Source organism: Carassius gibelio, chromosome A21 (genome assembly GCF_023724105.1).
Source record: "Carassius gibelio isolate Cgi1373 ecotype wild population from Czech Republic chromosome A21, carGib1.2-hapl.c, whole genome shotgun sequence".
Classification (NCBI taxonomy): Eukaryota; Metazoa; Chordata; class Actinopteri; order Cypriniformes; family Cyprinidae; genus Carassius; species Carassius gibelio.
Genome location: NC_068391.1, coordinates 18331076 through 18403164, shown reverse-complemented (window position 1 = coordinate 18403164; position 72089 = coordinate 18331076). Strand labels below are relative to the sequence as shown.

Genomic DNA, 72089 nt, shown 5'->3' with positions numbered 1-72089 from the left:
TAATTTACTGTAAATCTAAATACAGTAAAGAAAAAATGAGCGCGAAACCTGACCAATCACAGATCAAGTTTTATTTCCCACTTGGAGAAAGAAGAAAACAAGACACACAGATGCGAAAAGAACCAGTCAGATGCAAAGGTGGGTACAAATATTACTTCTTTTACTTTAAATATATTATATCTTTGGTTTAACTAAAACAAAAATATAAATAAAAAAAACGCTGCCACTGTATGGCGCGCAGTCACCTCACATTTATGCTGTGAAGAGAGCTAAAGAGAGTTGTGGTGACACTGTGCAAACATTCATATTTCTTTCCTTTCTTTCCCTTTTCTGAACGTTTCACCGTCAAAATATGGACATTCACGGGTCTCTGCCTTGGGTTTGACCCCACTCCAGGAGCTGGTGAGTGTTCATGTGAACTGTTAGCCGAACAACAAAGCTTTCGTGGATTTAGCTTAAAGTCAGTCAGATTTTTTCCCGCTATTATCGCTTGCTGTTAACTGATTACCCCATATAAATGCACGTCATGCTTGTAGTGCTAGAGTAAACCCGCAATGTTCGTGTCGTGTGCAAACACTGGCGTCTCTGTGGAGACATTATACGCGTTTATTAATCATGCCAAAGGGCATAAAAACACGGCGAATTTAAGGTTTTCGTGTGCAGTTCCTGAATGCTCATACACTTTCCGAAGCCTCTCCGCCCCTCAGTCTCACATTTAACGTTACCGCAAACACATAAAGTTAAGGAAACTAAACAACCAAGAGAATAATATGTCTACTTCAAATGTAACATTTGTTCTGTACATCAGCATCGGGAGAATAACATAATCTCGTTCGCGAAAATGCGCCGCAAATGGCACAGAACACAATGGAAATGTTTTCAGGGGACCCCAGTAAGTGACGAACCCGACTGTGTACATCCAATGCGCGATCAACTGCTGTCCGAATTCATTCACAGCTTCAAGTGAACCGTATTAGTGGACTAATGTAGAAATGAGTGAATGAGTGTTAAGGGGGCGATTTCGGATTTAGCCAACGTAATTTCCTCATTATTTTAACCTGGTATGTTCTCGTGACAAAGCAGCATGGTGTCTATCAGCTTAATAGCTGTACTTAGGACATAAATGTCTTATTATTGCTGTTAACATAACTGTTGCAAATAAATACATTTTATACAAAAAAAGTTTTCGTAATATGCTTTATTTATCTGTGTGTGTCTCAACTTTAAAATTAGCTGTTTCATCTTTGGACCCTATATTACCTTACATTTCTTACCTATGAAACTTATTTAAACATAACATTACAATTTTTTTTACAATGTTACTAATGTATAGATTAATATCTCACCCTCATGTTCTTTTTACATTTTTTATATTGTATATAAAGTTGTATGTCATAAATATGTAATCTCTGTATTTTTTGCAAGAAAACAAAAGTAGACGTTGAGTACTAAACATGCTCCATCCGGGTTCGTCACATATTGGGTCCCCTGGAAATATTTCCGTTGTGTTCTGTGCCATTTGCAGTGCATTTCTGTATTTGGTTGTGTTGTGAGTATTTGGTTGTTTTGTTAGACATTTTTCACATTAAATGATCTAACTTTTTTTTTCTGTTATGTAAAGGTTAAATGATAACCCTGACAACAGCAAGTGCTCCTCAAAGTTCCACGTCATCAAAAGAAGTGGGAAGATGGTGCAAAGGAAGAACTCTGGTCTGAACCCTCATGTATCCTCCTTCATTAAAGGGATAGTTCACCCAAAAAATTAATTCACCCATTAATAACTCACCTTCATGTCGTTCCAAACCCGTGAGAGCTCCATTTATCTCCTCTGTCCCTCCATTGAAGCTGTGTGTTCGGTCTGCTGTCCATGTCCAGAAAGGTAAGAAAAACATCATCAAAGTAGTCCATGTGACATCAGAGGGTCAGTTAGAATTTTTTGAAGCATCGAAAATACGTTTTGGTCCAAAAATAGCAAAAACTACGACTTTATTCAGCATTGTCTTCTCTTCCGTGTCTGTTGTGAGAGAGAGTTCATATCAAAGCAGTTTGTGATATCCGATTCGCGAACGAATCACTCGATGTAACTGGATCCTTTTGAACCAGTTCACCAAATCGAACTGAATCATTTTAAACGGTTCGCATCTCCAATACGCATTAATCCACAAATTACTTAAACTGTTAATTTTTTTTAATGTGACTGACACTTCTGAGTTCAAACAAACCAATATCCCGGAGTAATTCATTTACTCAAAAAGTACACTGACTGAACTGCTGTGAGGAGAGAACTGAAGATGAACACCGAGCTGAGCCAGATAACAAACAAAAGACTGACTAGTTCACGAGTCAGCCACATTAAAAAAGTTAACAGCTTAAGTAATTTGTGAATTAATGCGTACTGGAGATGCGAACAGTATAAAACGATTCAGTTTGATTTGGTGAACTGGTTCAAAAAGATTCGGTTACATCGAATGATTCATGAACTGGATATCACAAACTGCTTTGTTTTGAACTGTGTCACAACAGACCCGGAAGAGAAGACAATGCTGAATAAAGTCGTAGTTTTTGCTATTTTTGGACCAAAATGTATTTTCGACGCTTCAAAAAATTCTAACCGACCCTGTGATGTCACATGCACTACTTTGATGATGTTTTTCTTACCTTTCTGGACATGGACAGTATACCACACACACAGCTTCAATGGAGGGACTGAGAGCTCTCAGACTAAATCTAAAATATCTTAAACTGTGTTCTGAAGATAAACGGAGGTCTTACGTGTTTGGAACGACATGAGGGTAAGTTATTAATGACCTAATTCAGATTTTTGGGTGAACTATCCCTTTAAGGAGTTTCTGGATTTCAGCTGGCAAAACTATTAAGCTACTAAGAGCAAATACATTATACACAGGAGTTTTCTGAATTAGTAAATTTGTAAGATTGTTCTTATGACTGAATCTGTTCATGTCTGTTGTTTTAAAATGCTCTTAATATGAAACTTTTATGTATAAATGAAATGTATTCAAGTTTTTGGAAAACTGAAAATACAATCTGCAAGAATATTAAAATGTTATTTCAAGTATTACAATTTAACTATTAAACCAATAAAAGAAGTTAAACAGTTTTTTGTTTCTTTTTATAGTTTTTACTACTGAGACATGAGACCTGTTGAAATACAATAATTTGTAAAGTTTTACAATACATAATAAAAGTGAACCAATTACAGTAAATTTCACAGTGTAAAGTAATATTTTATTGTATTAAAATATATAAAAGGAGAAAAAAAACATAATTGTGTTTTACAGTAAAAAAATATATTACTGCAAATACATTTACAGCAAGTTAAATGGTACTGTAAATATGAATACAGTATTTTTACTGTAAGTTTAATTTACAGTAAGTTACTGGCAAACTGCTGCCAGTAAATTACTGTAATTTCTACAGGAAATTTTTTACAGTGTATATATATATATATATATATATATATATATATATATATATATGTGTGTGTGTGTGTGTGTGTGTGTGTGTGTGTGTGTGTGTACTTGTCTACCTATCCAACAGGGGACCATGGTGTCGTTACACACTCACCAACAGGGGACCTCAGAGCTAAGAGGGGACATTTTTCAGGTCCCCTGTTAGACATGCCTTAAATCATGCTAAAATCAACTGAAAAAGCCCCTGGTGAAGTTTTTTTAATTTTGACCAAGTGGGGACCTGGACGTGTGTGTGTGTTTAAACTCATTCTCAGCAGCGCCCCTGTAGGCCGGGGCAGGAACTGTAAGGGCAAATTCACACACGTCGTTCACACTCCTCTATTGTCTGAATGCCTGCTGTTCCAGAGAGACTCTGAGGCTCTGAGAGGAGATTGAACACAAATCAGTCTTTTAAACTCCTAAACTCTTCTAAACTCTTAAAACATTCATATTCTCAAACATCCAGGAGGACCACATTACAGTGAGGCAAAATAGTGTCTGAATTATTAGCATTATTATTTTTTTTAATGCAACAATCAATATATAATTTTTGAAAAACTGACATATTATAACCAAAACTTCCTCATAAAGTAGACTACCAGTAAATTTGATAAAAAAAATATTCTGACAATAGACCTGACCATTTTTTGCTCAAGTGCTATCTGACATTATCAAGATGAATTTGTTCTGACAGGTTAACTCTGAGTTCTTGTCATCTTTTATTACCATTATCTAAACTATAGCAAATAAACTGTGATAGCGTTTGAAATGTTCAAGGTGTCTGAATAAATGTAGTTTTTACTGTATACATACACAATATATGTATATGTACTTATAATACTGACACATTGAGAAGTGTCATTATAGTTAGTTTGTTAGTACTTAGTTTCTTTATTTTTCAAATAATAATAATAGTAATAAAAAGTAGTAATATAATTAGTCAGCCAGCTGTCAACAGTTCAAGGGCAGAGGTAATGCCTCTTATAATTAACTATATATATATATATATATATATATATATATATATATATATATATATATATATATATATATATATATATATATATATATATAATTATTATTATTTTTTTTACATTTATTTGACATTTTCTTGGCTTAACCCCAATACACTTCTCAACGTATGAATGCAATCAAAACCCATTCCTGAGAAGGTCCTATCAGTGATGATAATTTGATCAGACAGATAGATAGATAGATAGACGGATGGATGGATGGATGGATGGATGGATGGATGGATGGATGGATAGATAGATAGATAGATAGATGGAATAGTGCTAATGTTGATCTGAACACTTAGGTCCCCTGTTAAATGGTAAACTGCGACATCTCTTTGGTTGCTTTGACATTTCTTCAGAATTTCATGTTAAATTTGAAAATATTCAATTGGCTAAATTTCTAAATCAATGTTACAATCAACATATATTGTAACATTATATTATCATCCTTGCCATAGCATTCAGAGATGGTGAGAATGTGAATTATTGTTAAATGTAAGGTCAGCCAATCAGGCGTCACACTTCACCATCTAACAGGGGACCACTGTGCTTTACTCTAGAGAAATCACCACTACATGCACAGATCTGTTGCCGTGTATGTTTAGTATGTACAGTTTAGTCTGTGTGGAATTGTTTTTATTATTTGACTTTTTTCTGTTCAACACAAACAAAAATGACCCTCATTGGCCGATAAGAAACATCAAAGGAGGATTTGTTGTAGAGTGTCTGACAAAATGAATGTCTTGTAATGTATAATGTACGCTCAGCACCACCGAGTGTTCCCGCGATCATTAAATCAAACATGTACGCGTATTTAAAAGGGATTTTAATACCCCGCATTTTGAGAGTGACTCCCTGATGCTCGCAAGTTAGGCTTCATAACATATCTAGACTGTTATTAGTATGTAGGCTATAACAGGTTTTGTAGTTGTCCATAGATCTGTTATCTTTCTCTATTTGAACTTTGAATATATAGAGAGCACTTATTGTTTCTACTTAATATACAACTATTATGTTATTTGATATGTGTTTATTTGTATGTTCAGTTTGTGAAAAGGATTTCACTTTCAGTCGGTCACTCTCAACGTCACATCGGTGATGACCGACACATTGTGATCCCAATTCTAGAAGCTCATAATTCATGTACAGTTCCAATGTCTAAAGAGACTCAGATAAAATCATGCAGGAGAGAAGCCAGGCAGTTGAACAAAACCTTTTACAGAGCTTGAGTGTTGTTGTTTTTACTGCATATGATAATTCATACTCAGAAAGTAGAACTGAAATTATATTGATTACAAGATTATTTTTCCAGTCAAACATTTTTAGACCAGAAGTTGGTCATTAAGATTCCTTTTTTTTTAATCTGTAAAAATCTTGTCTTGTGGCTTGAGTTAAGTGTTGGCATTAATGCTAATCAAACAATAAAAGGAGAGGAGAAAAATAATTACATTAATTTCTCCAGTAAAGCATAATGATAAGTTTATGTTAATTTACACCAACAAAACAAATGTACAGGTTAAAAAGAGCAGAAAGAGCTCTTTAAGGTAACAGTTGCATGTCAATACTTCTGACAGTAAAGAGTGCATGTGTTAGATAAAATGAGTTTGGTCCCCAGTTAGATGGTGACGTGTGACGCCTGTTAGACTGAATCACCTCTTCTCACATCACAGACACATTAACATTATATGTTAACTTAAGAAACAATATTATATGTTAAGTTAAGAAACAATATTATATGTTAAATTAAGAAACAATATTATATGTTAGCTTGCTGCATTGAAAAATTTCAATTGAGTTCAGTAAAACACCTTTTAACTATGCCACTTTAGCTGTTTAACACTGACATTTTTCAGAGGCTCAATTTTTTTGTAGGGTATTATCAGCATTGCCATTATATTCAGAAATAAATAAATAAATAAATAAATAAATAAATAAATAAATGTAATTTGTTAAATGTAAAGGCAACCAAACAGATCACGTCATACTTCACCATCTAACTGGGGACCGGTTTGATCTTGGAGGCCAATTTGTGCATTTTTTTGATAGATAGATAGATAGATAGATAGATAGATAGATAGATAGATAGATAGATAGATAGATAGATAGATAGATAGATAGATAGATAGATAGATAGATAGATAGATAGATAGATGGAATAGTCCCCTGTTAAATGGTAAACTGCGACATCTCTTTGGTTGCTTTGACATTTCTTGCCAATTTCATGTTAAATTTGAAAATATTCAATTGGCTAAATTTCTAAATCAATGTTACAATCAACATATACTGTAACATTATATTATCATCCTTGCCATAGCATTCAGAGATGGTGAGAATGTGAAATATTGTTAAATGTAAGGTCAGCCAATCAGGCGTCACACTTCACCATTTAACAGGGGACCAGTGTGCTTTACTCTAGAGAAATCACCACTACATGCACAGATCTGTTGTCGTGTATGTTTAGTATGTACAGTTTAGCCTGTGTAGAAATGACCATGCAGTAGTGAACAAAATGGTGACCTAAACATGGAAACATTGAAATGAACTGATTTTGTTCAAGTGAAAAAAATTATTGAACATCATTGAACCAAATTTACACTTCAGTTTTCACCAACAAAACTTTTGACATTGTATGGGTAAAAACCAGCAGAAAGAGCTCTTTAAGGTAACAATTGCAGGTCAGTACGTTTAATAGTAAAGAGTGCATGTGTTAGATAAAATGAGTTTGGTCCCCAGTTAGATGGTGATGTGCGATACATGTCTGGTTGATTTGCCCTTTCTCGAATAACAAACGCACTTTAAAGATTCTGGAGCTTAAAACTCAACAATTCTATTACTGACGAATACTGTTAAATTTAAAGGGTTTATCGTGGACTACGGTGTTTATAGTTTTTACTTATTGAACTTTTTTCTGTCAAAAACAATTTTGTTTGACATGAGTAGCATATTTTAATAACTATTCAGCAGATGTTGTAAAAAATGCTTGAAAAAAATCTTACATTTCATCTTAAAATCTTAAATTTAATTTTAACAACACTTTGTAAGTAAAAGTTCTTAATGTCAGTTTACAGTTAACCCTTGGCGTAAATATTTAGTTTGTCCATTTAGTGCAGTTTGTCCATGTGCAGGGTATTTCACTGGTTTCATTGAGATACCTTTGCATCAACAGACAGACGCTGTGGACAGGGACATTTATTACGTCAGTTTTGATGTCTTTTATCTCAAACACAAATTCAGCTGTATTTTATGATGACTGTGTTTATGGAGTGGAATTATTTTCAGCAATTAATTCCTCAATGTTGAAACTTTTCACAGAAACTTATTGTATGACTTCAGAAGACTTTGAATACAACACAAATAGTTTTTAATACTTTTATAATCTTTCTTGCACTAAATGTCCATGAGTATGTGTACGCCAATATATTATTTCATCAGGAAATAACATTTGCCCATAGATTCTGCATATTGATGCTAAAGGTTTCTCATTCAAAGCCATGGAGCGCCTGCATGTGGAGAAACAGTGTTTTCTGTCAATATGTGACCGGTTGAGAACGCTTGAGAGTTTAAGCAGTGTGGAAATACACACAGAAGAGATTCTGTTAGGATGAGTTTGGTCCCCAGTTAGATGGTGAATTGTGACGTCTATTTGGCTGATTTTGCCATGAGAAGCCTACTAAGTTTAATTCTATTTAGCCATTTTTTACATTATTTCTGAATGTAATAATGACATATGAGTTACACATATTATCTGTCTTTATACACAATTTTGACTATAATGCATATTATTATATTACTCATATTACTAAATTACTTAAATTACTTTTGAATTGTTCACTAGTAGTATTAATATTGTTTTTTTTTACCCTAAAATCTTTTTACAGTGTTTGTTGAACAAGTATTTTAGTGTTATGATCAACATTGGCGTTGCATGCACAGATAGTGAAGATGCTAAATGTAAGGTCAACCAGCATCACACTTGACCCTCTAACAGGGGACCAGTGTGCTTTAGTTTAGTCAAATCACTTCTACACTCTAAAAACTGATAAGTTGTGAATACTCCAATTTTTTTTGTGGACACCAATTATCTAAAAAAAAAAAAAAAAAAAAAAAAAAATATTTAAGCAACTACATTTTTTATTTTAAATTATACATCATAATAATTACATGAATTAATTTAGTCAAGTCAAGCTAAAAAGCTTTTTTTTTTGCTTAATGTTTAAGTGCAGTGTACTTAAAACTGTTTATCATACATATGTTTTTCATTTAGCAATTATTTTGGTACTTTATAAATTACAAATACTAACTAAAAAAAGAATCAAAAACTCAACAATATTCAGCCTTTTTTAAACCGCACGATCTGTGTATTTCTGAATGTGAAACACTGGAAGATCATCTCATCACAGCTGCAGTGTTGCAGGACATTTCATTGTCCATAACACAATCAGCAGGAGAGGGGCTTGTGTCAGTGATGTCTCGCTCAATTCATCCTGGAATAAGCACAGAGAGGAAAACTTTATCATCAGAGACTAAAGTAGACATTAATATGTAATGCCAACAGAGTGGGGGGAACTTTAACATCAGAACCCAGAAGAGTAATTCACCATGGGATCGTTCTAGAGCTGAGCGATATGGCCTAAAAAACAAACAAACAAAAAACTAATTTTTTCACAAAAAAATCTGATTTACAATTTTAATTGATTTTCCCCCTACTTAAAATCAATATTCAGATGACAAAGAAGTAGTTCGAAAGCAGTTAAAATGTCATTCTTTATAATTTAACAGTCAAATTTAAAACTGAGACAAGATTATATATATATATATATATATATATATATATATATATATATATATATATATATATAAAGGCAGAATTATCTATTATTTATTGATTGATTTAAATATAAATTATTTGTAATAGAGCAGACACTGTCTAACCATGTCTACACCGAACGTGAGAGTTGTGCCGTGCCCCGCTGAGCTGAAAGTGTGTCTAGACTTGATGACATCACACTATAGTGTCACATCATCTGAACGTAGTGTCAGTAAATTTGATCATAAACAGAACGAGCATCATTTCACTGATGGGGATTGTGTCACATCCAGTGTAGACAACATCAGACACAAATATTGAAGCAGTTATGTTCATTTTTGAAAAACGATGTTTTTAATAAATAGCTAAATAAGCAAAAAATAATAAAAATAAGCAAGCAAGCGCAAGTTTGGGGGTTTGATTCCCCGGGAACACATGATATGTAAAAATTGATAGCCTGAATGCACTGTAAGTCGCTTTGGATAAAAGCGTCTGCTAAATGCATAAATTTAATTTTTGATTTAATTTTAATTTAAATAAGAAAGTTTTAGGCTGTGAGTGTGTGCAGTTTACACTGTAGAAAATAAATAGAAGCATCGTCAAGTTATGTTTACCACAGGCACTATTTTATTCATAAATTTAAAAACTCCATTGAAAAAAACATGTGAAAATCTCAAAGCAACCCGCAGCTCTGATGTCATAATTCCACCACTCTTATTTCAGATCTATTATGGCAGTTAATTCTTACATTTTATGTCCTAAAGAACATTTATTCTCACACATGCGCACTGGGAAAGCATGAAGGGCTCCTTAATGTTGACATCATGTAAAAAAAAAACTATAATAATAAAAAAACGGTGATGGAGGCAGTTAGTGTTTGTGATTTTCCCTCACATGAAGATCAGATGTTTAGAATGTGATGAATGTCTGTGAAATCCTGCAGGTCTCTGATATGGTGAAACCTAGAAAAACACAAAAACGTAAAGTGTTTAACTGACATTGGAAAAGAGAAGGCCAAGTCTGTGTCCTGTTATGTTAGGTTTGCTCTTCAGCTCAACAGAAGTTACCTGAAGTGTTGAGGCTCACTCTGTTCTATTCAGCATCCAGCTCAGCCTGCAGTTTAAGAAAGATTTGTAAAGGTTTACTACAAGTTTGTACATTTCTTTTGTAATTTTAATATATTACAATATTCATGTCTGTGTATAAGCTTAAACCTAATTTTGGATTAGTACTCTTAGAAGCTAGTTGTTTAAAAACAGACCAAAAAACAAACAAACACACGTTTATCAGGGCATTTCCCCAAAAAAAGCACTGTATGGCTAGGATGAGCATAGAAACAATTGACACCAAATGGTCTCAACAATCGACTTGCTCATAATGCTTTTGAGAAACGCAGTCCTAAAAATCACAGTTAACATCAGTGACATTCAAATCGTTTAGTGACGAAATGCCAGCTAACGTTAAGATTAGTGTCCTTCTTAGACGTTAACATCATACTGTAAGCAGTGATGCTAAAATAGAATCCAAATCTGTGCGCATTCAAAAAGCACTTGGGCCCTGTGTAAAAACAGCATTTCCCAAAAATAAAACCATCCCTTTATCGTGATATTCAATAAGACATTTTCACAATTGTTTTGATGTACTTACAAGTTGTTCCATAAGTTTGCTCCAGTCGCTTGTGATTATCCGCCGTGTTGAATGGATTCTTCTGAACGTCGATTAGAACAACATCGTGACGTCACAGAGTAAACTTAAAATTAATAATTTCAATAGAAAAGTCTACTCAAAACCCCACGTTAAGCCACACAAAAAAATAAAACAATTCCTCATTCAGAAAATGTCATTGTTATAAGTTGCATCAATGATTTAAAATACTTTAATTGCGGTGTTCTTTTTAAGTTAGTAGTACAGTTCAGGTTCAGACCTGTTGCTGTGTAAGTTTAGCATGTTCAGTTTAGTCTGTGTAGAAATGACCATGCAGTAGTGAACAAAATGGAGACCTAAACATTGAAACATACACACACACATATATATATATATATATGTATATCAGTATCTACAATGTGTATGATGGTCTTTCCTGGCTAGTGCATTATAAAAAAGTAAAATAAAATCAGATTATTTTTCAAGCTACATAATCTTAAAGCAGATCAATCAGAATCAAAGTGACTTGTTTTAAAGAATCCCCACATCCCCCAGTTCCCCCAGCAGCGTCTGGTAAACTGAGTGTCTCCTCTCTTCATATGCTAATAACACTAATGCCTCCACATTATCACCTGCCCTCTCACAGCGAGCAGATATTCGGACATACAAGCAAAGCCCAGAAAAGAAAGCAGGTCTATTTAAGTGTATTTTATAAATGAAATGATACAAATAGTATTTAATTATACCAGATATTAATTTATTATTATTAAATTTAGGTTGAAACTCAACATTTTTGCAAAGAAGCTGTTTATATTTTAGGCATTGTATATTATTTTATTTTTAAATGCTAGATAAATAAAATAAGATCATAGCAGTAAGTCCGGGGAATACTTTTATTAAGTCAGGCATTTGTTGAACACACTGCTGGGTACTTTTTAAAAATACAGGAGACCTTCTTTCCCATAACATGCACCAATCCAGCATCAGGTTTATGGTCTGTGGTCTTTCAGACACTGGATAATATCAGTTAAAAAATATATATAATTTCCCTTAGGGCTTAAATGAACCTCATCATTTAAATATAGCTCAGGTTTGTCAAACACTATGTGTGGATGATGGACAATGCTCCATTAACACAGAGAACAAACTTGGCCATCACATTGTTCACAAACTTCTGTCCACCTTTCCTCCAGTTGTGCCTCTGGTCGATTGAAGAAAGCATAATCTTCATTTATTCAGTTCTTTCTTTAAGACACTGTTGGAAGAAAGGAAGGAGGTCACCCCAACACATGCCTCCTCTGCCAAACACTGGACCTGGGAGGACACACTGAGATTGGTGCCCATGGTTTCCCTTGCTTGCTTTTCACCACGTCGAATGTAGCTGTCCCAACAATCCAGATTCTGCATGCAGCTGATAGAAAATATACAATACAAATGATTAATTATGGCTCAAATCTTTGGAGGTTCCATAATTGCTGAAAACTTTATAGGATATTTATTTTATTGTTACATTTCCAGTCTTTAACATGGACAGCCAAAGCTCACAGTTTAAACGTTAAAGCTGGTCCCTGAAATTGAAAGATATTCAAATCAATATACACTAACACTAAGAGGTTTACTTGTCTTGAAATGAGATTGACATCTATTATTCTTGTTGATTGTGGCAATTCAATTTTTGGGAGTATATATTTTTGTATTCAGAACATTTTATATTAAAAATGTATAGTAGCAACATACCTTTTTTTTTTTTTGAGGACTGAACTTTCTGATGAAGTGAAATTCTTGTTTCGAGTGAACAATGTGAACTGTTGACTTGACTTTTCTTAAAAGAAAAAAAGTAAAGACAGTTTTGTTAAACATGTTTAAACATAGTTGCAACATTTGTAGAATAAGTGATTAGAAAATGTAGAACTTACTCATGTTGTAGGATATGTTCTCCTTTCTAGCAGCCAGAATCATTTTAATAGTGAGTGAATGTTCTGTGATTATAAAGCAGCACTTCCTCCAGCTGAAGAGCGATTGGTCTGTACGACAGCTATCCGTGCCGATGCGGTCTGTAGTCTGGTCTGTATGCGGTCATCTGTATGATCAGCTTCTGTGTGACCAGTCATCAGCATGCTGGCCATTCTCTTATGCATTGCATCTCGACCTGACGAGTCACTCTATGTCTTATGTTTTTACTTAAGTTTAACTATTTCTGATGGAAAGAATGGCTGTTTTAGTGTTATTATCAACATTGTTGTTTCATAGATAAACAGAATATGAAATATTGATAAATGTAAAGGCAACCAAACAGGCGTCACAATTCACAGTCTCATTGGGGACCGTCTTTTACTCTTTCTCAATCCTTGACTCTTGGTCAGGAGCCCTTGGCGTAAATATTTAGTTTGTCCATTTAGTGCAGTTTGTCCATGTGCAGGGTATTTCACTGGTTTCATTGAGATACCTTTGCATCAACAGACAGACGCTGTGGACAGGGACATTTATTACGTCAGTTTTGATGTCTTTTATCTCAAACTCAAATTCAGCTGTATTTTATGATGACGGTGTTTATGGAGTGGAATTATTTTCAGCAATTAATACCTCAATGTTGAAACTTTTCACATAAACTTATTGTATGACTTCAGAAGACTTTGCATACAACACAAATAGTTTTTAATACTTTTATAATCTTTCTAGCACTTAATGCCCTTGAGTGTAAAAAAAAATAAAAATTCCCTGATTATTTTTAAAGCTACATAATCTAAAAGCAAACCAATCCCGGTCAAAGTGACTTGTTTTAAAGAATCCCCCCATCCCCCAATTCCCCCAGCAGCGTCTGGTAAACTGATTGTGCTCTCTTCTTATGCTAATAACACTAATGTCTCCACATTCCTGAGCATTATCACCTGGCCCTTCACAGCAACAGTACCAACAGTATCCGGGCTAACTGAGTCTCATCCAATCACGGACCAGATATCTGGGTGGGGTTATATATATACTGTTTTTCTGACAAAATCTACATTGAATTTTTTATTTTTTTGTGAAATAAAATTATAAAACCTTGAAGGACAAGCTTTTTGAAATTCCTACATTGCCTACAAGGGACCACATACAACAAAGCCTACTAAGGACATTTCTCATCTCTTTTTTCCATTCAAGACTGAAAAGGTAAGTTATATATTCTGAATTTAGATTCTGATAATATGTAAATGGTAGCCTTAAAAAATAAATGTCTGCCAAAAATGCAAAAATGCATGCAGACTGTTAAAATTTGCATGTAGTCTCTTAGTAAATGTTAGTGCTGTTTAATCTCTATTTACTGTATATATTTGTTCATTTATTGATTTTTTTTTTTTTTTTTTTTTTTGTGGTTGTTTCTAAATATTGTTTTTCATTTTGGCAAATGCAGTGTACCCTAAAAAGATCTTGAATATTTCACAGGAAAATGAGACCCAGAAGAGTCTGTCCTGAAAAGGAAGCTTTGAAATTCATCGCATCTGGGAAAGATAAAGACATATTTCAGTCAAGAGTCAAGAGAAAGGTAAGTTATCATTTAAGACTCTGTCTCCAATACTGTATGACTGCAAATATTAATTAAATACTTGGCATAGTAGCTTATGAATTTCAAGAAGTGTACTGTGCAATGTTATTACTTGTTCATAGTGTGCAGTGTGAAAAAATAACAACAGAAATTGTAGATAATCAGTGGCTTGAATATTATGTGTATTTTAATTTTGATGCACAGTTATAAAGATTGTAATGTACTGATAATCATACTTGATAAAATATTAAATATTGATAATCATTGGAACTCGAAAACAACTGGCACACATATTAAACTTGTATCATAAATGTATGTATTCTCTAAAGCTAATATGTGCATGTGTATGTGTTTGTGACCAACAGATTGTTGATGAACAGAAAAGAGCAGATTTGTGTGCATCTGTGACCACAAACATCACTAAAGGAGAAGAAATGATGTTCGACTGCGGAGATCCTGACTGCCCATGGAGACAGGTACATTTCTATTTCAATAACTTTAGCTCATATTTCAGAGTTATTTCATGAATTGTTATTTATTTGTAGTAGTCAAACTTCCTTTGAGTTTTAATGTAAAATAATGGAATTAACCTGGCAAACTTGTTACAAACAATGTTAAATCAGTTTGGGATCAGTACGATTTTTAAAATTTCTTTAAAAGAATATTCTGCTCACCAAGTCTTCATTTATTTAATAATAAAAAGTACAGTGAAAACTATATAATCGTGATATATCACAGTTTAAAGTAACAGTTCTCTCTCTCTCTCTCTCTCTCTCTCTCTCTCTCTCTCTCTCTCTCTCTATATATATATATATATATATATATATATATATATATATATATATATATATATATACACACACACATATACGTATACTGTATATATAGACAATATATCTATAGATATCTCTATATAGGTCTATTCAGTTTATTTTAAATAAATGCTGTAATTTTGAACTTTATTTTCATTAAATAATCCTAAAAAGTACTCATTAAATTCATTTTACAATATTTCTGATCAGGTAAATGCAGCCTTGATTAGCAGAAAAGTCTTCTTTTAAAAACATTTAACCAGTCTTCCTGATCCCAGACTCACTGGTCAGGTGTTGATCCTGTGAGAGGTGTGATGTTTGTGGGGGAGAGAGAGAGAGCATGAACAGAGCAGATAGCACTACAACACAATAGAGATTACTGATCAAAGTGAAGAAAAAACAATCCGCATTGGTATGGTCTTTACAATACAATGTTTATTCTTAACTAATGCACAATTCTGGATCCTTAAAATGTTAGGTTAATCATGAATTACTACTGTGTTATTACATGAATTACTTCTTTTAATTTGGGTCTGGGTTTGAGTATAAAAGGGGATGCAAGTCAACAAGTTTAATGTATGCAATGATACAGTTTGAGTCTGTAACAAATATGATTAAAATAATTTATTAAAGCATTAATTAAAATCAGTTTTACAAAAAAGAGCACTTGTTGAATTGTTCTGCATGTCACTTTCAGCGTTCATAACAATATTATTATTAATTGTATTAATTCTGTACAGCTTAGTCAGGTGGCCATTGATATAAATGAATCTTCTATATTACAGGTAGCAGGATGCTTGGTCCATTACATCCTGACGGATGGACAACACCCTGATCAGACAACTACTCCCTACACCCAGGATCCACTTGGTCTGTCTCTACATGTCAGAACGAGTAACTTCAGTCTTCAATGGGATGAAAGACTAAACATATCTTAAGCAGAATGATGAGCAAATCAGTGGAAGAGCATCCTACTATTGAGGAAAGCCTTCAGGAAGCCAAAACTATGTGCAAAGACTTATTGTAGAGTTTACAATAGGCATTCAAATGATTGGATATAAGTATTAGTGTGAATTTACAGGTTTCGATCACCAGTCTTATCAAATATCAACCACAAACAGCTACAGCTCAGGAAGGACTTCAGCCTTCAGTCTTGGACACATCAGTAAATCACTAGTGCCATTAAATCAAAATGGTATGTTCCATTCACCATAAACAATACACTAGATCTAAAGATCATTGTCTTTTCATGTTTTCAACTTTGTAAAGTATGTATTATTGACATTAATTTTTTTTAATTCATTCATATATTTATTCACTATATATATTTTTTATCTTTTAATTTTGTTAGATAGCAAGAGCCAGAAAGCCCTGGTCAGAAACAGAGAGGAAAGTCATAGAACACTGTTTCAAGATCTACTTTGAGGAAATGAAGGCTCCTGGAAAAGTGGACTGTGAAAGATGCATAAATGCAAACAGGATTCTAAAGGATAATGGAAGAGACTGGAAAACAGTTAAATACTTTGTGCTCAACAGAATAATTTCAGTTAAGAGAAGTTTGGGTCAACAGTACTGAGCCCATAAACCCTGAGAGCTTGTGATGTGGAGTATCAGTGTTGAGTCATAACTGTGCCGTGACACTGAAGGTCCATGTACATGCAGCATCAGTGCATCATAGCATTGAAATTATTGACTACAGCTGTTTTCAGCTGCTGTTTGGGACTCTGTTTTAGACCTGTTATAACTTTGATGTAAGCCACTGTAATTTTGAACTATTTAAAAAAAATTAAAATAAACATATTTTATTATTTTCATTTTGATTTGTTGTTTTACTTTTCTTGGCAATGTTGATAATAAAAATGGAGCCCCTAAATCAAGTGCTGCTCTGAAAAATGTCAGTGTGTTTAACGACTAAAGTGCCAATGCTTAAAAAGTATTTTATTGTAGCTGTCCATACAACACCTGACACTAATACACACATAGAGGTCAAAACTCAAAATTATATATTGATTATTGCATTGAGAATTTTCAGTTGGATCTACAAATGTGCAAATGTTAAAAGACATTCAGTTCATCTAATTTACTGGAGCCAACTGAAGATTTTAATGCAGTAAATAAAAAAATAAAATAAAAACACTGGTCCCCTGTTAGATGGTGAAGTGTGACGCCTGATTGGCTGACCTTACATTTAACAATATTTCACATTCTCACCATCTCTGAATGCTATGGCAAGGATGATAATATAATGTTACAGTATATGTTGATTGTAACATTGATTTAGAAATTTAGCCAATTGAATATTTTCAAAGTCAACATGAAATTCTGAAGAAATGTCAAAGCAACCAAAGAGATGTCGCAGTTTACCATTTAACAGGGGACTATTCCATCTATCTATCTATCTATCTATCTATCTATCTATCTATCTATCTATCTATCTATCTATCTATCTATCTATCTATCTATCTATCTATCTATCTATCTATCTATCTATCTATCTATCTATCTATCTATCTCATCTATCTATCTATCTATCTATCTATCTATCTATTCCATCTATCTATCTATCTATCCATCCATTCATCCATCCATCCATCTATCTATCTTAAAAAAAAAAAAAAAAAAAAAAAAAAATTAGCCTCCAAGATCAAACCGGTCCCCAGTTAGATGGTGAAGCATGACGTGATCTGTTTGGTTGCCTTTACATTTAACAAATTACATTTATTTTATTTATTTATTTCTGAATATAATGGCAATGCTGATAATACCCTTAAAATGGAGCCACTGAAAAATGTCAGTGTTAAACAGCTAAAGTAGCCTGGTTAAAAGGTGTTTTACTGAACTCAATTGAAATTTTTCAATGCAGCAAGCTAACATATAATATTGTTTCTTAAGTTAACATATAATATTGTTTCTTAATTTAACATATAATATTGTTTCTTAAGTTAACATATAATATTGTTTCTTAACTTAACATATAATATTGTTTCTTAAGTTAACATATAATGTTAATGTGTCTGTGATGTGAGAAGAGGTGATTCAGTCTAACAGGCGTCACACGTCACCATCTAACTGGGGACCAAACTCATTTTATCTAACACATGCACTCTTTACTGTCAGAAGTATTGACATGCAACTGTTACCTTAAAGAGCTCTTTCTGCTCTTTTTAACCTGTACATTTGTTTTGTTGGTGTAAATTAACATAAACTTATCATTATGCTTTACTGGAGAAATTAATGTAATTATTTTTCTCCTCTCCTTTTATTGTTTGATTAGCATTAATGCCAACACTTAACTCAAGCCACAAGACAAGATTTTTACAGATTAAAAAAAAAGGAATCTTAATGACCAACTTCTGGTCTAAAAATGTTTGACTGGAAAAATAATCTTGTAATCAATATAATTTCAGTTCTACTTTCTGAGTATGAATTATCATATGCAGTAAAAACAACAACACTCAAGCTCTGTAAAAGGTTTTGTTCAACTGCCTGGCTTCTCTCCTGCATGATTTTATCTGAGTCTCTTTAGACATTGGAACCGTACATGAATTATGAGCTTCTAGAATTGGGATCACAATGTGTCGGTCATCACCGATGTGACGTTGAGAGTGACCGACTGAAAGTGAAATCCTTTTCACAAACTGAACATACAAATAAACACATATCAAATAACATAATAGTTGTATATTAAGTAGAAACAATAAGTGCTCTCTATATATTCAAAGTTCAAATAGAGAAAGATAACAGATCTATGGACAACTACAAAACCTGTTATAGCCTACATACTAATAACAGTCTAGATATGTTATGAAGCCTAACTTGCGAGCATCAGGGAGTCACTCTCAAAATGCGGGGTATTAAAATCCCTTTTAAATACGCGTACATGTTTGATTTAATGATCGCGGGAACACTCGGTGGTGCTGAGCGTACATTATACATTACAAGACATTCATTTTGTCAGACACTCTACAACGAATCCTCCTTTGATGTTTCTTATCGGCCAATGAGGGTCATTTTTGTTTGTGTTGAACAGAAAAAAGTCAAATAATAAAAACAATTCCACACAGACTAAACTGTACATACTAAACATACACGGCAACAGATCTGTGCATGTAGTGGTGATTTCTCTAGAGTAAAGCACAGTGGTCCCCTGTTAAATGGTGAAGTGTGACGCCTGATTGGCTGACCTTACATTTAACAATATTTCACATTCTCACCATCTCTGAATGCTATGGCAAGGATGATAATATAATGTTACAGTATATGTTGTTTGTAACATTGATTTAGAAATTTAGCCAATTGAATATTTTCAAAGTCAACATGAAATTGGCAAGAAATGTCAAAGCAACCAAAGAGATGTCGCAGTTTACCATTTAACAGGGGACCTAAGTGTTCAGATCAACATTAGCACTATTCCATCTATCTATCTATCTATCTATCTATCTATCTATCTATCTATCTATCTATCTATCTATCTATCTATCTATCTATCTATCTTTAAAAAATAAAAAAAAAATTAGCCTCCAAGATCAAACCGGTCCCCAGTTAGATGGTGAAGCATGACGTGATCTGTTTGGTTGCCTTTACATTTAACAAATTACTTTTATTTTATTTATTTATTTCTGAATATAATGGCAATGCTGATAATACCCTTAAAATGGAGCCACTGAAAAATGTCAGTGTTAAACAGCTAAAGTAGCCTGGTTAAAAGGTGTTTTACTGAACTCAACTGTAACATATAATATTGTTTCTTAAGTTAACATATAATATTGTTTCTTAATTTAACATATAATATTGTTTCTTAATTTAACATATAATGTTAATGTGTCTGTGATGTGAGAAGAGGTGATTCAGTCTAACAGGCGTCACACGTCACCATCTAACTGGGGACCAAACTCATTTTATCTACCACATTCACTCTTTACTATCAGAAGTATTGACATGCAATTGTTATCTTAAAGAGCTCTTCATTTTACTTTATTTTTGCTATCCTCAAATTAACTATGGTGTCTTGTTTGTTTTGTCTTAATATTTTTTGGTTTGACTGAAACAAATATATATATATATCTGTGTGATTGCATTCATATATTGAGAAGTGTATTTGTATTAGTGTCAAGCCCAGAAAATATCTGCACGTCATACTAATTTATTAAACATTTTGGATTTCTATCAGAATATTTCTTCAATGGTGATATAGTGTGAATGTTTCAAAGTTTAGAATTGCATTTAAATACAGTTAGATTGTAAAGAAAGACTTGGTACAATTGCCCGTGTGTTTCCACACACAGTTGCATTGCAGTCTATGGAGGTCCTCTGTTGGATAGGTAGACGTCACTCAGGTCCCCACTTGGCATGTTTTTAAAAAAAATTAAAAATTCATTTTTTCAGTTATATTATGAAAAAAGACCTCAAATGAAAATTTTGTATGTAATTTTTGTTTCTTAAAAATGACCAGAAACACTGGTCCCCTCTTGGTCAGTGTAGAGCGATAGTCCCCTCTTAGTAACATAGACGTGTATGTGTGTGTGTGTGTGTGTGTGTGTGTGTGTGTGTGAGCTACATATGGCCCATTTGTGTTATGTTGTTTTTGATTTGGAGAGTTGTTAATAATTAATATTACAATAATTATTACAATAATACATAACATCAAAATAGCAAAAGATGCTATTTTATTGGGGTCATGTACTGAGAAATCAAAATTATCTTTCTTTTGACATGTAAGAGGTCAATGTACTATAAAAATGTCATGTAAGTTTCAGAACTCAAAACTTTCTCGTTAGTCTGAAAGGACAGATTGTGGAATGTATCACTTTATGACGTAATATTGTGGCTAAACACCACCGCCGCAGAAGAAGATCAATGCCTGCTTCTACATCACTGCCTGTTTAGCCCCGCCCACCGATTCACAGACGTAGTGGTTAATTAACAAGAAAGGCAAACGCAAGTTTACTCAGAGATCAAAAGAAGAAGATGCTCCAAAGACAAGAAGAGAAAAGTGCAGTGCCAAGTTGTGAAAAAGCATAATCTTTGCATCGCCTTCCTTCTGATTCCAACAAAGGGCAGGGCTGTATTAACATAAGGGCTGATGCCCATGGCCCGCAGATAAGGGGGGCCCATGATTGGCTGTGGCTGTGTTTCCTATCAGGAAATGTAGACCTAGATTGGCCATTGGGGCCAACCAAACTTTTCCTGGTGGGCCGATTGCTGAAACACCTGTACATCCCCATATATTAATCACGTTTATTAAAGCCCTAATATATTTAGTTTTTCTACATGTATATTAGCGCTTGGCAGGCACTTGACACAAGTGCACTAGAAAGATTAATCTTTGGTTAGTGCCTGTGCTATTTCTCTCCGAAAGGTATGATCGATAAAAATGTCTTTGTACTCATTTACACTACAGTTGCGGGTTTCTTTTAATCACCCCGGCTTTGCTGATGTACTCAAGAAACTAACACTAAAAGCCAAGTGATGAAATGACGCTGTCAATGACTGTGAAATAGCTGTCAAGTGATAATAACCAGCGCTTCAATTTGACACATGGTGGTGAAGCTAGTGGTAATGCTCTCGGTTACCATTGGTGGCTCCAGACAATTTTGATTGGGGGGGCAATGGGGGGTCCTGGTCATTTCAAGGGGGGTCTCATGAAAACCAACAAAAAATACAGTGGACACGGATAATGCTACTTTATATTACTGCTACTAAACAACAAAAACTCAGCATATCAACTTTTTAATTAATTAATCATTTGCAGTTTGTAAGCAATATGCTCAAAAATTAAAGGGTTGGTTCACCCAAAAATTTTAATTGTGTCATTAAAGACTCACCCTCATGTGAGTCCAAACCTGTAAAACCTCCGTTTATCTTCGGAACACATTTTAAGATATTTTAGATTTAGTCCGAGAGCTCTCAGTCCCTCCATTGAAACTGTGTGTACGGTATACTGTCCATGTCCAGAAAGGTAAGAAAAACATCATCAAAGTAGTTCATGTGACATCAGAGGGTCAGTTAGAATATTTTGAAGCATCGAAAATACATTTTGGTCCAAAAATAGCAAAAACTACGACTTTATTCAGCATTGTCTTCTCTTCCGTGTCTTTTGTGAGATTTCAAAACACTGCAGTTTAGTGATATCCGGTTCATGAACGAATCATTCGATGTAACCGGATCTTCTTGAACCAGTTCACCAAATTGAACTGAACCGTTTGAAATGGTCCGTGTCTCCAACAAGCATTAATCCACAAATGATTTAAGCTTTTACAGAGACCTTTGCAGAGCCGTGCAGAGAATTATGGAGGGACAGGTGCTCAAAGTATAAAAGGGGCACGTGGAACAAGGCTTTAAATGGCGCTGTTCAAAATATCAATACAGCCATATATTGTGATGCGTTCCTTGCTGATTCGCATATTGATATGGATGATTATGTATTGATACAGCAGCAAATGCTTTGATGCAGTTTTGAAAAAGAAACAATAGTGAAGACAATTTTAAGTTTAAAATAATAATAGCTCTGGGATTAGAAACTGAAATGTCTTAAATTGTCCCAACCTGATGGCTTTTTCTTCTCTGTTCTAAAGAAAAATTAAGAACAGCTGTTATAGTAAAAACTATAGAAAACACTTGTGCCTCTACATTTTCCTCTTTCTCCCCAGCCTCTGTCTCCTGGCTTGCTGTTCCCTGCTCTCTTTCTGGCACTTGTGCCTCTACATTTCCCTCTTTTTCTTCATCTATCTCAATCTCCTCATTTGATTACTTTCCACCCTCTTTCCATCTAGGAACAAGGCTCAATTTACTATTTCAGCATTAATATATTATTTTAACAATCACTACTACTCTTGCACCTAATCAATAAGTCCACCTTAAATATTGATAAGAAACATTTAAAAAACTGATACACTTGAATATAGTGATTAATACTATTATTACTGTTGTAGTTGTCTAAAATTGAACACCTTTGCAATGTAAAATTCAAAATTGTATTATTATTCATATCCTTCACACTGCACTTTGATGTCAGGTATATTATGTATTTTTTATTAAAATTGACATTTTTACATTTATTTCCAGAGAGATATTATTGAGTTTACAGGCCAAAGTGGTCTTGCTTTTAGCACTGTAATATAATACAAGTTTAGTCAAATAACATAGAAAAGACCAGACCCCTCGATGCCTGTGAAACGTTTCTCCCACAAAAAGGACGCTAGTTACTTCTACACTACAGGCTACACACAACAATATAAACAACATATCTGCATGTTCTCACATCACATCGTTCTTGTAAAATAATAATAAGTAAATAAACATCAAAATCACTTCACTGTGCAGAGCAACCACCCAATGAAGCATTACAATAATTTAAAAATGAGGTCATGAAAGCATCAATTTACGTTTCTTCATTTGAAATTGAGACCACAGGTCATAATTTAGATAGATATTTAGATAGATATTTTAAAATGGAAAAATGTGCTTTATGAATACTAGAAATATGGTTTTCAAAGAAAGATTGCTATCAAATAGCACACTTAGGTTTCAAACTGATGATGGAGAATTGCCAGAGCAGCCATCGAGTGTTAGATAGTGTTCTAGGTTATTACATGCAGAGGTTTTTGATCCAATAATTAAAACCTTTTCTTTTTTTTCAGATTTTAGCAGTAGGATTTACTTCCAAATCTTCCAAATCTACATGAATGCCATGCCCATTCAAACATATTATTATAATTATTATTATTATTATTATTATTATTTAAATAACATATTTCCAAAGCTGAAGAACAATTAATGCAGTAAAATTCTGAATAGTATTTTATTCTCAGAAATTATGCTTAAATGGTGTAACATTGGGCAATATTTCACTGTGCAGACAAGTCCTGGCCCTGCACTAAATTGGCTTTGGCTATGAGATTGGACAGATTTCAGCTGTTATTGCTCTCCCTGATTAGATGAAAGCTATGTGTTGGCAAACACTCTGGCTTCCATAACCCTTTGAACGTCCCCTCGTTGATTGGATGAGCATATTTTCTGAAGGGTAAAAGAGAAGCTGCAACAAAAGTGTTATTGATTTAAAAAGCCAAGATCACCTTGGGACCATCACATAAAGGCTGTGATATGGCTGCCATTCACACCAACTGATTACATTTAGGAACAATCAGCTGCTTTCTAATTGTACCAAAGCAACTGAGGGGCCCAATATTTGAAATTAAACAGCTTTTAGAAAGCACTTTCTGGTAAATATCTTATGTGTCCTCTATGAATTCAGATATATACAGTTTATATACTATTTTCTTACTGCTTCTTTAACAATGTTAACACACACAAAAAAAAAATGTCTTCATCAACTGTCCTGAGCATCATTTATGCGTTTATATTAGTTTGAGTCAGAATGCAAACGATAATATATTGAAGGACATTGCTTGAAAATGTGGACATTGTAAAAATAAAGGTTACTGTTTATACTACAGGTATTGATTTTTTTATGTTACATCAACATTTAGTCGATGTGTCATTCCATATTGATGGATTGTTAGACCCCTAATATAAAATATAAAATACAAAAGTCTGTAGCTATTATTGTCAATTCTGTTGTAATAACACTTTTAAGTAACATGTTGAGATACAGTTGGTTGGCCCTCAATCTGATTCTGGAGATATCTATATGACTGGTACCACTGCTTGGGTCTCAATCCCTCTGGTCCCTTTGTGATTTAAACACTGAATAGCAATGTGGGTGATGTTAACATTTTCATAACAGAAAAGGTTGTCTGAGCTGTGCTAAACATTGGCATGAGTGGTGCAGACAAAGCAGGTTGTCAAGTCAAGTCACCTTTATTTATATAGCACTTTAAACAAAATACATTGCGTCAAAGCAACTGAACAACATTCATTAGGAAAACAGTGTGTCAGTAATGCCTGTCTGGATGTGGCAGCATTGTAAGTTAAAGTTCTGTAGCACCGCTGCATGACACTATGCCAAGGTCATGGGTTCAATTCCCAACACATACATAAATGTATATCTTTGAAAGGTCTCTTTGCTAAATTTCTAGACTGCTTTGGAGTAAAGCATCAGCCAAATGAATAATGATAATGTGAACTTTGCAAAGAGAATCAAAGAAAAGAAAGAAGAAATAAAAAAGAATATTATGTATATGAAAGCAAGTGAAAGTCGTGACATTTGCCAAGTCTGGTAGCCCATACTTGGAATTTGTGCTCTGCATTTAACCCATCCAAGTGCACACACACAGCAGTGAGAAGTAAACACACCATGAACACACACCCGGAGCAATGGGCAGCTATAGATCCAGCACCGGGGGAGCAATTGGGGGTCTAGTGCCTTGCTCAAGGGCACTTCATCCATGGGTATTGAGTGTGGAAGAGAGCGCTGTTTCGTTCACTCTCTCCCACCTACAACTCCTTCCAGCACCGAGACTCAAACCGGCGACCTTCTGGTAAATAGTCCAGCTCTCTAATCAGTAGGCCACAGCTGTTTTTACATATGTAACAATGTAAAAACGTTCGTAGGGACGAAGGAGGCAGGAACAACGGACATTTAAATCAAACTTTAATAACAAAATAAACACAAAACACTGGGGCAGCCCCTCGCGGACGACTGCTGCACTCAAACAAAACCAAAACACAAAATTAAAAAACCCAGGCCTGGGCCTCTCTCATCCTTCACTGTTGTAACTCCTCACTTTATCCTTCCGGAGCTCATCCGTGGGACTCGAGACCGGTAATTTCCAATTACTCCAGCGGCCTCACTCCATTCCCACAGCTCTCGGCCCTGCCCCACTCGTCACAGTATATATGCTGTATATATGTGTATGTTTACTGGCTGTGTACGTGTGTGTAGATAAATGTGGACTTTTGTGTACACACTGGTGGACACTTCTCACAATCACTTTGGGACTGGCAACAGACTAGATTTTTCTATGGACTGTTTTAGGGTATGGTGTAAATGGACTCTGTACTTTAGACAGCCTAAGATTTTCTAGTTTTATTGTGTTGTTTTAAGTTCCTCATGAATATTGTAAATATACTTTATTTACTCATTCTATGTCTGTTGTTTATTTCATCTTTTTAAACACTCTTATCCTCACACATCTGACCCTATTTTATCATTTGCAACATCAACCAGTAAGGCCGATTGATAAAATCCTTTGGTGTAGGGACTAGTTCTCACTATTAACAAGCTGTTTATTAGCATGCATATTACTAGCATATTTGCTGTTTATTAGTACTTATAAACCACATATTAATGCCTTATTCTGCATGATCATATTCTAGATACCTTAACATAATCCCATACCCTAACTTCACCAATACCTTACTAACTATTAATAAGTAGCAAATTAGGAGTTTATTGAGGAAAAAGTCATAGCTGATATTTAGTTAATAGAGAGAATTGGTCCCTAAACTAAAGTGTGACCATTTTAGTTGAACAAACAAAATTTGAATTATTAGTCAATTGTACATACTCTTTAGGGCCTTTCGCACTGCGGGAATCTTTTCATAGTACCAGAACTTGTGGGATTACCCACTTTTTGGTGTTTTCGCACTGCAGGAACTGGGTGTGATTTTAGTACTGGACTGCCTTTTTCGAGAACCAAATTAGCGCCTACTCCGAAGCAGGGACTAACCAACACAACTGGTACTACCCGTGATGTAAGTAGACATTGATTGGCCAAACGCGTACGAAAACGCCCTCACCCATCATTGATTTATAAGCCGTGTGAGCACACTGTAAACATTGTGTCAACTTATTTCGTATGGAGTATGGAGAACAGCAATAGATGGACGGACCCTGAATTGCAGGCACTTGCAGCAAATGTAGCAATGCCAGTTGGTTGGAGATTATTAGTCCTTCTTTCCGTTCTTTCAATCACTTTACATATACGACTTTATTCCATGTCCATTATTGTGAATCCCGCAAGACACAACAAAAACACAGTTCCGATCACAGCATCCTCCATCCTCCTGTTTTTAACGTTGTTCTTGTCTGTTTCCATTGTTGAACGGCGCACACTAATGGCGTCGCTGTCGACCGGCACTTCCTAGTACAATGTAGGTGTGAATGCACCCTTAATATGAAGGTATTTTTGGTGCAAAACAACTGAGCGTCTGCGACAGTGGAATCTAAAAGTTTGCAACTTTTGTCCATGACTTCAAATTTACTGGTACACATGTGTGGCTATTGTCTACAACTACAAATTTCACTGTAACAAACGCTCAGTTGTTTTGCACCAGAAATACTTTCATACTTTTAAATGGTACTGGGAAATAGTTTGCGCAAAATAATATCAGTACTTTAGTACTGTACATTTAGATCTGGAACTAAAGTAGCCCTATTAACACATAAGACGAAAAATTATGTTGGTGTTGTTTAACATGCCACCTGAAAATAAGTAAAAAGAAATAATAATAATAATAATAATAATAAAAATAATGAAAGTATCATGAACTGAAATTGCTTAAAAATGGGTAGATTTACTGACATTATTATTAGTGTGTAGATTGACATACATTTCTGCATGATAAAAACTCTAAATTAAGTTTTGCTGTGATCCAACGTCATCAAAACAAAACAAAAAGTTTGGTTTAGTCAGCAAGAAAGTTTTTCGTGTGTGTGTGTGTGTTTGTGTAAATGACTTTATAGGGGGTGTATATAAATTTGGCTTGCATTTGCTATGTGCTTTAGAAAAAAAAATAGATTTCATTTGTGAGAATGTCAAGGCAGTTTACTCTGAAAAAAAGGTAATCTTTGTACTGACACTGCTGCTTCCTACAACACGCTACTACCTTATTTTATTTATTAATTTATGTTTGTATTGGTTTTTGCCTTCACACCTAGCCTTGGACCATGTAAGGAATGTTTGCAGAGGGCGTTTGATGGCATATTAACTGTAAGCATCATAAATGAGGGTGCTCATGCCACCCATCAAATTATTCAATCAAATTAGACACAGTGCTCAAAGAAATGCATTAGGTTTGAAGGGCCAGCTTATCACTTGTTAACAGAAAATGTATTATGATATTTTATTATGTTACTCATTGAGTGAAAATTAAAAAGTTGATGTTCTGTGGTTTATGAGATAAGCAAGGTAAGCAAAGCCAGTGACGTCTGGGTCATTGTTAAATGCCCTAAAATAAGACAAAGGACACTCACATCTAAACGTTTAAACCTCTACCTGACCCATACTTGATACATTTAATCTACAGTACCAACTTCCAAAAAATGATGGCAATAATTACAGAATTCATAAAATATTTTTCTAGTGTTCCCAGGTCCATTGATGTAAATAATGTTTAATAATTGATTTTTAAAATACCTCATATATAGCTGTACCTCATACAAACTTGCTAACATGAAATATCAATGACTATTAACTATTTTTACAGAATTTATTAATCTAGGCCATGTTTGGTATTTTTTGTGTAAATATAATAGAAAAGAAACATTAGTTATTAAATTATGCAAGATAATGGAGTAATAGTCAAACATTTATAAAATTGTGATTACTTTATAGATTAACAAATGATATATATATATATATATATATATATATATATATATATATATAAAAATTCATTGCTCATGAAACCCTAATGCTATCCAGCTGAACTCTGTTGTTGTCTCTGATGTTTTTTTTCAGTCTTTTTTTTTTTATGCACATGAAAGTGACAAATACAATTTTTAGTGCAACTACCAGAAATCTACATTATTAAGACAGTGTGCGAGTAACAAATGGAACAAGCATACCATAACAGATATACATGATTAAATTCTTGTTTATTTATTTATTACAGGCATGAACCATGAGGCATTTGGTGCCAAATCATTCACTTGTCATTGTATACTGAATTTCATAGATGTATCTAAATGTATCTCACTAGAATGACAGCGTCACTAAACGTTGGGTAGACTTCATGTTTCTTTGTCAGACTTGCACCCGACATTTCCTAGACAACACAAATATGAATCTGTCATTCCTTGAAGAGTGGCATTCTTGATTCATTGAGCAGGTCACTCCAGGGGTCAGGGATGAGTTTAGACAGATTAAATCACAACATGGAAGGATGAAAACAACAACAGCACAGTCAAAACAAGAAAAAAAAAAGGATGAAAATACACCAAAGCCTTATGAACTATGCCAGCCTGGCCCATATTTTAAAAATAGTCTGTTTATAGCACATTGCTTTGCTTTTATATTTGGTATAGCACCGGTTGCATCTGTGAGACTTTTTTGTTTTGTTTTTTAATACATACTGTGCTGTATTTGAGAAATGATAGCTAAACAGTGATGACTCTCCCCCATTCATCTGCAATAGAAAGCCGCTAGGAAGCTTCTGATGAATGAAAGCTATGAATAAGCTAACTGAGATTAATTCATGTAAATTGAGGCCTCCTACTCATCACTGCAGGCTTGAGCACTTACTTGGCAACATTCTCCAGAAGGCTGTTTTTACCTGTCATAACAACATATGTGCCACACAAAAGCCTAACCCTTTCATCAATTAGAGGCGTATTATGTTAAGCCATGTCACTCTTTTAAATCTAAAGTTATTTATGCATGAAAATATATAGCTGCGAAGATAAGGGTCTGTTACAAGGGCTTCATGATATATCAAGGTCCATGGCATCAGCAGTTTTGAAAGCCCTTGTCCTAACCCATCATTTGAATTTCCTGTGAATGAGGTGTGGGAGCAATGACTGCTGCACTTAACCCTTTTGTGCTCCACAGAATGAAGAAAGTAATATGTGTTTATATAACACAATGGTCCGTAAATTATATTTCAGAATTTTCATTTTTGGTTAAACATCCTATAAAGTATGAAACTGACTGGTGGGTGATGAAGCAAGTATGGCAGACGCAGACAAAAATGGTTATTGAGCTATTTAGAAGCTTATGTCCGTGATTCATGTCATTCCATGAAAAATAAGTGTTCCTCTCTGATTGCAATGTTCCTAGATGGTACCCGAAGAGAAACCAATGAGCACCGCAACAGCTTTCACATGCTTGTAAATGCCTGCCTGACTTAGCCTCAAGGAAACAGGCGGCCTACATTTTAAGGTTGGAAGAAGATACTCTAAAAGCCTTTAGAAAGAATGTGAAAAATGAGGAGGCCAACAGGTCAAAGGCTGCCAATGCCATGCACACAAAGTGTGCACTCAACTGTCCTCTAAACAGCAAGCCGTCAGGGAAAATGAAAGCGAAAGGAATGTCGGGGCAAGTTTTATGCCACTAGAGACGCCTGGGCCATTTGTCGCTTTGAAGGAGTAAAGGAACAGGGCAAATTATGGTCACAATTTTTCAATGCAACATGACATCAGTCATCTTTCATTTTTAGCTAATCTTCTTCCCAAAGGCCCATTGAGCATATATTCTTTTTTATTGGTAGGTTATATCTGCAGTACTGATATTACATGTCAGAGCTCCTAATTTGTGCTTCTAACAGATGAGACCACATACTGCCTTCTCTCCCAGTCATCATTCTCTTAAGAACATTTCTGGAAGCATAAAGCATCTGTCAGTGCCCTATAACCACTGATTTGTACATCTCTCTGTCTGTTCTCCCACTGTGGTTTCTAGAGAAATGCATTTCTAGTTGCTTAGGTTTGAGGGCTTGACATTGATGTTTTCTGACACTCTTATTTTAAGTCATTTTCACATTTTAAACATTGTGCTACCCATAGATTTTTTTTTTTATTTTTGTGTGTGTGATTGGAGACAATTAAATAACATGGCAGAATTGCAGTCTGGCCCATTGGTTAAAATTCATAGGCAATATGCATGAAACCCATTTTAAATGAACTAATCATGGCAGATGGGTGATAAAGGGCACACAAAGGCTGTGGACAACAATAGGAAGTTAAAGCTTTGGACCAAAGGCTTTTGAATCTCTTTTCAAAGATCCAAATGAATTTTCTGCATTGGGGTTTATCCAACTAGAAGCTTTATTTATGTATTTTACAGTTTATTGACTGAATTGTGAATGCTGTTCCATTGCATTTATTCCAAATATAGGATGGCCAATATATCCTGAAATAAATGTAATAAATTGAATCGTGAAAGAATTCTAGTAATTTCCTATATTATATGTTATCGCATAAAACTGAAAATCATAAAAGCGTCAACCTGCCCCAATAGCCTACCTCAGAGTAGAAGCTTGTACGTTGCCTGTACATTTGGTAAACAAATCGTATCTGTGTTTTTATATGTAAGTAAATCATTAATAAATCCCTTTTCATTCTTTTTTTATGTCATGAATATAAAATGCTACATCAGATATTCTAGTTAAATATACGCTTTTTGTCAATTTTGTTTCACATGCACACACACACACACACACACACACTCACGCACACACACACACACACACACACACACACACACACACACACACTCACGCACACACACACACACACACACACACACACACACACACACACACACACAAACACACACACACACACACACACACACACATACCTACTTAACCACAATGTGAGGACGTATGACTGGAAACCCTACCTTTAGGGACACCCCTTTCTGAAGGGTCTAGAGACTAAAGAAAGATATGACTGCACTTCTGGAGAATCTGTCATCACAAATATCACTTGATTTTATCAATAAAAGCCTTCCTTAAAGACCTGACATTTTACCTTCACTTTAGGGACATTATTTTATATGTCGCTTTTGGGGACATTAAACACAAACTCTGATCAAGTCATACTTTGAGGACCATGGTGATACACAAACTCTGGTTAAGGTATACTTTCAGGACATTGTTGAGATGGTATATATTATTTATCCTAAGAAGACAGAAGTAGAATATTACAATTCAAAGTTCCAATACTGGTCAGTGAAATCAAGATACAGGTGTGAGAGAGTAAACTGGGTTTCTTCTTTTCAGCAAGATCACTGTAAATGGGTAGCCTACATGTTTTGTCTGATTTGTAGCTTGAGATCAAGTGCCTTTGGCTGCTCAGTTGGGGAATGACAATTAACATTCAGAAATATTATTGACTTGACTGATTGACTATCAGAAGCAAAAGATGAACAGAATTGAGCTGAATAATAACACTATTGTCTTTAATTTCAACTGCAAAACAGCTCTACATTAGTCATTTCATAATTGTTGACATTTGCAAGTTATTTTATGTGTGTGAAGCTCCTTTGAAACCATCTGTAATGTATCATGCGCTATAGAAATAAAACAGACTTCACTTCATGGCAGAGAACCTTTCACTGACCGAATCTGCATCCCTTTAGTTAATTTAGCATAGACTGTAAACTAATCATTATCACAAAAACATCTTTAGGAGTTTTCCTCACCAGAGTCATCTTTGGCTACACACTGGGGTTTTAAGACATTAGGCATGTTCCTCTGTAAAGTGTAGTAATTGTCAAAAAAACTCTATACAAATAAAAATAGTGATACACACTCTCCGATTAAATGACCCTTTGGGGACTCTAGCGACACACACACACTCCGATTAAATGACCCTTTGGGGACTCTAGCGACACACACACACTCCGATTAAATGACCCTTTGGGGACTCTAGCGACACACACACACTCCGATTAAATGACCCTTTGGGGACTCTAGTGACACACACAAACTCCGATTAAATGACTCTTTGGGGACTCTAGCGACACACACACACTCCGATTAAATGACCCTTTGGGGACTCTAGTGACACACACACACTCCGATTAAATGACTCTTTGGGGACTCGAGTGACACACACACTCCGATTAAATGACTCTTTGGGGACTCGAGTGACACACACACTCCGATTAAATGACTCTTTGGGGACTCGAGTGACACACACACTCCGATTAAATGACTCTTTGGGGACTCTGATTAAATGACTCTTTAATATTAACAGTCTTGGACACATTGTGTTGAAAGTGCACATTGCAGTTAATGACAGAACAACAATGAAAAATCAATTAACTTGAGGTGGGAATGATTCTCAGTGCCCAACTATCCTCTGTACTTCCTCCATCCACCCTTCTTCAAAATCTCTCTACTTCCTCCTTTACATTCTCTCCTCCCTCTTTAACTCTACTCCTCCCTCTTCACTCCTCCCTCTCTTTATCCTCTTTAACTCTACTCCTCACTCTTTTTACCCGCTTTACTCCTCCCTCTTTTCATCCTCTTTACATTTACTGCCTCTATTCCTCCCTTATATTAGCTGTGCTGGACATGGGCTGTGGCTGGATGTAACCGATTGGTGAGAGTTGCCGTGTGCAGATGAGAGAAGCTGAAAACTGAGATGTGATGTCAGACACTTTCTGCTTCCTGTAGTGATGCTCAGGCTAAGTTTGCATACTTTACTACAGCTGAAGTGGAATAAACGCATTATTTTCCAAATACAGATAATTCAGAGACATTTTCATTCAATACATGCACTAATGTTTGTACAAGAATAAAGTTCAAAATAAGCCAAAATACCAGTGAAGTGGGGTCTATCGCAACTACATGAAAAGAGCTTTTACTGTTATAAAGAACAGATGTGATCCTTAGTGGAACTGAAGGTGTGAGAAGAAAAATGAAACACACGTGATCATTGTCAAGCAGTGTACTCTGCCAATCGTGGATTAGCTGTGTCATCATCAGAGCTCGTGAGTCGCTCTAGAGAATCTGCTCTGGCTGAGTCCTCCTGCTCTCCAATCACTCTAGTTGTACTCTGTTGCCTTATGGCACAGCATGGGCGTCGCTGTCTGAAGTCAGACACAAGTTCTAACCGTCAAGAACTGCTCAAGTTCGTTCTGATCGTTCTGTGCAGCGCTGCATGAAGTCCAACAAGCCTAATGCTCTCCTCCCCTCCCTCTTTACGTCCCCTTTACATTCTCTCCTCCCTCTTTACATTCTCTCCTCCCTCTTTACGTCCCCTTTACATTCTCTCCTCCCTCTTTACATTCTCTCCTCCCTCTTTACGTCCCCTTTACATTCTCTCCTCCCTCTTTACGTCCCCCTTACATTCTCTCCTCCCTCTTTACATTCTCTCCTCCCTCTTTACGTCCCCTTTACATTCTCTCCTCCCTCTTTACATTCTCTCCTCCCTCTTTACGTCCCCCTTACATTCTCTCCTCCCTCTTTACATTCTCTCCTCCCTCTTTACGTCCCCTTTACATTCTCTCCTCCCTCTTTACATTCTCTCCTCCCTCTTTACGTCCCCCTTACATTCTCTCCTCCCTCTTTACATTCTCTCCTCCCTCTTTACGTCCCCTTTACATTCTCTCCTCCCTCTTTACATTCTCTCCTCCCTCTTTACGTCCCCCTTACATTCTCTCCTCCCTCTTTACATTCTCTCCTCCCTCTTTGCGTCCCCTTTACATTCTCTCCTCCCTCTTTACATTCTCTCCTCCCTCTTTACGTCCCCTTTACATTCTCTCCTCCCTCTTTACGTCCCCTTTACATTCTCTCCTCCCTCTTTACGTCCCTCTTACATTCTCTCCTCCCTCTTACATTCACTCCTCCCTCTTTACGTCCCCTTTACATTCTCTCCTCCCTCTTTACGTCCCTCTTACATTCTCTCCTCCCTCTTTACATTATCTCCTCCCTCTTTACGTCCCCTTTACATTCTCTCCTCCCTCTTTACGTCCCCGTTACATTCTCTCCTCCCTCTTTACATCCCCGTTACATTCTCTCCTCCCTCTTTACGTCCCCGTTACATTCTCTCCTCCCTCTTTACGTCCCCGTTACATTCTCTCCTCCCTCTTTACGTCTCCTTTACATTCTCTCCTCCCTCTTTATGTCCCGTTACAATCTCTCCTCCCTCTTTACATTCTCTCCTCCCTCTTTACGTCCCCTTTACATTCTCTCCTCCCTCTTTACATTCTCTCCTCCCTCTTTACGTCCCAGTTACATTCTCTCCTCCCTCTTTACATTCTCTCCTCCCTCTTTACGTCCCCGTTACATTCTCTCCTCCCTCTTTACATTCTCTCCTCCCTCTTTACGTCCCCGTTACATTCTCTCCTCCCTCTTTACATTCTCTCCTCCCTCTTTACGTCCCCTTTACATTCTCTCCTCCCTCTTTACATTCTCTCCTCCCTCTTTACGTCCCAGTTACATTCTCTCCTCCCTCTTTACGTCCCCTTTACATTCTCTCCTCCCTCTTTACGTCCCCTTTACATTCTCTCCTCCCTCTTTACGTCCCCTTTACATTCTCTCCTCCCTCTTTACATTCTCTCCTCCCTCTTTACGTCCCCTTTACATTCTCTCCTCCCTCTTTACGTCCCAGTTACATTCTCTCCTCCCTCTTTACGTCCCAGTTACATTCTCTCCTCCCTCTTTACATACTCTCCTCCCTCTTTACGTCCCCTTTACATTCTCTCCTCCCTCTTTACGTCCCAGTTACATTCTCTCCTCCCTCTTTACGTCCCAGTTACATTCTCTCCTCCCTCTTTACGTCCCCTTTACATTCTCTCCTCCCTCTTTACGTCCCCTTTACATTCTCTCCTCCCTCTTTACGTCCCCGTTACATTCTCTCCTCCCTCTTTACGTCCCAGTTACATTCTCTCCTCCCTCTTTACATTCTCTCCTCCCTCTTTACGTCCCCGTTACAATCTCTCCTCCCTCTTTACATTCTCTCCTCCCTCTTTACGTCCCCTTTACATTCTCTCCTCCCTCTTTACATTCTCTCCTCCCTCTTTACGTCCCCTTTACATTCTCTCCTCCCTCTTTACGTCCCAGTTACATTCTCTCCTCCCTCTTTACGTCCCCTTTACATTCTCTCCTCCCTCTTTACGTCCCCTTTACATTCTCTCCTCCCTCTTTACGTCCCCTTTACATTCTCTCCTCCCTCTTTACGTCCCGTTACATTCTCTCCTCCCTCTTTACGTCCCAGTTACATTCTCTCCTCCCTCTTTACGTCCCCGTTACAATCTCTCCTCCCTCTTTACATTCTCTCCTCCCTCTTTACGTCCCCGTTACAATCTCTCCTCCCTCTTTACATTCTCTCCTCCCTCTTTACGTCCCCTTTACATTCTCTCCTCCCTCTTTACGTCCCAGTTACATTCTCTCCTCCCTCTTTACGTCCCCTTTACATTCTCTCCTCCCTCTTTACGTCCCCTTTACATGCTCTTCTACTTTACGTCCTTTAACGTCCCCCTTTACATTCTCTCTTCCCGCTTTACGTTTGTATTTAGGCTTATGTTGAACTTTATTCTTGTACAAACAGACACTGTATCAAGCAGTGCATGTATTGAATGAAAATGTCTCCGAAATATCTGTGTATTTGGAAAATAATGCATTTTTTCTACTTCAGCTGTGGTAAAGTATGCAAACAGCGCGAGCGTCTCTTAATTTTAATGTCTACACCTTTATCTTAATTTCTTTTAATTTAGCTCCATTTCTTACGAAAAGAGCATAATGTGCAAAGTGTTGAAGTGTTTGTGCCTCCCTACAAACCACCCTTTCTTTTAGAAGTCGTGATCCTGTTCCGCACATAATTTTTCACACCAGTCCATGTTCCCTGCTTCAAAGCTTCTGGCTCTGCATCACTACGGGAAGCAGAAAGTGTCTGACATCACATCTCAGTTTTCAGCTTCTCTAGTCTGCACACAGCAACTCTCACCAATCGGTTAGATCCAGCCACAGCCCATGTCCAGCACAGCTATTCACTCTTCCCTTTTTTATCATCTTTACATTCTCCCCTCCCTCTATGACAGAAATATCAAAAAGTTTAACATGACATTTCATCCAACTATATTGTAACTGAACAAAGAAAATTGACTCTTACTATCCTCTACTTCTTCATTAGCCTTCTTATACTCTAACGTTTCACTTTATATTCTGTTTCATTCCATCCACAAAATATTTCTACACCTTTATCCTCATTTCTTTTAATTTAGCTCCATTTCCTACAAAAAGAGCATAATGTGCAAAGTGTTGAAGTGTTTGTCCCTCCCTACAAACCACCCTTTCTTTTAAGAGTCGTGATCCTGTTCCGCACATAATTTTTCACACCAGTCCATGTTCGCTGCGTAAAGCTTCTGGCTCTGCGTGAATGCATCTTTCACAGTCTTGCTTACCAGGAACTTTGCATGTCTTGATGAAACTCATCATGTGTCTCTCTACTGCTTTTACCTCACTGTCCTCCTATTTCTTTTTTGGAGCATTTGAAGAACCTATGAAATAATTAAAAAGTAAATTCTCATTACACATTCTCATTACAACTAAATCGGTGAGTAAAGAGCAAATCAAGACTGTGTTCCCAATGCATAATTTTTTTTTTGAATTTGTCTGGATATTGCTGCATGGAGCCAATTCATGTTTATTTGATTATTGTTGTTTGTGCAATGTAGAGATTTTTCTTACCTTGATCCTCCTGTGAAACAGCTTGTTCAGATTGAACAGGTTGATCAGTCTGTACTGGTGCTGTCGTCTGAGATAGGTCACTGGAATCCTCCTCATCACTTGACATGGAATCACCTTGGGCCTCAAGTTGCTCTTAATAATTAATTAACGAAAAATGAACACTTTATTGCTTATACCTAGTATCTGTGACATGAATATATACATTGTTTTGCAAATATGTACAGCACAGATACACACAGAGCATGTATACTCATACCATTTGGGTCGATTTCAATGTCATCAAGTTTCTTTCCTTTGTAGTCAGACAGTGTTCCTTTCTCCATGGCCATTAGGACTTTACTCATTTTTGCCAGCTGCAGTGTTCCCTCTGGTAACCGATAATACTGTCTGTGGATTCTGATATCGTGACCAAGGAAATCAGCCAATTGGTCTGCTTCATTTTCATTAAGGTTAAGAATTTTAGACATGGTTGCTATGTGTTTCCTGAGCCTAGTTGATGACAGTGCTTCAGGGTTCTTTATGCCACATTCGCAAGCAGCTTTGTTGATGCGCTCTCCTCCTCTGTAGGCAGGCGAGGATGATGAGGGCTGCACAGGCGAGGTTGAAGGTGACGTGGGTGACTTGGACTTTGGAGTGGCTACAGAAAAAAAGAGACTGGCCGCCTGGCCCACACGAAAACAAGGATAAATATCTGAAGGGCCTTAAATGTAGTCACACAATGCTGATGTTGTTAACATTAACAATTTGAGAACAAAGTATAGTTTGCACGGTTTGATGTGATATGATAATTGATAAGCGATTGTTAGATTTAAAGGTGGGGTATGTAATTGTCTTTTTTGTCCATTTTTTCAAAATCACTTGAAATCCTATTCCTAACCCACTTACAGCCACTGAGTTAGAAGCACTGAAATGAAAAGTAAGCAATTTAATCATCTGTGGAACAGGCAGGACTCGAAGAACTCCAGCCAATCATTTCCAAAACTACCTAGAATCATTAGACAGTAACTGTGTCAATCAAACTGTCGTACCATAGCCCCTCCCCATCGTGTCCATGTTCTTCGAATGGGTGGAGTCAAAGGAAAGAAGGTAAGACCATAGGAGTTGTGTATTTTCAAAATCTCCCGGCCGTTTTGCAAATCACATACCCCACCTTTCATCAGCGCGATTTACTGCAATGCTTTTTTTCCCCTTAGTTGGTCAGAACAAAAGTGGATGTTACTTGTTCCAGTGTCATTTTCCGGTGAACATTCTTCTGTTGGTCATGACTCATACTTCCAAAAAGTATAATCTGTCATTGCAAATGACAGTATCCACACCGACGCGATGTGATTGACAGCAGCACGTTCTCCTCAAAACATTGGATTCATTCGCGCTGTGCCGTGTCAAAGCACAACCCATGTAAAGTTGATAGTTCCACGAATGACTGCAATTGCAGATTTCGAACAGAAATGGCGACAAAGACGAAAAACTAGGACTGCAGCGTTAAATAATTTCTTGTTTGTTTTTTTTAATTGTGAGTACATAAATACATTTCAAATGACACGGGTGCTTGATGAAGTCGATATGCACCTACAAATCAACTTAAACCAAACCATTCTATGGTTTGCCAGCAATAAAGATATTTTCTATTTGAACACCTGAGCACCAGCTAATAGTGGTTGACTGTGTTGCGTGTTCATTATTTTGGGGGCGGAGCAATGAAGGGAGGGGTCTGTTTGTTTGGGTGTCGATTTCAAATATTAAGTGTTTCTCAGAAATCACTTATTGCATTTTTAACTAGCTGGCAGTAAACATCAGTAGATAGTTGCTGCATGTTTAAGATGGTTACCGTTTTATTCCTTGATGTTCTTGATTTGCCTGACTGCTTATGAGGACCATTGCTGTTTACCTTGTCCAGTTCAGGAGAGGAAACAGAAGCTGCACAATGGGGCTAGATGTCAGAAAAGAAACCAATGAATATCAAAATATTAGAATATTTGTAAAGGACAAAAAAACTTGTTAATGTTCATTCCTCTAGCTGTCCTATACTTTATATCCATTCCACACACAACTCTATGCTGAGAGAGTCAATAATATAGAATAATGATACAGATGTTTTAAAGTGGACTTACGGATTTATGCAGGCGCAAACTGCTGACTGGCTTTTTATCAGTGGACTCTGCTGATGCTTTATTCAAAGGCTTGAGAAATATGAGACCACAATCACATGGTAACTAATCAGAATTAGAGTTAAAAATTATCATGAATTACTGATCAATCTCTTTAGCATTTTATTGATAGTACCTTGACTCGCCATGGCCAATCTGAGTCTCCATAATTGTAAGTGATTTCCTCTCCTGGTAGAATGTCTCGTACAGCAAACAGACACAGGTGAGGTTTTCTGCTCACTTCAACAGTTCTCATTTTGCAAGTAGGATTTCTGGTCTCATCGTTTGCAAGTCTTCCCAAAGACAAGTCTTCTTTAGATGCATCCATGCTATAAAAACATAAAATGAACACTCAATACTTATAATCTTAGTATATATGCTAGACATGTACAGTTATTTTTACAAGTGGTTCTGAACCCCAGTCCTGGGAACCCACCACTCTGCATATGCTGTATGTCTCGTGTTTTAATCCACCTGATTGAGATGAGGAGTTCATCATCAGAACATGGCTCTATGAACTCATCTGAGTGCATCAGGTGAAGGAGACATACAGAATCTGCAGAGGAGGGTCTCAGAACCACTGATCTATATGATAGTGTACTGCAATGTATGGTAATGTACAGCTCTCAGATAAAAGCATCTAAAAGTTACCATGTTGTTCTCTTTAGGGAATACAGGGACTCAAAGAAACTACACTCCGTACTCTATGTCAGTTCATGGTGAATTTGAAGTATTAGGGTGTGTTCACATGTGGCATGTTTTTTTAGACTGTTAATGTGGTTCATCTGAATAAATGTGAAAGCTGCTATTTGAAACCTGGTGCGACCAAACAAGCGGACCGAGACGCTGAAGAGAAGGGTCTCAGTTGGCTTCCAAATGAACTCTGGTGCAGTTCAAATGAAATATGAACATAACATGGACCAGAGACATGTAAATAAACCAAAAACAGGAATATGTGACCCTAAAAAGGACAGACTGGTCAATCATAACTTAGGTTCAACGATAGAAATGCCAATCTGAACACTAAGCGTATCTGGACCAAAAGAAACGAGCGAACAGAACTACAGGCATGAACTAAGTATCTTACAGTTCCAGATATTTTAGCATACCTACTACATCAATCTAACAGTTCTGTACTCACCACCAATTTTTGCCATGCCACTGAAAATCAAACAGGAACGTGTTCTCAGCTTCAGTGTAGTGTCCAGTTCGGTCCAGACTCTCCTGTGAACTCAGAAGTTCACCTCTGTATTCAAGAACAAAATCACCTCTGAAAAAAGCTCCAGTGGTGAAAACTCCACGCCCTGAAGAGGAGAAATACATTAGCTTCAGTTTCTTTAATGTCAAATATTATTTTGATTCTTACTAAAAGTTCTCTACCATATGATGTACATTATATGATGTAGAAGGGAAATTACTGAAGGAAAATAGTCAGCCAGGCTAATCTCAAAGCATGCTTTGCTTTTCATACTTTTAAGTCTTAAAATTATACAGTTAAAATTACATTTTCTTACACAAACAATATTATCATGGCTATATATTGTTTAGAACAGAGTGCCGCAGTGATGACGTATTTTTGAAGGGCAACCCGGTAGTTCACCTCACCTAGTTCCCTCCACAAAAACCTTATAGGATTTTAGAACCCTATAGAAAATCCATATCCTTGTGTAATATATATGTTTCTACATTCTTGTAATGTATGTTTGACTGATTGTGTGCCTTTATAAGTAAATCAGGTTAATGACGTCAAAAGCAAACCATATGTGTATCTGACTTTGTGTATTTCATATGTCATGTCACTTGTGATGTTAAATAAAGCCCAAGAGTATTCCAGAATATCAGTGGGAATCTTACAGACTCATATTCTCCTCTCATCCAGTATCGGATGCAGGATTTTGACTGTACCACCTCTGCATGAGATGAGAACACATTTTAAGAGTTTCTTGGGTAGAGAAAACACTTGCTCTCTCTGGATGTGCTTAAATCCACAATAAGGACACTTTCCTGTCACACATCACACATGCTCACTTCAATAAGCCACAGAACACAGGTTAAAGGGATAGTTTACCCAAAAATGAAATTTCTGTCAGTAATTACTCACCCTCATGTTGTTCCAAACCCGTAAAACCTTCGTTCATCTTCGGAACACAAATTAAGATATTTTTGATGAAATCTGAGAGCTGGATCACTCCTCCATAGGCTTCCAAGGGACTGAAACTTGTTGGCCCAGAAAAGTTATTAAAGAGATCATTAATATAGTCCAAGTGACTACAGTGGCTCAGTCTTAAGTTTATCAAGCGACGAGAATACTTTTGTGCGCAAAAAATAAATAAAAATAACGACTTTATTCCACTATTCATTTCCTTCTCTCTGGGCCTCGAGTGAATTCACGTAGTAAAACTGTGCAGTGCGTCTGTGTTGCACGTCGCACGCATCACACACATGACCAGCGTCGGCCAATAGTGAGCCTACGTGGTGACGTGTAACACAGACCCACTGCGCAGTTTTACTACGTGAAAAAACTCGTGGCCCAAAGAGAAGGAAATGAATAGTGGAATAAAGTCATTATTTTTGTTGTTTTTTGCACACAAAAAGTATTCTCGTCGCTTGATATACTTAAGACTGAGCCACTGTAGTCACTTGGACTATATTAACGATCTCTTTTATAACTTTTCTGGGCCAACAAGTTTCAGTCCCTTGGAAGCCTATGGAGGAGTGATCCAGCTCTCAGATTTCATCAAAAATATCTTAATTTGTGTTCCGAAGATGAACGAAGGTTTTACGGGTTTGGAACAACATAGACAAAATCTAGCTGTGTCGATTGGTTTATTCTTATGCCGTTTATGATTACCTTAGTCTGCGTTTACATGACCACCAGAACTGTTGGCTTATTATGCATAATTGGGTTATGTATGTGCAAATAAACATTGACTTTGGGTTGATGGAACCAGAAGTGCAAAAATGCAACTGCTTTGTTTTACTGTACGACGTACACACCTCCGCCGACTTGAGCTTCCAAAGTTACCGGAAGTCATTCATTTTCAATGGAAGCTGGCTTCTCTCAGCTGCAAGGAGCGTCAAATTCCTTGGCATGGCGTTTTGAGCGACTAGAGCGTCAATCTGAAAGTTGAAGTAGCTCAACTTTATGGTAATGAGCTATGTTCAGCGCAAACAGCAGCAAAACGCCAGCAACCAATCGGAATATAGACGTCCTTCGCGCTGGCTGATTCCGGAGAAACATACGATGTAAACTTTCGTTCCTACCAAAACATTAGTTCTATCAACACGCTATCAAACTGTGTCCAGCCTGAAGTTCCGCTGGACGTACCTCTCGTCATCGAGCCGCAGCTGCTGCACCAGCCGGTGATACTCTCCGAATTGATAACGGCCCTGGAGGGTTTCATGAACCCAAAATCTCCGAGTCTGACGTCTTTTCAAGCAGCACCAAACACAACAACTTCGCGATTATCCGACAGTGATACACATTTGAGAATGAGCTCAACTTATTTGAAATATTTACGAGCGCTCGTTTTAAGCGGGAATGCAATTAATTTGCTCACGGTAACACCAATTTGACCAATTACATTAAAGTAAATATAATATTAATATAACAATAATAGCTAATTATTATTTTCTTCCCAAACAAATGTGACCAAAACGGTTATAATAATTCTGTCATTATAAATGGTTTCTTCAGTGTATTGCTTGTTTTTTCTGTTTATTACATTTTATGTTGTGACACTTCTCTTCTCCATGCTATGTCAGAGCGGCCAAAGCGTCAACAAGCTTCCCCGTACTTTTTGACAAGCGTCCTTGACAGGGCGGCCAGAGCTTCTTTGCAGCTCAAGTCGGCGGCTGTGTGTACGTACAGTTAGGGCTCATGCCAGCAGAACTCTATTCAGGAATCTGGACTGCACAATAAAAAATATATATATTTATAAAGTACTGTTTAACTTGTGGCCTAACAACCATATGACTTGCCTTACATTAAATTCTCAGTTTTGTAGATTAACATTATTACTAGGGCTGGGCGATAAAATGATAATGATAATTATCACGATATAATTTCTCGATAAAACGATATCCAGAGTTCGATAAATGTTCGATAATGTTTATGCGCCAAAAGCGGAACCGAACTCATTTAACCCACGCGCCACACGGACCGTTTATCCGCTCGGCTCAAAGTCCAAACGGCAGCGCAGCATGACTCGCGAGCTCACTAGAGCAGATGCGTTTACTCTGATCGGTCTCTGTCATCAGATCCAGTGAGAAGCGCTTGACTTCAGCCAAGAACACACGTTTCAGTGATTTAAACCAGTTTAAAGGCCGATTAAACCGCGCTGACAAACAGGAGAAACACTGTGGTCAGTCAGAAGGCTTCTTTGTCTACAAATTCCCACCATTTACTACGGATTTACTGTAACGTTAGCCTAATAATATTAACTGCACCATGAAATGTGGGATATACAGTATTGTTCAAAATAATAGCAGTACAATGTGACTAACCAGAATAATCAAGGTTTTTCGTATATTTTTTTATTGCTACGTGGCAAACAAGTTACCAGTAGGTTCAGTAGATTCTCAGAAAACAAATGAGACCCAGCATTCATGATATGCACGCTCTTAAGGCTGTGCAATTGGGCAATTAGTTGAATTAGTTGAAAGGGGTGTGTTAAAAAAAATAGCAGTGTGGCATTCAATCACTGAGGTCATCAATTTTGTGAAGAAACAGGTGTGAATCAGGTGGCCCCTATTTAAGGATGAAGCCAACACTTGTTGAACATGCATTTGAAAGCTGAGGAAAATGGGTCGTTCAAGACATTGTTCAGAAGAACAGCGTACTTTGATTAAAAAGTTGATTAGAGAGGGGAAAACCTATAAAGAGGTGCAAAAAATGATAGGCTGTTCAGCTAAAATGATCTCCAATGCCTTAAAATGGAGAGCAAAACCAGAGAGACGTGGAAGAAAACGGAAGACAACCATCAAAATGGATAGAAGAATAACCAGAATGGCAAAGGCTCAGCCAATGATCACCTCCAGGATGATCAAAGACAGTCTGGAGTTACCTGTAAGTACTGTGACAGTTAGAAGACGTCTGTGTGAAGCTAATCTATTTTCAAGAATCCCCCGCAAAGTCCCTCTGTTAAAAAAAGGCATGTGCAGAAGAGGTTACAATTTGCCAAAGAACACATCAACTGCCCTAAAGAGAAATGGAGGAACATTTTGTGGACCAATGAGAGTAAAATTGTTCTTTTTGGGTCCAAGGGCCACAGGCAGTTTGTGAGACGACCCCCAAACTCTGAATTCAAGCCACAGTACACAGTGAAGACAGTGAAGCATGGAGGTGCAAGCATCATGATATGGGCATGTTTCTCCTACTATGGTGTTGGGCCTATTTATCGCATACCAGGGATCATGGATCAGTTTGCATATGTTAAAATACTTGAAGAGGTCATGTTGCCCTATGCTGAAGAGCACATGCCCTTGAAATGGTTGTTTCAACAAGACAATGACCCAAAACACACTAGTAAACGGGCAAAGTCTTGGTTCCAAACCAACAAAATTAATGTTATGGAGTGGCCAGCCCAATCTCCAGACCTTAATCCAATTGAGAACTTGTGGGGTGATATCAAAAATGCTGTTTCTGAAGCAAAACCAAGAAATGTGAATGAATTGTGGAATGTTGTTAAAGAATCATGGAGTGGAATAACAGCTGAGAGGTGCCACAAGTTGGTTGACTCCATGCCACACAGATGTCAAGCAGTTTTAAAAAACTGTGGTCATACAACTAAATATTAGTTTAGTGATTCACAGGATTGCTAAATCCCAGAAAAAAAAATGTTTGTACAAAATAGTTTTGAGTTTGTACAGTCAAAGGTAGACACTGCTATTTTTTTGAACACACCCCTTTCAACTAATTGCCCAATTGCACAGCCTTAAGAGCGTGCATATCATGAATGCTGGGTCTCATTTGTTTTCTGAGAATCTACTGAACCTACTGGTAACTTGTTTGCCACGTAGCAATAAAAAATATACTAAAAACCTTGATTATTCTGGTTAGTCACATTGTACTGCTATTATTTTGAACAATACTGTACATATTGGATTGTTTTATATTATTACAGTTGTTTTCAGTCGCAAACAAGCATTTGTCCAAGCAGTTGGACAAAGAGTGATATTATTGGAAACAGAAACAGAAAAAGACAAACACTAATGTATGGACGAGGAAGAGTAAGAGCAAGGGCCCAGTGAGAGGAGCAGGAGCAGTGAACAGTGAGAAGAGCAGGAGCAGTGAGAGGAGCAGGAGCAGTGAGAGATGCAGTGAGAGGAGCGGGAGCAGTGAGAGGAGCAGGAGCAGTGAGAGGAGCAGGAGCAGTGAGAGGAGCAGGTGCAGTGAGAGGATCAGTGAGAGGAGCAGTGAGAGATGCAGTGAGAGATGCAGTGAGAGGAGCAGTGAGAGGAGCAGTGAGAGGAGCAGGAGCAGTGAGAGGAGCAGGTGCAGTGAACAGTGAGAAGAGCAGGAGCAGTGAGAGGAGCAGGAGCAGTGAGAGGAGCAGGTGCAGTGAGAGGATCAGTGAGAGGATCAGTGAGAGGAGCAGTGAGAGATGCAGTGAGAGATGCAGTGAGAGATGCAGTGAGAGGAGCAGGAGCAGTGAGAGGAGCAGGAGCAGTGAACAGTGAGAAGAGCAAGGGCCCAGTGAGAGGAGCAGGAGCAGTGAACAGTGAGAAGAGCAGGAGCAGTGAGAGGAGCAGGAGCAGTGAGAGATGCAGTGAGAGGAGCGGGAGCAGTGAGAGGAGCAGGAGCAGTGAGAGGAGCAGGAGCAGTGAGAGGGTCAGTGAGAGGATCAGTGAGAGGAGCAGTGAGAGATGCAGTGAGAGATGCAGTGAGAGGAGCAGGAGCAGTGAGAGGAGCGGGAGCAGTGAACAGTGAGAGGACCAATGAGAGGAGCAGTGAGAGATGCAGTGAGAGATGCAGTGAGAGGAGCAGTGAGAGGAGCAGGAGCAGTGAGAGGAGCAGGTGCAGTGAGAGGATCAGTGAGAGGATCAGTGAGAGGAGCAGTGAGAGATGCAGTGAGAGATGCAGTGAGAGATGCAGTGAGAGATGCAGTGAGAGGAGCAGGAGAAGTGAGAGATGCAGTGAGAGGAGCAGTGAGGGGAGCAGGAGCAGTGAGAGGAGCGGGAGCAGGAGCAGTGAGAGGAGCAGTGAGGGGAGCAGGAGCAGTGAGAGGAGCAGGAGCAGTGAGGGGAGCAGGAGCAGTGAGGGGAGCAGGAGCAGTGAGAGGAGCAGGAGCATTGAGAGGAGCAGTGAGAGATTGTTTTTATTTTACCCCCCCCCCTCTCCTTTTTTTATTCTGGGCTTTTTTCTGTTGTTGTTTTTTTGTTCAGAATGCTCTTATGTGTTTCATGGATATTTTGTTCACTGTAAGCAATACTGTCAAACCTTTTCTGTTCTATCATACCGTGTTTCTACTGTACCTCCTGCAGTAAACAGTAAAGGAAAAATAGCTTTTTACTGGAATGCTTTTGAATGTGAACATTACTGTACATTTGGACATACAGTTCCTAACCAAGAAATTTAGTGTAAAACAGTGAATTGCATGTTTTGCATGCAAATACCTGTAAAACTGAGACTGAAAAGTCTATGCAGTTTTTGTAATGTCAACAATAGCCAGTATTTTGAAACCTGGTGTACTTTGATTGACTGCATGTACCTTTTGAGGTGAAAACAAGTGTTATTCTTTGACAGAATAATTTAATTTTGAGTCAGATTTCCAGTGTTTTGGTAAAGTTGGTGTGTTGACAGAAAGATGTGTTCTATTTTGAAATGAAGATTTAGTATAAATTTAACAAAATGTGTTTTCGAGAAGAAAATTATCCATTTGGCCAATTGTGTTTTGTAGGTGTTAGTCTGTGATAAGAGTTTAGAAAAAGTATCTGAAGTATGGGTAAGCGCTTGTTAGCGATTGAAAAAAACTGTAATGTAGACAATGTATTAAAGGATTAATAAAATAGTTACAGTATTTGGTTTTGTGGTTATCATGATCTAAATGCATGATACTGGATGACCAATGGTTAATTTTAATAAAACTCAAACAGTCAGATTATTACATTTTACCAAATAAAATTGAGGTCGTTTTAAAAGATGTTACTGTTTTTGTTAATGAACATAAATTTTACATAGTAAATCTGCTCCTAACTGAATCTAATACTGCTGCAAATCATTGTCAAATATGCATTTTGAGACAAAATATATCTAATATTAATATTGCTGCCTGCACTGTAAACTGTGCTGAAGATCCATGCCATCAAAGTCAGGCAACACAAACCTGTTTCAAGACTTGAAACAATATCCCCCATTAGCACATCCAGGAACTAAGAAATACATTTTCCAATAAATATATTTATTTTGTTAAGGAAAAATAACAAATGTTTGAATGTTCTACCTCAGATTTGTGAAATGTTCACCTGTTTGGCAAGTGTTTGTCATGATATGTTCTGACAATAAAGAGTAGTTTAAAACCACAATTAATGCTCTGGTTTCTACAACTTTCACTTAGGAGCAAATATCTGCCTTTAAACTTGAAAGAAATAAAGATTTGACATTTATTGTGATAATTATCGATATCGACTAATATAAAACAATTATCGTGATAACTTTTTTGCCATATCCCCCAGCCCTAGTTATTAGTTACTAAACTGCTTAGTCATTTATACTTGCCTTTATATTTGCTGATGAACTGCTCTCGAAGCCCAGGCTTGTCAGTTTTACAGGTAATGTGATGCTCAGCATCCTGCAGAGGTTTCCTACGTCTTTTATTTCCCAGCATGGCGACTTTCTTTCTTGAAATGACTGGAAAAAATAAATACAAATAAATATAAGGTGAATGAAATAAACAAGCATATTTTAAAAAATCCTGTTGATCTTACTGGAATTGTTCACCAAAAACACACATAATTAACATACTAACCCTCATATCCAAACCGGTGTTGTGTTTTTCTGTGGAACAAATCTTTATATTATATATATATTTTTTTTTTAATGGAAATGTCATTAATGCCAAAAACCATTGGTTCTTGTGTGTCTTGTAACCACAACTGATGTCAATCTATATTTGATTTAAGAGCTAAAGTATATGGGAGATTTTCAGTCAATAACCAGCTAGATTTATATGGACTATTTTTAATGTGCTTTTTGTCTGCTTTGGAGCTTGAAACAAAATACAATTTTTATAAAGTATCAATTCATGGTCATTGTGCAAAAAAATCTCAGTGAAGATAAATTATTAAAATAAAACATTCCACTAAAAAACCAATTCGGGGGCAAATAATGTAATAATGTATTACATAAAATATAATATATAAAATAATGATATTAAAAAATGAGAATGAATTATTTCAAATTACTGTTGATATTTTACAACACTTTTGAGAAAAACAATGATTTAGAAAACTACCACTGACTCGGTTGTCTTGATTACTTTGTAGAACCTAAAGTACTATTATATGAAAAATAACAAAATTATATTTAATAGTCAATTTTATATATACAATTTGTTTTCATTATTGCAACAAATCATCAAATGACACAGGCTTAGAAGCAAACTCAAATACAATCGAGAAGTAAATAAAACCCTATTACAAAAAATAACTAAACCACTAAAATAAACATACATCGTACTATATTTCATATTACACAATGTATTTAGTTATCATGCATTTTCAGGACAAGTCTTGATCTCACCTTTCCTCCTGGTGGGTTGTTTGTCGTCTGTTTCGCGCGTTCCATCGTCACGTGTCTGCATTTCCCGGGAAAACACCACCGTCGCTGACTTGCGTAAATGACGTAGTTACGTATTTGGATTTCACGTTGAAATTGTGACTACATTTATTTGGCCTAATAGAAAATTATCTGGTGGCAATGATATTTGTTTTGACCACAGTACTGTTTCTTCAAACTTAAAAAAAAAATGTGATGAAGTTAGTCTTTCTAGTGGACAGAGCACATGATCACTTTTTAACCGAGCACCCACCTCAAACTAGGAACCAGTGCGCATGTCCGTACAAGCACTGGTTTAAAAGAGCAAAAAGTACCCGGTGTGCACTTATTTTTATAAAATAACACCACATCATAAAGTTTTTAAGAGAATTACAAATAAGAATATTCAAAACGTGCAGGTCTGCTGTAAACTAGAGCTCACAAGACTTTTGTTTGTTCATTCATTCATCTCATCTGCAGCGAGTCAGTCAGAGACAGTGCTGTGGGGGAAGGGCGCGCGCGCGATCAGAGAGTGCTGTGGGGGAAGGGCGGCTGATCACAGTATGAGCAGCAGAAGCAGATCTCAGCTAGGGCTAGGGCTAGGGCTATAGGGCTATAGTTGAAAATCAAAGTAAGAACTAATAAATCTGTAAACAAACATTTAAACGTGCCAGCTTAATTCATGATTCTTTTAAACACTTTTGTTCTTTTGTATGACTATAACTGCTCTCTCTCTCTCTCTCTCTCTCTCTATATATATATATATATAGAGAGAGAGAGAGCGATACATAGATATATAATTTCTTGAATCATTCTTAAGATTTTCAAACCAGTAAGTGCACTGGTTTGTAAAAAAAATGTACCCAACGTGTACTTAATTTTCTGAAATAACACCACATCATAAAGCTTTTAAGAGGATTACAAATATGAATATTCAAAATGTGCAGGTCTGCTGTAAACAAGAGCTCACAACTGTCTAAATGAGCAACCTAGATCTCTTGAACAGACATCTTATTTTCTATTACAGTTGTTTTCAGTCGCTAACAAGCATTTGTCCAAGCAGCTGTCATATTTTCAAAACTCTAAACACAATTAGCAAAGCATCTGTCTATTGTGGCCATACCATTCACTCATTTCATGTCGTTTTTACACAATATGGAGTCATTGAACACATTTCCACAATGCTTACATTTTCTGAACAGACAAGCTATACCTCCCAACAAAATTATGGATCGTTTTTGTAGTATTTACAAATGTTAACACACAACATCCCACAATAGCAAAAACAATGTTCCAAACCTTAGATACAGTATAAAAACCTCTGCTTCTGCAATTAAATCAGTTCAAAAACAATTTATCTTAGCTGATTTATGTTGTGTAAATTGGGCCAACCACAGCTGATTCCAATCTGGCTTAGACTCAATCGCAGGGGTTATTTTTTTTTCTATTACATTGACACTTATACAATACAGTAAAAGGAGGACTTTGAAGAGTAATATTTTTGGAAACAGAAAAAGACAAACACTGTAATGTATGGACGAGGAAGAGTAAGAGCAAGGGGGCCAGGGAGAAGAGCAGGAGCAGTGAGATGGATATTTTGTTCACTGTAAGCAATACTCTCAAAGCTTTTCTGTTCTATCATACCGCGTTTCTACTGTACCTCCTGCAGTAAACAGTAAAGGAAAAAAATAGCTTTTTACTGGAATGCTTTTGAATGTAAACATTACTGTACATTTGGACATACAGTTCCTAACCAAGAAATTTAGTGTAAAACAGTGAATTGCATGTTTTGCATGCAAATACCTGTAAAACTGAGACTGAAAAGTCTATGCAGTTTTTGTAATGTCAACAATAGCCAGTATTTTGAAACCTGGTGTACTTTGATTGACTGCATGTACCTTTTGAGGTGAAAACAAGTGTTATTCTTTGACAGAATAATTTAATTTTGAGTCAGATTTCCAGTGTTTTGGTAAAGTTGGTGTGTTGACAGAAAGATGTGTTCTATTTTGAAATTAAGATTTAGTATAAATTTAACAAAATGTGTTTTCGAGAAGAAAATTATCCATTTGGCCAATTGTGTTTTGTAGGTGTGAGTCTGTGTTAAGAGTTTAGAAAAAGTATCTAAAGTATGGGTAAGCGCTTGTAAGCGATTGAAAAAAAACTGTAATAGCATTTATTAATCAAAACAGTCAATTGAAGTCTGCAAACCCACAGCAGGGCTGATATGCAAGCATCTCATCTGCAGTGAGTCAGTCAGAGACAGTGCTGTGGGGGAAGGGCGCGCGCGCGATCAGAGAGTGCTGTGGGGGAAGGGCGGCTGATCACAGTATGAGCAGCAGAAGCAGATCTCAGCTAGGGCTAGGGCTAGGGCTAGGGCTATAAAATCAAAGTAAGAACAAATAAATATGTTAACAAACATTTAAACGTGCCAGCTTAATTCATGATTCTTTTAAACACTTTTTGTTATTTTGTATGACAATAACTGCTCTCAAACATGATAGTCAAAATGCTTTGTCATTTTGTCAATATAACAGTGAACTATCATTCAAAAAGTGAAACTTGTATATTATATTCATTCATTACACACAGACTGATATATTTCAAATATGTTTCTTTTAATTTTGATGATTATAACTGACAACTACGTAAAATCCCAAATTCAGTATCTCAGAAAATTTTAATATTACTTAAGACCAATACAAAGAAAGGATTTTTAGAAATGCCGGCCAACTGAAAGGTATGAGCATGAAAAGTATGAGCATGTACAGCACTCAATACTTAGTTGTGTCTCTTTTGTCTGAATGACTGCAGCAATGCGGCGTGGCATGGAGTCGATCAGTCTGTGGCACTGCTCAGGTGTTATGAGAGACCAGGTTGCTCTGATAGTGGTCTTCAGCTCTTCTGCATTCCTGGGTCTAACATGTCACATCTTCCTCTTCACAATACCCCATAGAAGACAAGTTTGCTGGCCAATTAAGAACAGGGATACAATGGCCCTTAAATCAGGTACTGCTTTGGCAGTGTGTGCTGGTGCCACATCCTGTTGGAAAATGAAATCTGCATCTCCATAAAGTTGATCAGCAGCAGGAAGCATGAAGTGCTCTAAAACTTCCTGGTATACGGCTGCGTTGACCTTGGACCTCAGAAAACACAATGGACCAACACCAGCAGATGACATGGCCCCACAAACCATCACTGACTGTGGAAACTTTACACTGGACCTCAAGCAACGTGGATTGTGTGCCTCTCCATTCTTCCTCCAGACTCTGGGACCTTGGTTTCCAAAGGAAATGCAAAAGTTACTTTCATTAGAGAACATAACTTTGGACCACTCAGCAGCAGTCCAGTCCTTTTTGTCTTTAGCCCAGGTGAGACGCTTCTGAGTGTTCAAGAGTGGCTTGACACCACGAATGCGACAGCTGAAACCCATGTCTTGCATATGTCTGTGCGTGGTGGTTCTTGAAGCACTGACTCCAGCTGCAGTCCACTCTTTGTGAATCTCCCCCACAGTTTTGAATGGGTTTTGTTTCACTATCCTCTCCAGGATGTGGTTATCCCTATAGAGCTGGTAAGTCCCGCCCCCTCCGTAAAACCCCACTGGACCTCAAAGTTGAAAAACTGTCAATGCAAATGGGATTTATTTCATTAATGGGAGAAAATAATTATTTTCTGGTCCCGTTTGAATTGTGACATGAATGTGAACATATGTTGTCTGTGAATTTTTTATATAATCTTTCGTGTGAAGAATGTTACAATTTAGCAGGTAGAAGTTTGATAGGGGTAGACTTTATGTGACAGCACTTTGTTGACTACAACTCTTTGCTGCTTTCGACATGTTTGAAACGTCAACAACACTAGCACATGGCTCTAGCTCACGGATCCCGCTAAACATGGCTGTGTCTTTGGTGCACTTCACCACCTTCTTTCAGGGAGAGGACAAAATCTTTGAGGTTGGCGAAAACCACAGGTAAGTCAACTTTATGGGGTGACGTCACATAGGCGACATGTAGTCTTTCTCGTTATGTCTTTTCCACAACTGCTAGCCGATAAATCATACCATATACTGTCACTGTTCACATTCATGGCACAATTCAAACGGGACCAGAAAATAATTATTTTCTCCCATTCACTTGCATTGACGGTTTTTCAACTTTAAGGTCCAGCTGGGTTTTACGGAAGGGGCGGGACTTACCAGCTCTATTGCTTGTACACTTTTTTTCTACCACATCTTTTCCTTCCCTTCACCTTTTTATTAATGTGCCGGGACACAGAGCTCTGTGAACAGCCAGCCTATTTAGCTATGACCTTTTGTGTCTTGCCCTCCTTGTGCAAGGTGTGGTCATCTTTTGGACAACTGTCAAGTCAGCAGTCTTCCCCAAGATTGTGTAGCCTACAGAACTATTGAGAGACGATTTAAATGTTTTGAGTTAATTAACTGATTAGAGTGTGGCACCAGGTGTCTTCAATATTGAACCTTTTCACAAAATTCTAATTTGGAATTTTCCTTAGTTGTCAGTTATTATCATCAAAATTAAAAGAAATAAACATTTGAAATATATCAGTCTGTGTGTAATGAATGAATATAATATAGAAGTTTCACTTTTTGAATGGAATTAGTGAAATAAATCAACTTTTTGATGATATTCTAATCATATGACCAGCACCTGTATACTTTGTATAAGTGTTTTTTACATTATGCCTCTGGGATAGGCAACTTCGGTCCTGGAGGGCCATTGTCCTGCAGAGTTGAGCTCCATCCCTAATTAAACACACATGAACAAGGCAATCAATGTTTTCAGGATTACTAGATATATACAGGCAGGTGAGTTTTTATCTGGGCTGGAGCTAAACTCTGCAGGACAGTGGCCCTCCAGGACCGGAGTTGCCAATGTAAAATGCAAGTAGACTGCTGTAATATATAATGTAAATATGCTGTATTGCACGACTACAGTATAGTGAACACTGTGTGATTGCACACCTGTTCAAGGACTATGCATTAATTGTGGGGGGAGAGAAACGGTAGAGCATATATTAATAGAATGTGAAGCATACAGAACAGAACGAATCATGCTGTTAGAACAAGTTAAAGAATTAGGTTACACACATTTATCAGTAGAGGGTTTACTTTCCTTTTCTGCATCAAAATCATCAGCATGGCCAGCATGAGATACCTTAAAGAAACAGACTTATTTAATCGAATTTAAGAATAACCAAGAATATATATATATATATATATATCATTATTATTATTATTATATATTTTTTTTCAATACATATTAGTAGAAATCCGCATTGAAGCTCCACACCCCAAACAGTTGGTGGCGGTAATGCACCAAATTGGTATGCCAACCGCCAATAAAAGAAGAAGAAGCACACCTGTTCAAATGTTTTAATGACTGAGGACACACACGGTTGTTCTCCCAACATTCAGCTCACCTTTTGACCCGCTTCGGCCATAAGGTCATGATATTGAGAACATGATAGTGGCCCTTATTTCTTCAGAATCTTGTCCTCTTCTACCTCTTCCTCTGTTTTACCTCTGTATTCTTCCACCACACATACTTACTTCTTCCATGCTGTTCACCCTGTTTGTACCTTGTTGTTCTTAAATTACCAGAGTGTGTAACACTGTGTTGTGTTGTGCTCTGTCTGTATGCTTCTCAGATGAAGCTTAATGAGATGCACTCTGAGCTATTTTAAGGAACTGGTGGATTATTGGATGATCGAATGCTTTACATTCCCCTTCATTAGTGAAAATCAGAATTCACCTCTGCAATTCAACAATTCAGGACAAAAATGTCTAAGAGAAGTGTATAGAAAATTTGCTTGACAGTTTATGACAACTACTATTCTGCATTTAATGACTTAATGAATTAATACCTAGATGTTTTGGGGAGTAAGACTTGGGAGTATTCAGCAGAGAACCATACATTTTGATCAACATGGCATAAACAATTGATAATGTAAGAAACAGATAAAACGTGTACATAATCAGTTGCATTTGTAATTTGTTCAAATGATGAGCAATTGCTTTTGAGGTGCACAAGTAAGTAGATAACTTGGAGGTTGAATAAGAATTTTAGTCGTGATCTGAGAAATGCCCCAAAGCGACTAAGAAAAACTTCAAATATAATTAATAGAATATAAAATAAAAAGATGTTTGCTGTACCTTCTTTCCTCTATATAAAAATATAATATAATATAAAGTAATATAATGCAATGTAATGTCATATAATATAATTATATAATAAATGAAGGAATATAATGTAATGTAATATAATTAATATAATATATAATGTAATATAAAATAATATAATATTATATAACATAAAGAGAATGTTTGCTTGTTTGCTGTAAGTGAATGTGTTGCTCTGGTTACAGACGCGCGTGCTCTGGGTGGGGGAGGGGCCTGGCTGCGCTGTCAGGGAAATGGCAGGACGCAAAGTTGGAGAAAACACTTAAAACAAATAACATCACTTATAAAAGCAAGCGAATCTGCCTGTTTTCACATATTTTAATTGCTTGTATATTTTTATTGAATAAACTCAGATGTATATCACCACACCCACAATAACAGATTTAAACAGTTGCCCCTCCGCTTTTGGAAGGAAATATGTTACTTTTCAAATTCACATGATGTACGTGTCTGTCCCTTCCCGCGTCAAACTCGTTCCTACAGCATTAATATCCGATGTAAGTGCTGTAGTCATGGTGACGCGGGGCAGCGCGATCTTTACACACGCACACGGAGCAGACTCTGATGCGAGAGAAAAACGCGAGGATTAAAAGTTGTAAAACATGCTAATATGAATCGCGAGAGCTCCTGCTGCTCAATGCATATTGGTCTAATTTTATTTAATACTAATTATTGGGAATTTATCTGTAATTTAATGTGGATTATCTGTCAATTCATTCACAATCAACATGTTTTTTGCCTCCGCCATCTTTATTGATGACGTATTGGCCTCTGATTGGTCAGATCACCAAGTCCCGCTCCCATAGCGGCTTCCTGCGCTCTGATTGGCCAGAATCCCCAAAGTGTGTATCTTTTCCGGAAGTGCAGTACTCCTAGAGGGCGCTGTGTTATACACACTTTAGTGGGGGGGCATACACACTTCAGGTACACAAATCAATTAAAAGTGATTTTTTGGGACAAGTGAGATTTTAAGCCTGGAAACCATTTTAGAGCATGCTGAATGCCACTGTATAGTCAAACAAATGAGGACATACAAAATGTCCTCAATTTTTTGGGTGGTCCTCAGTTTACTGGTGTGTATTCTGGTGAATGTACCCAAAAGTGATATAAGTAAGTGCACACACACACACACACACACACACACACACACACACACACACACATATATATATATATATATATATATATATATATATATATATATATAAATATACAACATGCATTTTGAAAGAGTTTCATTTTATGCTGACTAAAAACAATAAACACAATATTTGTTACCATGAAAATCTTTTACACATATCCAACATAAAATCAAACAGAGAGATATATTATTATCAAAATTTTTGAGATGGAATAAATCTCACACATGGTGATGTTCAGATGAAAAGACAGCATCAATAGGATCATAGCAAATTGTTGTTCAAATTGACAAGAGAAAAAAAATACCATACTACATTTATTGTCAAAGAGAGTTTTTCATGACCAGATACAATCCAATGATAGTGAAAATCTGAGAGAAATGCTGTTGCTGCAGTTCTGTATATTTTCACACTGAGCCTGATCAGCTGTAGGAGTTGCTTTCTGAGACCTTATGATATTAAGCAGTGAAGTGTATAAACACATAACCACTAAAATGCTGACTGCCCCCACGGATGCATGTAGTAGCTATTAGATAGAAGCACAATTATCACCAATGTTACATAAATGTTGCACAGTGCTAGAGCTAGAGCTTGAGTCAGTTTTCTATGAAAACCCATTTGTGTTTTAACTGCAACTTTACGTCTCACAAAGAAACTTTGTATCTCATACTTGGGATTTTAAACGGGTTGGACAAAATAATGTGAACACCTTTTGTTTGCTTTCACTTTGGTGCTGTAGCCCTGTGTTGTTTGGACACAATCCTTCTTAGTGTTTGACGGTCCCTATCATTCACTTTCACTTTCATTCACAACCATTTTTCTTCTTTGCTGATGAAGTTTTGCCATGATTTGTGTACACAGTTGTAAAGTATGTTGTTCTTGAAACACCAAGCAACTGGAAGGTTAAGGTTATGGACACTCCTGATAAACAAGCTTCCATGATTTGACTTTTTTGGAAGTCTGACAAGTGGATGGATTTGCACAGCTTGTCAGTTAACAACGGCTCTGTGTAGTAACAGCTGCTCTATGTGAAATCACGCACCTGATGGAATTAACCGCTGATTAGAGAACCGGCTTTACTGACGAGATGCACGTTAATCATCGGCCGATATATATCGCGCACCCCTACTTTATATCTCACAACTGCAACATTATATTTTGCAATTGTGATTTTGTTTCTCGTAATTATGTTTCTTATAACTTTATATTTCAGAATCAGAATGAGCTTTATTGCCGTATGTTTACACATACGAGATAATAGATTTCTAATTATTTCACATTGTGACTTTAAAATTGTTCCTAATTGTGATTTATTTCTTGCAGTGTGATCTTATAGCATAGAATTGCAATGTTGTTTCTTGTTATTGTGACATTACAATGTAACTTTATGTCTTGTAAATGTGAATGTATATTTCGCCACATCATTTATCTTGTAATTGTAACTTTGATTCTCAAAACTGAATCTCACAATGTGAAAATCTCTTCATTTTGACTTGTTACTTTATTATATGAGGCTTGTGTCTTACTTTACAATTCACTTCAGAATTGCTTTAAACAAGATGTAAACAACAGTTTTCTCTGATCCTTATATATAAGTTCTCTCTAAATTATATGACAAATTATGTTGCAAATTTTCTGACAAAATGAAACACAAGGGTTAGTTATTTTGAAAAATCCCTAACCCCAAGAACCAAGGTAGTGATCCCTAAACATGTTTCACTTCTATAATATGTCAGTTTGGTGAAATTGGTAAAGGAATTTACATGCCAAACAAGATAAACACATTGTCTCTCATGCCACAATTATGAAACAAAAAGGTTTTTGTGCAGTGCCTGCAGTACAGTAGGTTACCTTTTAAATCGGTTAAGGGGATCACCTCAAAACATCCGACCATTTACTAATGTCACATCCTAGGCCTAGATCTGCAGCGGAAGGGGTTGCTAGCTGTGCCGCAAACTGTCAGCTAAAAGATGTAAAGGGGTTGCTAGAGGTATTCCTGTAAATATTTCACCGGCCTCCCAGGGCTCAGAGGCTGAGGCTCAGCACCGGTAATGGTATGCCGTGGCGGGAGACCGCTGGCAGAAGTAGAGCAGAATAATGGAAACAGATTGGGCTCCCGGATCAATTCCCAGTTGGCTCCCCATCAGCTGCGGCAATTATTCATGCCACCGACAAAAGATAACGGCAAGTTAAAAATAAAGTCGCGACAGGGCGCGGAGGATCACCTTAATTACAAACAACATAAAAAACACTGCGCTGTGAGATACCAACCCCTTCCAAACAATGCCCTGTGACTGTGTCAAATAGCTTTCGGTCCTGTGTTTGTGTGTGTGTGTGTGTTCAGCGGTCCATTAGTTGTTGGTTGTTGAGGAAGGGTGGTACAGGGTTAATAAGGAATTTATTGAATCTTGGAGAATTTTCTGGCGCCCAAAGCCTGTATTTATCACCCAGCTAAAAATAAGGTAATTAAACAAGTTTACTTCTCCTCATGCAGGTAATTAGATTCATTAGATTGGGGGAAAATAGTTTTTTTGTTTTTCTGAATGCTGCGTTTCTTTCCCAAGGAGAATTGGAATCCTCAGGGGGGATCAGAAGACTTAAAAGAACCACTCATGATAAAAAATTTATGTTTTACTTGAATAGTGATATATTTATATATATATATATATTTTTTTTCTTTTTTCTTTTTTTTAACTCAGTTTGACCGAGATTTCAAGCTCCAATCATTAATGCTGCTGTTGTTGGAGTCAGTTTGCCCTAAATCTGGCATTCAAAACTTACTGTTCAGTCTGTAAATTGTTTTTGTCTGCTATAAAACTGGCTATAATAATTCCTCATAATGTGAGCATGAGTCCCTAATTTCCCCCATTATACATTCAATTCTGCTCTCTTTAGTGGCTTCTACACTTGAAAAGGGATTAGACATCTTTCCTGTTAGACCCCTGCATGTAAAAAACTTAATAAAGAAAGAAATGTCATTTTCAGAGGTAAAATCCTTTCAGTTCCCTTGCTTGTTACATTGATTCAGTTTCACACAGCAAAGGGAACCATTACAACTCATAAGTAATAGATTCTTTATTGATTTTTAAAAATATTACTGTTGCCAGCTTACTTGCCTGAGTGCACAAGTATGGAGGTGAAGAAAAAGAGAGAGGACCAACGAGAGACAAAAAAGAGATAAAAATAGGAGAAAATAGTTGCAAAATCAAGTCACAAATGGATGTGATGGGTGAATTAGAATTCAGAACATATTTCATAGTGTGACTCCAATCGTAAGTTGGATATTTTCTGCCTATCTTAACAAAACAGTAGCACAATAACAAATATGTAGAATACGTCCTCGTTCCATGACTTAATATTCTCTTTATTTATGACTCCATGCTTTGTGTCCTTAATCTGAGCTACAGCAGGAATGGCTTTTCCACAAAGAAATTGAGATATGAGTTATCAATTGGGCCGGGACTTTAATGCGTTAATTGAGATTAATTAATTACACAAAAAATAACGCATTAACTAAGATTAATTAATTACAGGAAAAAAATCCTGCATTTTTAATAAGTTATTTTTACACCTCGGAACGTTTCTCACTGGATGAGTTTCGGCGGACCGATTATACTGGAGCACCAACTAGCGTTCGCATATCACCGCAGCAGCACATCGAGCCTCAAGTATCACCTCAACGCAAAACATATAGCAGCTAGCGTGGACTTTACACTTTATGTTGAACTATGTATTATTTTGTTGGTGCAACAGTTTATGTTGAACACTTTATTGTTTTGGCCAAGGTTATTGAGAGTTGGACTTAGTATGTTATGGCCTCTGAAGCAACAGAGAGATGTTTTCTAATAGTCAGGGTTTCCAATGTTCTGAATGTAATTGACATTATTGTGTTTTACTTAAAAAAAAAAAAAAAACACTTTACAGAAGGTTCCAGCACCTATAAGCTTCCTGAATTTCTGAAATGTACTATTTCTAAATTGTTTCTAAATTTGCTATTGCTACACTTAATGGCAAAAATTGCACTGGTCTGCTAGACTTTGTTGAACAAAAATAAACAATATTTTGTTGCTTAAGCTTATGTATTCAGTCATTATTCAATGGTATACTATAAATCCATGTGAAAAAAAAAAAAACTTCTCACTGTTCTCAGGTTATATATTTAATTGCGATTAAAATGCGATTAATTTTGATTAATTAATTACAAAGCCTCTAATTAATTAGATTAATTTTTTTAATCGAGTCCCGGCCCTAGTTATTAATTATGGAATCCTTGCAAAATAAGTACCAGATTTGCCTCTAGCTACTGTATGTTCTTGATGTGATACAATTTAGGTAAAGAAGGATATGGGAATACATATTGAAAGCCTTGAGACATGGAAAACTTTTCAGTAGAACTAAAGACGTACTGAAGATGTACATTTTCTGCAAAGTATATAATGAAAGTATATTTTTTTTTCTTTTAATTTTACTTGCAACATATATACATATATATACAATGCTAATAAAATACAGAAATACAGAAATACTGAAAGTAAAAATACTAAAATATATACGGTAATTAGCATCTAATCTGAATCACTGTTTAGATTAGGAATGAGAGAACAGACAATACTAACACAATGAATGACTTACTTTTGAGTTTTGTTGTTCTCTCATTCCTATTATTTAGCGTCTTTGATTAGATTCCAATGACAGTATACATATACATACAGTATACATATATATATATCCACACAGATATATAGAATTCCACACAACATGCTCCTCAACAAAGGTTGTTTGGCCTTTTACATTTGATTGTTTCTGCTGATTAGATGTTTGGTCAATGCAGAGTGCGCTTTCAGTGGGACTTCTCTTAAACTTTGAGGCACTGTATGCCGAGACAGATCCTTACCTTGTTCAGTACTGAATTGGTGAGCAATTCCAGAGGCAGTGTGGAACCTATTCCCCATTGAGGGTCTCTGCATTATCCTGTCCTCTCATGCATTTGTCTTTCAAGTATGACCAGCCTTTTGGGGGGACTTGAATGAGTTAGTGACATTGTAAAGATGCAATATTTTAGAAATCGAAGATTTGGAACAACCACATTCTCTTGCAGCACCTGAAAGGGTCATCCGTTTGGCCTTCATCTGGACAACCTGTTGGAGGGTTTCAGTCACTTTAGAATAACTCACCATCTCTCAAAGTGATTTGTCAGATAATTAAGGACTTTAACACGAGGTGCCAGATTGACATCACTAGTGATGGGATTTATGGCTCTTTGAGGGGATCCGGATCTTCGCGATCCGTTCCTTTCAAAGAGCCGTTCAAAAGAATGGCTCTTTTGGCTCTTTTTAAATATTTAGTCAGTTTTAAGAAGCCAGCTTGGGAGCATCTCAGTTTATCCTGGAAATAATCACTGGGAGGTATTATGAGGTGAGATTTGTAGTCAAATAATTAAAGCTCAGATATCACACACCAATATCCGAGTTTGAATTATTCTGAAATATTGATTATTACCTCATTTCTCATGTGTGGACTATATTCCATAGGGTTGCACAAATCCCTCTGCTTAGACAGTGACATCATTATTTTGATTAACCTTTAGTACAAAGTGTGTGTGTGTGTGTGTGTGTGTGTGTGTGTGTGTGTGTGTAAAACTACGTTGACTTATGTTATTCATACAATACCTACTCACAAATAAACATAAAATACAAAGCCGGCTGCAATGAATTTCTGTGCAAAACAGCTTTTACTACAAACACTTCCACACAAGAACATTGTTATCACACAAGAACATTTTGATAGAAAACTATTTTTTTTTAAAGTAGATAAAATTAGAATAAATAAAATGGAAATGTCTACACACTACATACTATTACTACTGTAAACTTTGCAAATAGGACATCAGCCCCTTCAAGTCAATGAACAATAACAAAGTGGGCTGCAATGAATGTCTGTGGAAAACAGCTTTTAGTGAAAAATTTCTATACAAGTACAGTATCACAAAAGAACATTTTTAATGATTTTAAAATAAGTTTTAAATGAACACAAAATGCAATGTAAATGCATGCACAACTAATAACTAATATCATCACGCTATAAAGGGTTGGCCTGCGCTGGGTGCGCCCCTCCCCCTATTCTGTTCTGTCTCCTGGAGGAGCTCATTTGTATGAATCTGTGTGAAACACGTATAGGAAAAAAGAACGATAGAAAGAACGGCTCCTCTCCAGTCGCGACTCGGCTCCCATCGTTCATGTTTATGAGCCGTTCAAAAGAATCGGTTCGTTCGCGAACGTCACAACTCTAGACATCACTAACTGGGAGATATCTGAAAGTGTTCTCTAATTTTAATCAGTGTTCTATTTCAATCGCAGTACCACTGACAGACTTACTACAAAAAGCAGAAAAGAACCCGGTGAAATGGACAGAGGCCTGCAAAAAGGCATTCAATTCCCTAAGAGGAAAAAATGTGCTCCGTACCAGTGCTGCAGAGTCCGTACTTCAACTGGCGGTTCCTGGTACCGTTGGATGCCTCTGACAAAGGGATTGGAGCAGTTCTGGCCCAAGGGGCTCTGGGGGCAGAGAAGCCTGTGGTATTTTTGAGCAGGAAACTATTGCCCAGGGAGACCAGGTACTCAACAATCGAAGTGCCTTGCAAATAAAGTGGGCCCCTCGAAGCTCTATGATATTAACTCCTGGGGCGGGAGTTTGATCTGGAAACCATTGTGAACTAACTTGGATACACTATATGATAGACCACAACACAAGAGTGACTCGATGGTACTTGGCTCTCCAACCGTTCAGATTCCAAAGCCGTCATTGCCCCAGGACAAAGAACCTTGTGGCTGACTGCCTGTCCAGGTTCCCGGACAGTGTGCGGCTCGAAGAGGGGTGAGGTGATGTGAAGAAGTGACCTTGTTCAACGCTGCAAGTGGCAGCACTGGCACGCATTATATGAACACGCACACACATATACCATCATTACTCACTCATTCTGTCTCAGTTTATGCTGTTATCAGCATAGCATTGGTAGATGCAAGTGGAAAATTAGCATATATTTATTATATTGTTGTTTAGTTTATTTTGGTATTTTGTTTTATACATACATATGTATATATATATATATATATATATATATATATATATATATATATATATATAGGTTCGGACTGAGCACTTCAATATCTACACTGCTGGACTGTTGGTTTATCGGTCCAGGTGTGAATAAAACACCAAGTTACACTGAAGGAAATCTGCGGGTTAAGTCATCTCTTTGGTTTCGTTTTTGTTGGTTTTTGGACATTAACACGTCCCGCAGTAGACTGAGGAGACCCATTCTGGGCATATCACAGTCTGCTGCATCACATTCTCAATGAAGTTTTTTTTTTATACTTAATATATTTAACTAATAAAATATGCTTAAAACTGTGCTTACTTCAAATAGGACTAAGCAGTGACCTCGAAATTTAGTAAACTGAGAAAGAATCTGTTTCTTTAAGTAATGTGGTGTGATAAGTGATGCTGCTCTCTGCTGACTGTAGTGTGGTACTGTGTCTCAGCTGACCTTGTGTGCTCATGTCACACTGCCACTGAATGGCATCAATTTAGCAGCGTTTTGCAGTCAGGTCTGAGTCACACATACTGTATGGCAGATTGATCTTGCAAAGCTCTGGGCTGTTTTAAAGATTCAGTTAGACGAACACAGGCACTGTTGCACGTGAGCAACACGAGGACAATAGCATGTGATCGTGAAGTGGATGGATTTTTTTTCATGGTATTGGTTGCAAACTTCACATTATGAATTTTGCAGACTAGACTATAACTGTGCAGCAGTGTTAAAATATTTATTAAAATACCTTATATTTGGGTAGTTTTGGGCTATAATGATTCTGCAATGTCTGATATTTCCTGATACACCAGATTAGAATGGAATACTTTGCTAACTGCATATGTACATGCTGTACAATCCCTAAAACTTTATAATAGTAGAATATAAAAACATGGATGGAAGAATAACAATTTGAATGAGTAGTGTGTTTTATGCCATAATAAATAATATAATAAATGCATTTTTAATCCAATTTCATGGGGTATCCAAAACTGCTGTTATTTCTTTCTTCAGTAGACATGAAAGGTCAACTCTAGCATGTTGCATTCTGGAATATAGTATTATGTGCAGTGTGGTGTGTTATATACCACACATTTAAAAAAAAAATAGGTCATCCCATTTTTCCATGCATAAAGAAAATTTGCCTATGGCACACAGAATATACTGTATGCAGATTGTATACTAATGAAATGAAGAAAATAGTATCCAAATAGATAAAATGTAAATTTTTATTTTAAACGTACCTCTTGTTCTAGTCTGATAAAAAAAATAAAATAAATAAAAACAGAACTTGTTTATCTAAAATAGTCTTTCTACGGCTCTACAGCTGCTCAATATTGCTGATATACTGCCATCTGTTGGCCATATTCTTATTTAACAGCATCATATTCTCACATGCCACATTGCCCAAAGCTTTTTTTTTTCTCTTGATGATTCATACTGACTTGCACAGTGCAAGAAATCTGATTAATTCATCTTCCACAAGACAAGCTGTAGTGTATGTAGCAACTAAATCCATCATACCCACAACAGTGTCATGTAGACTAATTTTTCTGATGAATTTACAACTCCTCAAGAGCGCTGGCTCAGAAGTGTCTTACAGTGGCATATCTGCTCTACCTCAAAGCCGAGCACTGTAACATACATTTCCTCCAGCCAGGAGCCATAAAGGCATTGGCCAGTTTTGTTTTTGTTAGCTGAGGCTATTCCATCTTTATGACACATGAAGCATGTTGTGTGTCATTCTGTATACCTCACCCAGTGCAAGACCCTGCATTGTTCGCTCTCTGAGCTGGTCAGTGCATTTATGTTATGTAATCAGATGTCTGCTTCTGTCTCCCCCAGTGCCTTTCCAGCATGAGGAAGATCATGTTCAGTAGCTCTTTAGGACATGGCGACGGAAGACATCTTACCCAACATTTGGGCAAGCATGCTCTTTCTTTTTTCTAGAACAACTGGACTTTGTGCCAAAACATGCTATTTTGCTGAGTTATGCAGTTAGATTGTGATGGAGAGACCTTGAAGTTGTCTTCCATCACTGTTTTATCACGCTCTTACTGTCCTTGTTTATTTTATAAGATTTACGTGGGTTTAATGGTGTACATTTCCTGTTTTAGCTGAGTGGGCATGACCTTAATGAAAGCTCAAACTTGTGGTAAGCGCAAATTTTTGCTAGCTATGGAAATATTGGTGCAAATGTTTTTGGTCTTGTCAATCTTTTTATTGTATGTACCTACAGTATTTACCTCTTTAATTATTTTCCTGTTTTGGGATATGCATGCAGACACAGACTGAAGATGCAAACAGGGTCTTTATCGACAGTAAAGAGCAAATGCAGATAATGGCAGGTTAATAGCAGTTCTAAAAAGGGTGGAATGCATGATGAAAATGATAACTTAAGTTTCCTTTATTGCAGGAGAATGTGGATAGTGAAATATATGGATAGGGAGCACACACATTGTCACTAGGGGTAGGTATCCAGGTAATCCTTAACATTCAACACAGGAAACATGAAAGAGAGGGGAAGAAATAATGTATTCTTTTTTTTTTTTTTTTTTAAATGAAGCATGAACCAATTACACTGCACCCCATAAACACAATCAAGCTTTCAGAAAAGGAGATCAACCACCCACATAAACACATTTTCTAATGGTTAGAGAGTCAGACTTGTAACCCAAAGGTCATGGGTTCAAGTCTCTGTACTGGCAGGGATTGTAGGTGGGGGAGTGAATGTACAGCACTCTTTTCCACCTTCAATACCAGGATTGAGGTGAGACCCTTGACCAACTGCTCCCTGGGCGCCTCAGCAAAAATGGCTGCCCACTGCTCTGGGTGTGTGTTCACAGCTGTGTGTGTGCACGGGGATGGGTTAAATGCAGCACACATATGGCCAAACATCACTTCACTTTCACTAAAGCCTGTGTGTTTGTACTTGCCTGTATGTCTCCAAAGCCTGTAGCTGGCGCTGGTGAGCATCTGATATAAAGCCACTATTCAAGAGATGAAGTCACACTGTTTGAACCAGTCCAACCTGCTCTGTAGTCAAATTGTTATCTCACATAGTGTTTACTGATTTTACGGATAAGCTAAGTTTGAGGTGACATGGCAGAGTTTGTTTTTCAAGTGTTTATATCGCTGTGTTAGTTCAAAGTAGTTACTGTACAAATTAAATAACAGCACATGCACGTACCAGCTCACTATTTGGCAGGAATTTCATGAAAAACACCCTTTTTATTTATGCATTTATAACTGCTTAGCAATGATATATAATGCATTTGTAAATTAGTTATCAATCATTATAAACACCTTTTTAAACGTTTTATAAATGGAACCTTAATGTAATAGTACTCATTTTTTTGTATATATATATATATATATATATATATATATATATATATATATATATATATATATATATATATTAGTACAAATGTATTCATTTAAAAGAAGAAAGTCAGATACAGGATGTCTTGAGGTTTAGTAAATGTAATTCATTTTTTTTTTTTTTGGGGGGGGGGGGGGTGAACTGTTCTTTTAAAACAGTATGAAGCATCACTTGGCGCAACATGTTTCTAAAACACACTTGTGATATTGGGATAGTAATTAATTTAATCACACATGTTACATTGAAAATGTTCAATTTTTACTTTAGTATGAGACAAGTCCACAGTGGTGACTGGAAATATTAATATTAGATCAAATTTAGATGATTGTATGGACTTTTATATGGCAGTATGCTTCATCATCAGGAACCTTGAGGAGGGTATATGATTAATTTCCTCCATAAATCCCTATCTACAGTGAGAGTAAACTTCTGTTTACTAAATGCACATGGGCTTAATCCAAGATACTTGTGTATCTGTCATCTTAATTTTATGTGTAGATTTTTTGGTTTTACTTAAAGAAGCATGCTAATAATGTGTAATAAAGTAAAATAAATAAGTAAATATAAATATTGTGACATGAAACAAAAGTTCATTATATTTCGAGAAAAACACTTTATCTACACCTGTTTGAATTGATTTTGATATTTTGGTAAAAGTTTAGTATAGGGAACAATTATTACTATTAACCTAGTTGAATTAGGGTTAGCACAAATTCTGCATGACCTACCCAATACCTGAACTTAACCACTAACATCCTAACTGTTAAAAATAAGCACATTAGGAGTTTGAGGCAAAAGTTGTAGTTAATGGTTTGTAAATAGTGAGTATTTGACCTTAAAATAAAGTGTGACCAATATTTTTTTTAGGTGGCCATAAAGTTTCAGGGTGATATTTGGGTAAAATAATAATAGTAATGATAATAATAACAATAATAAAAAAAATCTAAATGTAAACAAACAAACAAACAAAAAACCTTATTAAAGTATCTTATATTAAATAAATGAAAGAATAACTAATTAAAAATAAATAAATAGATAAAAAGATGTGTGACTACCCCCCCCCCAAAAAAACTAATAATAAAAATATTAAAATATAAAAATATTAATAAATAATGAATTCATAATTTTTGTTAAAATATTAAAATAAAATAATCAAATATTTAGTTGTATTTAATGACTAAATGTAGTATCCTAACTGTTTTTAATAAACCATTAGCACCACTTTATCATTAACTCTGACTGCAGATTCATTGTCAAATTGTTTATTGGTAAAAATCAACTAATATTTCTTCAATTATTTAGTTCATTTATTATTTAAAAAAAGATGTTGTATTTACTTTTAATGTATCAGAATTGTTGACTGTGAATGCATAAGATATCATACAAGGGAATACCTTGAGGAAGTACACACACCCAGTCTTTTTGATTTGTATCTCACAATGGTGTTGTTCTCCCTGTAACCAGCAGAGGAGGTCTAAATCAAGAGAGGATTTGAAGGAACAACAACGTCAAAAATGGACAACATGTTCTCCAACCCAGATGTACACTGTACAGTCAGCATTAATGTGAGGATAGATTATGTCAAATCACATGCAGGCTGACTTTGGGACATTTTGTGCACATAACGTCTACAGTTTACCTTTTTTAGGGCTTCATGTGGACCACTGTATAGGTAATTACTCTACTATAAGAGCTTTGAAGACTTAATCTGGGAGTCCAGGAAATCATGACCTCAATAATCCCCATCTCTAATTGTATAGGAAATATTTTAAAGGAAGTCCGTTCAAACTTCTTTTTATGATTGTCTACCAAAGTGCATTGATGCATATGTAAAAAAAAAAAAATAATAATAAATGATTATTCTCAAATCCATCTCCAATTTAATTTCAAGGGTATTAGTTCAAAAAGGTAAAAATTAGTTTGTTTGTATTTTAAGTACACCTGTTAGAAAACCTGTCAAACACAATTGTAAAAAATCAACAAATAAATTACTCTCACAATGGCAAGTATGGTTTAGATACATTTGCTAATGTTAGGTTACAACTCTCCCTATAAGCTCTATATATATATGTTTCTATATATATATATATATATATATATATATATATATATATATATATATATATATATATATATATATATCTTTTGAAATAGATATTCGTTAATATACTCAAATGTTTAGAGAAAGTCAAAAAAAGTATACATAAAATTTTATGATATTTCAATGTTAAGTATATTTTTGAGCTTCCAAAATTACCTCTCAGACCACAAACAAAACATGAAGATTAAATCTGGAAATTCACCTTTATGATTTTTCCAATGAACACAGAATGCAGATGCCAGGCATTTAGGCATTGAAACTTGACAGCTTTGTGAATTTCGCTTCGAAGAGTTTCTTGACTTTTTTACACCACAGGAACAGGATCGGGAAAATCGCCCAGATTCACGGCACTATCGTAAGTGGCTCAGAGTCGACATTATAAAACACATCCGCGAACACTTTAGTGGTTCTGTGCTTGATTAACATGACTGAGTTCGTGTTTTGATTAAAGGAAGCTCATGAGTAAAGTGCTGACCATAAACGATTTCCTCATTGCATCAAAGACAGGCGGAAGCAGTAAAACGGGCCCTCAAACGTCCCCATTTATAGAGCCACAACCTAATGAACAAGCCATAACAAGGCAGTAAGGAAGTGAAACCAAACTTATCTGTAACATATCAATAATAGAATTATTACGTCGTATACATTTTAACTGATCATTATTTAAACAATGACATATTTATCAAAGTAATGCTATGTTTTCATATCTCAAACTGCTGATATGTATTACACATGAATTAATTTTGCAACAATGAATTTATAGTTCAGAAAGGAGAATTTCCTTCAACCAAATCAAATGTGACCTTGCTGTAAAGTGTTTAACCAGCATTTAAAAATGGAGAAATGCACTTGAAGGAAATTAATAAAGAAAAATATTTTAAAAATGTAAAACTTAATTTGCTTTTGCAATAGATAATGAAGCTGGACATCCAAACTCCCACATACTTTCTCAAACATGAAATGGAGATATAAATGTTATAACCAAATGCTATTGTGTTTGCTTGCCAGTTGGTATTTACCATACATGACAGATTTAATTAAATTAGAATTATAGTATAAATATAAAAAATGTGGCACAAAAAATAAACTTCCACATTTTACTTATAAGTGACTTTTCAAAGACATCTTTGCATATACCATAATCACTGTCAGAATTGTATGAAGTATAGAAAAAATTTGTAATTTTATAAATGTAAAACTGAACTCAAAAGGGCAAATCCTATTTGGAAATTTCTTAGTGTGAACATACCAATGTATTTATCATATAAAATCATTCACCAAGCCATTTCTAATTTGTTTGTCAAACAAACAATAAAGTAGTGTCTATCAGTTATAGCTAGAGGTACGGCCATCTTTAAAAATAAAGTAAAAATAATGTGTAATGAACTTGGGATAAAAATCAACATTAAATTTAGTGGAATTTAAACTCAGTATTTTGTACACAAAATAATTCCTTTTACAATATATAAAGATGTATGACACAAATATACACAAAAGGTTTGGCAACAGAATTATCCATCCAAAGGGTAAAATTTGAACTTTCAGTCAGTGAAAAATGAAGTAAAATGTCCGGCATTTCAATTCAGGTCAAGGCACATTATGAAACATTTAATTTTGGTTGCTGCTTTTTTTTTGGACTTGGACACCATTGTATATTGTAAACATTGTTTTTTGTACATCCTTAGATCAGTACTAGTCCATACTGTAGCACTTCTTCTCAAGCAAGGTGATACATGCTGTACCCTAAAGGTGTTCCATAGAGTCCCACTGGAGCAACAGGCAACAACGGCCTGTGGTAGGGATACGACTGGCCATAGAGTGAGACGGCCGAATGAAGTTGAGTTCCAAGAGGAAGAGGCAGACTGAAACTGGGGTGGAGGGCAGGTTTGGCAGTCAGTTTGAACTTTTCCAGCTCAGCCTCTTGCAAGCGCTTTGCCTTGGCTCGTCGGTTCTGGAACCAGATCTTCACCTGGGTCTCTGTGAGGGTGAGCGAACTGGAGAATTCTGCTCGCTCGGCAATGGACAGGTACTGTTTCTGTCGGAACTTTCGCTCCAAGGCCAGGAGCTGTGTGGTGGTGAATGGTGTACGGGGTTTGCGGTTGTTCTTGTGCTTACGGAGAGGACAGGGACTTTCCTGGCCTGTGGCGGGGAAAAGGATTAAAACATTAGTTTAAACATTAGTGTAGCAAAATGTAATCATTAATTGCTATCTTTTAGATTGGTCAGAAGTTGATTTTAAAACCCATAAATGAAAGTAACTAACTTTATTAAATAATTTTTATAATAATAGTGTTTTCATAGTTCCAATAAAATAAAGCATACATTTTATACAAGTATACATAAAGTATCCATGTGAAAGTGTTTTAATTTATTTATTTATTTTACTTTGATAATTGTATTAAGTATTGCTACTTATGTGAGAGTGGAGGATACGTATATATATATATATATATATATATATATATATATATATATATATATATATATATATATATATATATATAGCTAAACCTAAAATTAAAATGCTTTGTTAGATTTAGTAAATATTTAGCGCAATCCACAAATTCAGCTTAATTAAAAAGTCGTTAAAACATGAAAATCAGGAAAAGTGTTTATTTTTACTTGATACTGTAGTTATGTTCTGTATTAAATGAGAGTTCACCTAAATAAAATATTTAC

The 72089-nt window shown here is 36.4% G+C and overlaps 2 protein-coding genes across 2 annotated transcripts in view; both read right to left on the bottom strand.

Moving 5' to 3' along the window:
- Window positions 1-32185: 32185 nt before the first annotated feature.
- Window positions 32186-49947, bottom strand: LOC127941292 (uncharacterized). Its single transcript, XM_052536215.1, has 9 exons — window positions 49485-49947; window positions 48462-48593; window positions 40884-41046; window positions 39879-40071; window positions 39707-39775; window positions 39424-39525; window positions 37852-38257; window positions 37596-37727; window positions 32186-37405 (listed from the first exon to the last, which is right to left on the bottom strand). Exons 1-9 carry the CDS (start codon window positions 49543-49545, stop codon window positions 37377-37379), a joined length of 1287 nt encoding a protein of 428 aa, XP_052392175.1. The 5' UTR covers window positions 49546-49947; the 3' UTR covers window positions 32186-37376.
- Window positions 49948-69594: 19647 nt separating this feature from the next.
- The window catches only part of LOC127942371 (homeobox protein MSH-D-like), a 3144-nt gene continuing 649 nt past the window's right edge, over window positions 69595-72089 (bottom strand). The window contains exon 2 of the mRNA XM_052538081.1: window positions 69595-71549. Within this exon, the coding sequence (XP_052394041.1) occupies window positions 71128-71549 (422 nt within the window). The 3' untranslated portion in view covers window positions 69595-71127. The remainder of the gene's footprint in view (window positions 71550-72089) is intronic.

Bases quoted from the DNA above. Each gene is read 5' to 3' on its own strand.
- LOC127941292 (XM_052536215.1), bottom strand. From the start codon at position 49,545: ATGCAGACACGTGACGATGGAACGCGCGAAACAGACGACAAACAACCC. The intron at 39,526-39,706 runs GTAAGTCCACTT...TCTGACATCTAG, and splicing joins GTTTGCGCCTGCATAAATCC to CCCCATTGTGCAGCTTCTGT. The intron at 37,728-37,851 runs GTATGAGTATAC...TTAATTATTAAG, and splicing joins CATTGAAATCGACCCAAATG to AGCAACTTGAGGCCCAAGGT.